The following is a 69763-nucleotide window of genomic DNA, read 5'->3' as shown; positions in this document are numbered from 1 at the left end:
CACCTCCCAGGTTCAAGTGATTCTCCTGCCTTAGCCTCCTGAGTAGCTGGGATTACAACTAGTACATCTCCAGCCTACAGGAGTGTGCCACCATGCCCCATTAATTTTTATATTTTCAGTAGAGACAGGGTTTCACCATGTTGACCAATCTGGTCCTGAACTCCTGGCCTCAAGTGATCCACCTCCCTTGGCCTCCCAAAGTGCTTGGATTACAGGTGTGAGCCACTGTGCCCAGTCACTTTTCTCTGATTTTTAAGTGAAGTATATACATATATATACAGCAGGCAAGTGGAATTCCAAGCACAGAGGGCTTTTCAGCATAATTCTGAGATGGCAACTTTCAGCAAAGAACTTGCAGACATGGTACAATTTTTTCTTGTTAAAGTCAAGGCAAGATTTTCTGGGAAAGGACATGAAGACCTTGACATAGTCTGCTTAGATTTATTTATTTATTTATTTATTTATTTATTTATTTATTTAGAGTCTCGCTCTGTCGCCCAGGCTGGAGTGCAGTGGCACGACCTCAGCTCACTGCAACCTCCACCTCCCCGGTTCCAGGTTGAAGCAATTCTCCAGCCTCAGCCTCCCAGGTAGCTGGGATTACAGGCCATAGTCTGCTTTAATAATAATAATAATAATAATAATAATAATAAAAGACAATAGTGAACAAGAAAGAAAGAATGATTCCCTCTTCGCACAAGAAGAAAGTTCTGATGCTTTTGGTATCATGGGATCTTAGGTTCAATGTATAGTGAGAGCTAAATAAGACAATTTTTATTTGTTCCTCTGAACAATTCTCTATTCCCATGACTGTGTCATGCTTTTCCAATTGCTATAACTTATGGCGTGTTTTGATATTTGGCATCCTCACTCATTAGTCTTCCTTTTCAACATTTTATTGGATGTGATTATGCTATTATTCTTCCAAATTATTGTTAGAATCAATTTATCAAGTCATAAAAATGTCCTCTTTGAATTTTTATGGGAATTGCGCTAAATTTAATTCTTAATTTGGGAAGATCTGACAGTTTTGACGACTTTGTAATACTGGCTCTTTTGATCCAATAATTATGGATTTCCACTTATTTTGGGAATTTTACATCAGCAAATTTTAAAAGCTTTTTCCTAGGTTCTTATTAGATTCATCTCCAGGTTTTTAAGATTGCAATGCCAGCCTACGTTCTCTCTCTCTCTCTTCCACCTTCCACCCGCCTTTCTTTCTTTCTTTCTCTCTTTCTTTCTTTCTTTCTTTCTTTCTTTCTTTCTTTCTTTCTTTCTTTCTTTCTTTCTTTCTTTCTTTCTCTCTCTCTCTCTCTTTCTTTTTCCTTCCTTCCTTCCTTTCTTGCTTTCTTCATTTTCCTCTTTTGTGGCTAATATCTTCCCAACCTATTTTATTGCAAATGATTATTTTTAGTGCAAAGAAAAGCTACTGATATTTGTATAACGAGTTTATACCCAGCTCCTTCTCGAAGTCTTGTTTGTTGAATAATTCTTATTTAAATCTTACAGGCTTTCTAGACATACAAGCATATCTTCTTCAAATTATGAGCCTTGTCTCTTATTTTTAATACTTATTTTACTTATTATTCCTATTCAGTCACAATTGCTAGAAAGTTCAAAACAATGTTGACAAATTCTTGGTGGTGCACACACCTGTCTTCAGAGAGATTGCATAGGGAATGCCAAATGCTTCACCATTCGAGAGACTTAGCATTGCTTCCTGAAAAGTCCTCTTGATCCTACTAAAACAATATTCTACTCATGACAGCAGGCATTCACCTGTCAAGGATCTACGTCCAGGGAAATGTTTCTGCCTCCATCTCCAAGTGGCCATGTGAGGCGTTTTAATAAAATGAGCCTCAGACTAAGACCACACCAGAAGGCTTCTGTGGTTGGGCAGGTGACAGAGAGCCCCTACCAAAATGCCCTTAATGTTACCCTCAGCTTGGTTTGACTTTAGACAGCTTCTCACTGACTGTAGGTCCTGACCTCCCTTATTTTAGAGCATTTTCTTTAGAAAACTTGTCATTGAAAATGATTTATCTGTCCCTTTGAGATGTCGGTAAATCTTTTCAAAAGCCTCTTGCTGGCCGGGCACAGTGTCTCATGCCTGTAATCTCAGGACTTTGGGAGGCCGAGGTGGGCAGATCACTTGAGGTCAGGAGTTTGAGACCAGCTTAGTCAACACGGTGAACCCCCATCTCTGCTAAAAATACAAAAATTAGCCGGGCATAGTGGTGTGCATCTGTAATCCCGGCTACTCAGGAGGCTGAGGCAGGAGAACCCCTTGAACCCAGGAGGCAGAGGTTGCAGTGAGCCAAGATTGCACCATGGCACTCCAGCCTGGGAGACAGAGTGAGACTCCCTCTCAAAAAATAACTAAATAGATAAATAAATAAATAATAAATAAAAAAGCCTCTTGCTAGGTTTACAATCCAGGACTGTCTTTCCCAAGGAGACATCCCTTCAAAGTTTAGTAATCACCAAGGAATATATCACCCCATCTCTCTGTCCCATGGGAGGGTAGGAGCCTAACTTTGGTTGGCAGTTGGAAAACTACCCCCTGTCATAAAGATATGAGAAACTTTACTTTTCCTTTGGGTAAAGCCAGTTGGGAAACAGAAATGGCCCATGATCTCCCTCTCAACCCGGTGCTAAAACACCTTGCCACACTTCCTTCCACAGAGTTGAGGTCGGACTTGGTTCTGGTCTCTCTCCTCTATTGCAGTAGTCTTGAATAAATTCTTCCCTGCCTGTTAGTTGTGTCTGGTGCAATTTTCGCTTTGACAGTTCCCAGCATGGTGACATGGAAGCCTCAGCATCGGGACAATCCCTTAAAACCCCAAACCCATGAGGGATACAACTGCCCTGGGTTACAGGGGGACATCTAATGCTATGAGATTCCTTTACAGGGATTTTCCTGCAATTTATTGTACTGATTGATGTCCTACATTGGCATTATTGAAATGAATTCTACCTGATCGAATTCCTTTAAAATATTACCAGATTTGATTTTCCAATATTTTATTGATGGTTTTGTGTCTGCACTTGTAAGTAAGGTTAGTCTACAAATCCTTTTCTATACTAACTTTATCAGATTTACAGAACGTGGTGGAGGGAGTTAACAGTAAATGTAATATAATAAAAAACATTGCTGCCGGGCATGTTGGTGTGAGCCTGTAGTCCCAGCTACTCAGGAGGCTGAAGTAAGAGGATTGCTTGAGCCCAGGAGTTTGAGACCAGCCTGGGCAACAAAAAACTTTTTTAATTAGCCAGGCATGGTGGTGTGCACCTTAGTGCTGTAGGAGGATGAGCCACAGACAAAACTCCTCAGACAGCAGATTAAAGAAGGAAGGAGTCTTTATTCAGCCAGGAGCTTCAGTAGACTTGCATCTTAAGAGCGCTCTCTGAAAAAGAAATTTTTGGCCCTTTTAAGGGCTTACAACTCTAAGGGGTCCAGGTGAAAGGGTTGTGATAGATCAAGCAAGTGTGGGGAATGTGACTGGGGGCTACATGCATCTGCTAACAGAACAGAAAGTTTTGTAATGCTACTGTATACAATGTCTGGAATTTACAGATAACACAAGTAGTTTAGGTCAGGGGTTGTTATTATTATTATTGTTATTATTATTTTAACTCCTAGGGCTTGGTGGTGGTGCCAGGGTTGTCTGGCTATTTATCTTCTGTTTCTTTCCAAATTTTGTTTTCTCCCTTTTCTCCTGTCTTATAAACTAGGCAAAAGTGGGGGAGAGAAGGGGCAGCAGGAAAAGTGGTGGTCTCCTTTCTTAGTGCCAGCTACTGGGAAGGCTGAGGCAGGAGGATCACTCAAGCCCAGAAGTTCAAGGCTACAGGCTGAGCACAGTGGCTCACACATGTAGTCCCAGCACTTTGGGAGGTTGAGGTGGGCAGATCACCTGAGGTCAGGAATTCAAGACCAGCCTGGCCAACTTGGTGAAACCCCATCTCTACTAAAAATACACAAATTAGTCAGGTGTGGTGGCACACGCCTGTGATCCCAGCTACTCAGGAGGCTGAAGCAGGAGAATCACTTGAACCCAGGAGGCAAGGTGGAAATTAGCCATGAGCCAAGATTGCACCACTGCACTCCAGCCTGGGCAACAGAGCAAGACTCCGTGTCAAATTAAAAAAAAAAAGAAAAAGTTCAAGGCTACAGTAAGCTGTGATCATACCACTGCTCTCCAGCCTGAGCAACAGAGCAAATCCCTGTCACTAAAAAATAAAAAGGGAAAAATAAAAATAAATAAAAAGAATTGTTTTACACTTAGATTTCAAGATTTAAAAAGCTGTCAAATATCATATATTCAAAAATTCTGGTACCATAAAAAGAGAACAGTAGAGATCTCTTAATGCTGCAATTATCCACTGAGGTTTCACAGTTTATGAATATCATGCTTTTTTGTAGAAATCTGCTAAGCTTACTGTTGAATCATTTATATACACTGACTAATTTTTGAGCCATCATCAATGTTCATGAATTATGTAATTTAGCCTCAGCAATGTTTCACATGCATTTGAAATAATTACACTTTACAAAGAGACTTAATATGTGCAACAATGAGTAAATTAACGTGTTTATTAACATCTGCAGTGCTCTTTTTTTTTTTTCTGGGAGACAGGAGTTTAAGTTCAGGTAAAACGACACTCTTGGCTTTGAGGCTTTTCTCTAGCTTTAAACTCTAGCCTACAAGCTGCTTCTTATTAGCAGCTAGGTGACCTTCATTGTACCAAGAGCCTTCATCCTCTTGATCTTGGGTTTTCTTTCTAAAGGGTCTTGTGTGCTTTCATCCCACACTTTAAGATATGATAGCTGCATTGAACGAATTGGGAGATTTTCCTTCCTTCTTTATCTTTCCATTGGTATTATTTAAATAGCATGAGGATTATCTGTTACTTAAAAAGTAATCTGCCTTGTAAGAACTTAACATGTTTAATGAACTTAGAAACAAAAGAGCTTGCCTGTTAAACCGTCTAGGCCTGATGCATTTATAAGTGATTAATTATTAAATACACTTTCCACTTTTTCTATAATTATTCTATTCTTTGGTATTTTGCCATTTAAAAGGAGACTTGTTGCTTTCTGAAAATACTCTTTCTTTTTGTACATGACTGCTGGAATTCACCTCTTAAGGTTCTGTGTCCAAGGCAAATGCCACTCCAAGGAGCCGGGCCTGTCTCTGCCTTCAGTCAACCTCCACGTGGGTTTCCAAACCTTAGTATTAAGTTGGGCATCAGGTTAAAATAAACATCATAAACATTCTCATCTTTTTTCTTTCTACTAGCATTTCTACTTCCTTTTTTTTTTTTTTTTTAGAAATAGGGTATTGCTCTGTCGCCCAGGCTGGAGTACAGTGACATGATCATGGCTCACTGCAGCCTTGACCTCCCGGGCTCAAGCAATCCTCCCATCTCAGCCTCCTAGGTAGTTGATACTACACGTACACGTCACCAAGCCTGACTAATTATTTGTTTTTTAAGGTTTCTTTGTTGTAGAGACAGAGTCTCACTATGTTGCCCAGGTTGGTCTTGAACTCCTGGGTTCAAGCGATCCACCCACTTTGGCCTCCCAAAGCGCTGGGATTACAGGCGTGAGCCAATGCACTCAGCCTCTATTTCCCGTTGAACTGTTTTTGGTAAGATATTTTACAGGCTAACTGTGTGTTTCATCTAGCAGTCAGCAAGTGTTCGCACATCGTTATAAATTATGTCTTGTCATGAACTTGTTCTAACAACAATTCACTCTAAGCAGGCATTCCGCATGCTCATTACATAATATTTTTGTCTCTGTGCAGCTGCACATCTGCACCATAGTGGAGCTCCCTGTCCCCGGGTGACCGACTGGAACTAGGTTTCTCCATCCCCAGTAGGCCTCACTGTGTCTCATCACACCAAAGTATTTTTAAAAAGGCTTAATGAAGACACCATCCTCTGTATCATCCCCCGGGAAGGCTGAGCAGGTTGCGCACCATAAATACACTTCAACGTTCCTATCTGCCTAAGCCTTAGACCCCTCCTCTATAATATAGCAAGGTAAATGCCTGCATCCTGACTGCATTTAATGGACCATGGGCCCCGGGTTGGGGTTGCAGCACCGAGTGAGTTATGAGAGCCGCCCCCAGCTGCTCCATCTGACAGATTGAAGCCAGGTTCTCTAGCCAGCACTTCCATCTTCATCAATTCTGTTTGTTCAACGTTATGTTCCTTCTGCCCTGGGCTCACAGCCTGAAATTCATTCCTTCACATATTCCCCAGGTTTCCAACATTATCAATTGGCAAAGGTCTTGCAATTGTTTGGATGCCTCCTCCCAGATCAGCTTTGGTCGTCATTACCCGAGGGTCTGCCAGGATGTTATGGTTCTGAAAATAATAAAAGGTGGGAGTAAAATCAACAGTCCGCTCAAGGCAGCAGCCTCAGGTGAGTTAATTAAAGTCTTCAGGCAAAAGAAGATTGATCTCCCATATAGAAAAGAGCTGCTATTGATGACTAGGGAGATGAAGTTTGGGGTTCAAGGTATTCAGATTTATCAACATCTGCCCAAATTTCCACATTCCAGTTCTTAGAGTCTCTCTCCTTCCTAATTAATCCCTTGTTACAGAAGACACCTAGCCAGGTCACGAATTGAATTTGTATTGTATTTTACTTGGAGTTTGGTTTTTTGAAATCCTGACCCTGCCTGTAATCCCAGCATTTTGGGAGATCACGGTGAGAGGATCACTTGAGCCCAGGAGTTCAAGACCAACCTGGGCAACATAGGGAGACCCTCATCGCTACAAAAAATTTTACAGACTAGCCAGGTGTGGTGGTGCGCACCTGGAGGTCCCAGCTACTTGGGAAGCTGAGGTGAGAGGATCGTTTGAGCCTGGGAGGTAAAAGCCGCAGTGAGCTGTGATCATGCCACTATACTCCAAAAAAAAGAGAGAGACTGAAAGAGAAATAGAGAAAAGAAATCTTGGCCCTGTGACCATAAGAAATAATGAGTTATTTCAGAGTAATCTAATAATTCTCTGGTTGTCTATCTTTGCCTTCCATTGGAAATTTACAGCCCTAAATTTGTCTCTTTTTTTTTTTTCCTCTACTTTTTCCAGTATGGTCAGAAAAATCCAGCCCATTCTACAAGAAGAATCTAATATAAGAATCTTATAACGTTCTATTACAACAGCTACTTGATGTCCCAAGGCCTTGCTTGCCATAGGCAGCTGACCCCAGGCAATTACAGATTCTAATTTAGGTAACTGATTTGTCAAAGCATGTCATGAACGGCTAGCATCTCACTTTCCACTGGCAATGAAGTCACTGTGGCCTTCAAATCTAAAAAGATGAAAGGAACAATTCCAGATTCCTATATTCACATATTTGTTCTCCAAAAACCCCTTTTAAAACCAAAACAACTGTGGAAAGAGCATGCAGAGCAAAAGCCAGAGACGCCACCAGTGGGTGGGAGAAGCTGTCACTAACGGGCAAGGATGGCTTTCAAGAGCTCCCAAGGGAGGGGCTGGGCATCTCACTTGCCCCACACTTGGCTACCGGCACCTTCAGAAGACAGTGTCCTCTCCTTCTCTCCTGACTTCTAGATCTTTCTCTAGAGCCTCTCACTGGGGAACAAAGCTAGAACCACACAAGGAAGGGGTTTCTGGGAAGTCTCTGCCAACCAGAGGAAACCTTCGAAGGGAATGGTGGTGACAGGGAACTGACACAAACAATCCTGGATAGCGAGATGGTTTCTTTTGTAACTGTTTCACTTTGAAGACGCCGACAGACCCACACCCTCTGAGTGCTAACAGTAGTCTTAAAAGCGTCATGGAAGGCCGGGCGTAGTGGCTCATGCCTGTAATCCCAGCACTCTTGGGAAGCCGAGGCTGGTAGATTACCTGAGGTCAGGAGTTCAAGACCAGCCTGGCCAACATGGTGAAATCCTGTCTCTACTAAGAATACAAAAAATTAGCCAGACGTGGTGGCAGGCAGCTGTAATCTCAGCTCCTCAGGAGGCTGAGGCAGAAGAATTGCTTGAACCTGGGAGGCGGAGGTTGCAGTGAGCCAAGATCACGCCACTGCACTCCAGCCTGGCGACAGAGCAAGACTCTGTCTAAAAAAAAAAAAAAAAAAAAAAAAAAAAAAAAAAAAAAAGAAGTGTCATGGAAGGACTTAGGCTCTTCCCCACAATGGCCACTTGGACCCTGGACTGGGGCAGACAGCAATGAAAAGCAAAGAAGGAATGGAAAGAGGATAAAAAAAAATCATATATTTTTATTTTTATTTTATTTTTGAGACGGAGTCTCACTCTGTCACCTAGGCTAGAGTGCAGTGGTGGGATCTCGGCTCACTGCAACCTCTGCCTCCAGGGTTCAAGTGATTCTCCTACCTCAGCCTCCCGAGTAGCTGAGAGTACAGGCGTCTGCTACCACACCTGGCTAATATTTTTGTATTTTTAGTAGAGACAAGGTTTCACCATGTTGGCCAGGCTGGTCTCAAACTCCTGACCTCAAATGACCGCCCACCTCAGTCTCTCAGTCTCCCAAAGTGTTGGGATTACAGGCGTGAGCCACCGCGCCCGGCCAAAGTAATTTATTTTTTAAAACCTGGCAGGAGGAATTTGCCCATCTGAGATACAGACTATAAGGGCTGAAGGTGGCTGTGAGGAGAACGAAGACGCCCTTTTGCTCTGGAGGACTCTGTATTTTCAGAGCTGTCAAATAGCGTGTTCCCTCTGTTTCTCTCTCTCTCTGAATCTCCTTCCCAAGACGCCTGATGAAATAGCCACGGGATGAAATAGGAAAAAAAAAAATTAGCCAGGCCTGGCGGCACACGCCTGTAGCCCCCGGGAGGATCGCTTGAGCCCAGGAGTTCGAGGCAGCATTGAGCTAAGATCTCGCTATTGCACTCGGCCTGGGTGACCGAGTGAGACCCCGACTCTAAAATAAGTAAATAAAAAGAACCAAAAAGTGTCTAGTTATGGATGATTTTTACTTTCCTTTAGACGCTATTCTCTATAATAAAAAATGCTGCATTTGTAAACAGAAAAAAAAAAAAGAAAGAAAGAAAACTGTTAAAACTGAATTGGTAGAAGAATGGGTTAGTGAGACAATCCGTCGGAGAATCTCGTGCTTTGGGAAATCTCCGTCCTGCCTGTAGAAGGATTGCACCAGTGACGCGGTGACACTCATCTCCTCCCAGCCCCGCCTCCTTCCTTCCCATCCTCTGCTGAGGCTTGGGTCGGCTTGTGCTGCCACCTAGAGGTCGGCGGCAGACATTACTTCAACCCCTCTTCCGCAGGGGCAGTTTTCCATTTTCATTCTAAGCCCTTGGATTTCAGAGTTGAGGATGGAGCTTTGCGGGAACTTCCAGAAGTCAAGATAGGGGAGAGGGCAAGACAGAATGAGATAGAGAACATCTGTGTGTGCATCTGCACATGCAGGGCCCAGTGCAAAACGAAAACTTGGGGGCCCCTTGTTAAAAAATTATTAAGAATCTCAAAACCGTAACAGTAGAGCATTAAATCAAGGGCAGCGCCCTCTGAGAATGAGCCCTCTGGGACTGCACAGGTTATAGGCTGCATGTCTATGAAGCCGGTTGGCATGCTTGTATTTGAACTTAAGTTAGCAATGCTTTCGTATGCTGTGCCCAGTTGTGTATGTGTACAAATACGTGTATTTGTGTGTATGCATCATGTTGGCGTGCACCTGCTTGTACAAACGTGCTTAGATGTCTGTTTTTGTTTTGTTTTGTTTTGTTTCATTTTTTTTGAGACGGAGTTTCGCTTTTTCACCCAGGCTGGAGTGCAGTGGTTCAATCTCGGCTCACTGCAACCTCCACCCACTGGATTCAAGCCATTCTCCTGCCTCAGCCTCCCGAGTTGCTGGGATTACAGGCACCCGCCACCATGCCCGGCTAATTTTTTTTTTTTTTTTGACGCAGTCTTGCTCTGTCCCCCAGGCTGGAGTGCAGTGGCACGATCTCGGCTCACTGCAAGCTCCGCCTCCCGGGTTCACGCCATTCTCCTGCCTCAGCCTCCTGAGTAGCTGGGACTACAGGCGCCCACCACCAAGCCTGGCTAATTTAGTTTGTATTTTTAGTAGAGACAGGGTTTCACCGTGTTAGCCAAGATGGTCTCGATATACTGACTTTGTGATCCGCCCACCTCGGCCTCCCAAAGTGCCAGGATTACATCCGTGAGCCACCATGCCTGGCCACCTGGCTAATTTTTGTATTTTTAGTAGAGACGGGGTTTCACAATGTTGGTCAGGCTGATCTCAAAACCCTGACCTCGTGCAATCCACCCACCTCAGCCCCCCAAAGTGCTAGGATTACAGGTGTGAGCCACCGCACCCGGCCTTAGATGTCTGTGTGTAAGTTCATGCATGGTGTGTTTGTGTGTGTGTGTGCATATATGCATGTGAGAGACAGCAGGTTTCTCTGTTCCAGGGAAGGACAGGGGGCTCAGGTTTCTCACTCCAAGGCTGCTGACGAATAGCAAGAGGGGCTGGGTGCGGTGGCTCACACCTGTAATCCCAGTACTTTGGGAGATCACAGGTCAGTACAGGCGGATCACAGTACAGGCGGATCACAAGGTCAGGACATCGAGACCATCCTGGCCAACATGGTGAAATCCCCTCTCTACTAAAAATACAAAAATTAGCCAGATGTGGTGGCAGGTGCTTGTACTCCCAGCTACTAGGGAGAATGAGGCAGGAGAATTGCTTGAACCCAGGAGGTAGAGGTTGCAGTAAGCCAAGATCATGCCATTGCACTCCAGCCTGGTGACAGTACAAGACTTCGTCTCAAAAGAAAAAAAGAAAAAGTTAAAAAAAAAAAGGCCAGGTTTGGTGGCTCACACCTGTAATCCCAGCACTTTGGGAGGCCGAGGCGGGTGGATCATGAGGTCAGGAGATTGAGACCATGGTGAAACCCCGTCTCTACTAAAAAATACAAAAAATTAGCTGGGCGCAGTGGCGGGCACCTGTAGTCCCAGCTACTCTGGAGGCTGAGGCAGGAGAATGGTGTGAACCCGGGAGGTGGAGCTTGCAGTGAGCTGAGATTCGGCCACTGCACTCCAGCCTGGGCGACAGAGTGAGACTCCATCTCAAAAAAAAAAAAAAAAAAAGAAAAGAAAAGAATAGCAAGAGAGTGTCTTCCTATAAGAGGAGCTTGTCAGGTCCCACCCACTGAACTGCAGAGCTCTTGGCACAGAAAAACTCTGTCCCAACCTCAGCACTAAAGGAAGACCAAATTCTAGCTGGCTCGTATCAGCATCAGGATGTGTCCCTTGAATGACTCCAACACCACCATCCTCTCCCCATTAAAATGTCACCTGAGGCTGGGTGCGGTGGCTCATGCCTGTAATCCCAACACTTTGGGAGGCTCAGGAGGGAGGATCACTTGACCCCAAGAGTTTGAGACCAGCCTGAGCAACATAGCAAGACCCCATCTGTACCTTAAAAAAATGTCCCTCACACCTGTAATTCCAGCACTTTGGGAGGCCGAGATGGGTAGATCACCTGAGGTCAGGAGTTCGAGACCAGCCTGACCAACATGGTGAAACCCCGTCTCTACTAAAAATACGAAAATTAGCCAGCTGTGGTGGTGGTCGCCTGTAATCCCAGCTACTCAGGAGGCTGAGGCAGGAGAATTACTTGAACCCAGGAGGCGGAGGTTGCAGTGAGCCGAGATTCCGCCACTGTACTCCAGCCTGGGCGACAAGAGCAAAACTCTGTCTCAAAAAAAAAAAAAAAAAAAAAAAGGCCAGGCATGGTGGCATGCACTTGTAGTCCCAACTACTCAGGAGGCTGAGGTGTGAGGATCACTTGAGCCCAGGAGTTGGAGGCTGCAGTGAGCTATGATTGCTCAACTACACTCCAGCCTGGGGGAGAGAGAGTGAGACCTTATCTCTAAAAAATTAAATGCTTGAATAAATATATAAATAATGCTGCTTGAGAAAGCTCAACATTACCTGGAGAATTGACTGTTTTTGTTCTAGCCAACACCTGACAATAGGTCCCTGTAATCGGCTGTTAATTAATAAGAAAAAAGGTTTCATTGGCTCACAGTTCTGCAGGTCATACAGGAAGCATCGTGCTGGCATCTGCTTCTAGACAAGCCTCAGGGAATCTTTTTTTTTTTTTTTTCTTTTTGAGGCGGGGACTTGCTCTGTCGCTAGGCTGGAGCGCAGTGGCAGGATCTCAGCTCACTGCAGCCTCCACCTCCCAGGTTCAAGCAATTCCCCTGCCTCAGCTTCCCAAGATGCTGGGACTGCAGGCACGCACCACCATGCCTGGCTAATTTTTTTGTATTTTAGTAGAGACAGGGTTTCACCATGTTGGCCAGGATGGTCTCGATCTCCCGACCTCGAGATCTGCCTGCCTCGGCCTCCCAAAATGCTGGGATTATAGGCATAAGCCACCGCGCCCAGCTGCCTCAGGGAACTTTTACTCGTGGCAGAAGGTGAAGCGGGAGCAGGCATGTCTGTCACATGATGAAGGCATGAGCAAGAGAGTGGAGGAGGGAGATGCCACACAGTTAACCAACCAGATCCCTCAAGTACTCACTCCTACTGCAAGAACAGCACCAAGCCACGAGGGACCCACCCCTATGACCCAAACACCTCCCACCAGACCCCACTTCCAACATTGGGGATTACATTGTAACATGAGATTTGGGAGATAACAAATACCCAAATTATACCAGACCTGGCCACTCTTTCTTAGAAAGTTAACTTAAGAACAGCTTACGATGATGAATCCCTCCCCAGTCCCTTTGAGATGTGTGTTCATCTTCTACAGCTCAAGAGCGACCTAAAAGTTGTTCCTTTGAAACGGAATCCTCAGGAAGGAGAGGGCCTCTATCTCCCTGTCTCTGTGGGTGGACAGAATCCCAGCTGGGATCATTGCCAGCTTGCAGACACAGTTGGCGGGATGGCACCGACCCTGACCAGCCCTCGTCGCTGTTCACTTGAGTGCCTGCTGTCTCCTCAGCTCCCACATTCTTTCTTTCAAACATCTGCCCAGTCACCTCTGCACAAACTGGAACACAGCTGTTCTTTCCCCTGCTGAACCAAATCTGCCTCCACTTCCGCCGCCTGCACTCATGTCGGCTGTGTTTCTCTTTGACACCCACTCTGCCACCTGGACCATTCCGGGTGCTCCCCCCACTCCTGCCGCCAACGCCCGCACTGGCCTCCTATGCCAGGGACACACACTACAGCCACCGCTGCTGGAGCAGAGCCCGCCCCAAGGCTGCAAGTGTCAAGGAGGTACAGCCCTCCCCTGCCACGGGGGCAGCTCTCCCCCAACGCCCCCATAGCTCTGAGGTTCTACAGATTCTACACACTTCCTAGAGTTCCTGGGGGGAATTAAGTTCCAGGGGTAATTTCGTTCATCGTATACTTTTTTTTTTGAGATGAAGTCTCTCTCTGTCTCCCAGGCTGGAGTGCAGTGGCATGATCTCGGCTCACTGCAACCTCTGCCTCCCAAGTTCAAGCGATTCTCCCACCTCAGCCTCCCGAGTAGCTGGGATTACAGGTGCGTGCCACCACGCCTGGCTAATTTTTGTATTTTTAGTAGAGACGGGGTTTCACCATGTTGGCCAGGCTGGTTACAAACTCCTGACTTCAGGTGATCTGCCCGCCTCAGCCTCCCAAATTGCTGGGATTACAGGTGTGAACCGCTGCACCCGGCCAGTTGTGTACATTGGATTGGTTTCCTTCTTTCTCTCTCTTCCTTATTCCCCTCCCTGCATCTCCTCATGAGGGTTCCCAAGTAAACCCTTGCATGGGAATCCTTGTTCCAGGGTCTGCTTTTAGGGAACCCCAACTCTGAGGCTCTTCCCCAGCCATGTGGCCTGGTCCCCAGGGCCTGTTCTGGAGGCGCTTTGGCTTGTATTCTCAGCTGGGCAATGTGTAATATGCTTATCTGCCCCCTGCGGGCAAAGCCCGGCCCAGACTCCACCCTAGGGTCTAATTTCTGTCCTTACAGATATCCTTCATCTCCCCTCTCAGCTTTCCTGAGTCTAAACTGAAAGGGTTTCTCCCTTGTCCTTTCTCTGTTTCTAATAATTTCTGGGTGGCTGGGGTATGTGGAAAATACACTAAGGCTAAATTGCACTTATCTAGCCCCTCTTCCGCACCAGGTACTACGGCGGGCGCTACACCCCAGGAGCCCCCAGACCCTCACAACCACCCCATGAGGTAGGTTATCTGACTATCCCCAGTTTACAAATGAGGAAACTGAGGCTCAGAAGAGGCCTCTTGCCAGGGGTCTCACAGCTGGTTGGTAGCTGAGTTGGCATCCAGAGCTGAGTCCTGGTTCTGGCCACCCTGAATTGTGTTAGCCAGGGCAGCGAGGTCACTGAGAGGGCGCCCCAAAGGAAGCCGAGAGACCTGAGCTCAATTCTGTCTTCCTCTCACGTGCCTTGGGACCTTGACAGTTCATTTTGTTTTCCGTGCATGCCTGAGTTTCCCCATTTGTTAAACAGGAAGGTGTAGAGAGGGGCCTCTCAAGACCTGCCAGCCTTTTTCCTCTTGTTCTTCTTCAGGGAGGGAGCACAGTGTTATAAAGACTTCAAGCCCACAGCCCAAGAAGCCCTTCTTGGATTGTGGACCTGAAGTCGGCCTGTAAATATCTCGGGTTAATTTATTTGAAGACATTGCCTGACTTTTCCCCAAATCCTACCAAATGCATCTGCAGCTTTTCCTTCTCCTTCATCCAGCTTTAAACTATCTCTCGCACTTCATTATTAGGAAGAATTGAATGACTAGCAGCAAATATGAAAATCTCCATGTAAACTTCCTCCTCTGGACTCTTCGTTTGTTTGTTTGTTTGAGAGTCTTGCTCTATCGCCCAGGCTGGAATGCAGTGGCGTGATCTCGGCTCCCTGCAACTTCCGCCTCCTGGGTTCAAGTGATTCTTGTGCCTCAGCCTCTCAAGTAGCTGGGATTACAGGCACCCACCACCACACCCAGCTAATTTTTGTATTTTTAGTAGAGTCAGGGTTTCATTATACTGGCCAGGCTGGTCTCAAACTCCTGACTTCAAGTGATCCACCCCCCTCAACCGCCCAAAGTGCTGGAATTACAGGTGTGAGCCACCGCACCCGGCCCCTCCTCTGGACTTTTTACATACGTATTCTAGACCTCGACCTTGCCCACTGTAGTTTGTACTTCCCCTGAGCAACGTGACCTAGGTGAGGTTAAAGGTGAGGACCTCCAAGTTAAACCACCTGGATTCAAACCCCAGCTCCAACACACTAGTTGTGTGACCTTGGGCAAGTCACTAGAATTCTCTGTGCTTCAATTTCTGGATCTATGAGGCAATGAGGACAATAAAGGTACCTACCTGGCAGGGGTGTTGTGGTGACTAAGTGAGTTCATGTATATACAGTGCTTTCTCAGTGCTAGCTATTATTCTTAATGGGGTCACCTGTGGTTCAAGTCCCTTAAGTCTGAGAAAACGTAGTCTCTACTTGGTGAATCAACTTATCTGTGTTGGACATTGCAAGAAGGCTGGGGAGTAAGGTAAATAGACCTAACTAAATATTATATAAAGGCCAGGTGCAGTGTACTAAAAATACAAAAATTAGCCAGGTGTAGTGATGCACATCTATAGTCCCAGCTACTCAGGAGGCTGAGGCACAAGAATTACTTGAACCCGGGAGGGTTGCTGTAAGCCGAGAGGTTGCAGTAAGCCGAGATCGTACCACTGCACTCCAGCTTGGGTGACGGAGTAAGACTTTATCTCAACAACAACAACAACAAAAATCTTTAAAAAACTAAATAAATAAATATTATATAAAACAAAATTGAGGGAAAATCCCTTAGGGAGGTTAAGATGACTGGAAGAAACCTATAATCACCGGGAATTGATCGCACACAAGAATGGGCTTGCTTGTTTAGGGACAGCCAGAGGGAAAGTGCTGTGGGAACCATTTGGGGAGCAAATGAGCAGCTGAACGCTTTACTTCTGACCTCCAAAGGGCCCACAGTGACCCTTCCCCCTGGAGACCTGGAATGTTTTACCCTAGGAAGTTTGCATGGGACCCTGACCTGCTCCAAGACTCTAGTAACATTGACCCCAAATCACCTGGGGCCTGGGGCAATGCTCCCCAGCTTCTAAATTCCCACCCTGGAAGCCCCAGGTGGTTGACTTCCATCCCCCAGGCTGCACCTCTCTCCCCTGACCCTTCACCTCCTTGTATTAAGCCCATCTATGTCCGTATTATCATCCCTCTGAGCCAAGGACTACTCATCTCTGTCTCCCACATGGTGCCAAACACTCAGCATATAGTAGGTGCTCAGTAAATACCGGCCTGCTGGGGCCGGGCACAGTAGCTCACACCTGTAATCCAGCACTTTGGCATGCCGAGGTAGGTGGATTGCCTGAGCTCAGGAGTTCGAGACTAGCCTGGGTAACATGGTGAAACCCCATCTCTCCTAAAAATACAAAAACTAGCCAGGCATGGTGGCGTGCACCTGTAATACCAGCTACTCAGGAGGCTGAGGCAGGAGAATCACTTGAACACAGGAGACAGAGTTTGCAGTGAGCCAAGATCGCACCACTGCACTCCAGCCTGAGTGACAGAGTGAGACTCCGTTTAAAAAAAAAAAAAATTATATATATATATATATATATATATATTTATACTGGCCCACTGAAAAGGGATTTTGATAGGAGGGGCCCAGGCCTGGCTCCTGTCACTGTGCTGGACAGGTCACCTGACCTCTCTTGCTTGTCATAAACCAGGGAAGCCAGCAGCACAGGGAGGTTAAGATGCCCTCACTCAGACTGATTCATGCAATGCCAGCCATAAAAGAAACTCAACCCCTTGTCCTGAGAGTAGGCTTACTCCTTTCTCTGATTATCTGCTTCCAAAGTGCAATGCCTGCAGTGTGGGCCAGAGGAAGGAAGTGGCCAGGCCTGTGGCAGGCACATTTCTCCATGAGCATTGGTAATGAGCATCTGGATTAACACGTCAATCCATCTAACCACCCCCCAAAACAGGGCTCCTCTTCCTTGGCTGAACTCCCAGGCTTCTGAACCTGCGATTTTAATAAAATCATTGTCATAATCACAGCTGTTGTAACTGATGTTCATAGCTTTCTCTGTCTGTGCCAGGCGAAGTGAGGAACAGTGAAAACTATGTATAATAATTTGGAGTTACGCAATCAGTGTTAGCGTGTTCAAGGTTCTGAGAAGTCTTGCCCAAAAGCAATCTGTATAGCGTTATGTAAACCAGCATAACCTGATTTATTTGACAATGGGATACTTTTTGATAGAACATCTGTTAACATGCCACAGAGTTCTTTCAAACATATTTAGGAAACTGGGCCTGGAGGAAGGAAAAGCATAAGTGTTTACTACATGTCTATAACTGGCTCTGTGCCAGATACATGGCATGCATCTTCTCAGATAATCCTCACAATAGCCTCTGAAGGAGGTGGAACTGTCCCTCTATTAGTACTCTAGAAATGCAAATTGGCTCTGACAAGTGAGGTGGTCTTCCCAAGAACGCAAGCCTAGCGAGAGTCTCTTGTTGCCTCTCTACAGTAAACCTGCATTTGAATTTTCCTCTGCTGTGGCTCCTTCCCGTTCCTGTTTATTACAGAGTCCATGAATCTGGGAGGGAGAATGGGAAAAAAGATCAGCCTACCACTCTGTGACATCATTGAGAGTTTGGATTTCCAAAGCAGGAAACGTAAACTCCTCTCTTGCAATTTAAACATAAATGTGTTCAACTTGGCCTCAGTTTCCTCATCCATAACATCGAGTAGGAAAGCATGGTTAGAAAGATGTAACTGAATGGTCTCTCTGTCCCTCCACAGCATGTACATTGTGGGCTTATGATTCCGAATCTCTGGGCCTGCAATTTGGACACACTGCCGCCAGGGGGCGATCTGGACTGGGATTATAGCCGTGGTAGGCTCGTCTGCTGTATCCTGGGTTAAAGCATCCTAAATTGATTTTATTGGTGTTCCCTTATTGATTTTATTGGTGTTCCCTTGAGTGGTACATGGATATTACAGAATTATGAAGATGGTTTTGAGTCACAATGGGCAAATGATGCCCTGCATGAATTGAAGGGTGACTAATTTTTTTCACTATTTGAATTAATGCTTACTTACTACCTGGTCCCTGTGCCTCCTTGAAATTTAAGAATCATTGTGAATTCCACTATCTAGGGACCTCAGGAACATGAAGAACAAGGAATGCTATTGGGAATCATGCCAATGAGTGAAATGAAAGACCTTCTTTAAGTTAAAAAAAAAAAAAAATCTACGCATATTTTATTTACTTTGCCAAGATTACAGCTTTTCTCTCTCAAGAATGTTCAATGTTTAATTAAAAAGGGTTCCTCTTTCTGAGGATGAATCTTTAACTGTGACAAAGTCATAAAACATGAGACATTTGTTCCTTTATGTCAACATTGAAATTGCTCACTTAACTTTAGATCAGCTCACCAACACTGTGTTTCTCAGACACTCTTGCTAGCATCTTAGTTATCTCATCAGAAAGCATTTTGGCAGCTCTCTCTTGTAAAGCTGCTTCTGAAAAGTACTAAATTAAATGTAATGTGAAGTTGGATTTCTGTGGCATCCTTCCCATTCACCCTCCATACTCCATACTCATACTTATGAGCAATGGACTGGTTTTGTGTGTGCCTTTTGAAGGCTACATCAACAGTACATTTCCTGCTGTAGGGCTCGTTCTACAGATTGTTGTTTTCACCCACCATGATGTATTGTGAGATCTTTCCATGCTGATACATGCAGATGTGGTTCATTTCTTTCCACTGCCATAGATCATCCCATTTGTCTATTGTCCAGCTAAAAGGCATTTAGGTTGTTTTACTTTTTTTTTTTTTTTTTTTTTTTTTTTTGTATTTTTAGTAGCCAATGTTTTTGTATTTTTAGTAGAGCCAGGGTTTTACCATGTTGGCCAGGCTAGTCTCGAACCCCTGACCTCAAATGATTTGCCCACCTCGGCTTCCCAAAGTGCTGGGATTACAAGCATGAGCCACAGTGCCTGGCCGAGAACAAGATCTTTTAATACTTGCCAGGTTGTTTTTTTATTGTAAACTACACTGCAATGGAGATCTCTGCACACGCTCCCTGTGCACATGTTCAAGGATTTCTCTAGGCTATGTAGAAATGGAAATTGTAGGTTGTAGGATATAATTTCAATTTTGCTAAATACTCACCCACAGCTCTTGGCTCATAATTCATCAAGTGTATGAAAGTTTCCGTTTCCCTCATTCTCAGCTACACTTGCGTTTTAATTTTTGCCAACCTGATGGATTGTTTTCATTTGCATCTCTGATTATTTGGGATAATGAGCATCTTTCCAACTCTTCTCTGTGGCTTCTTTAGTCATTAACTCTTTATGTTCTAGCCAGACTGTAAATTCCTAGAAGGAAGGTCTGAGTCTCAAATGTAAGGCCCTCAGAGAGGACAGCCCCGTCCAGGTACAGACTGTCTGCTTTCTACCTCACATCTGTGCTCCTCCTTGAAGCCCTATCTTCCAAGCTTAATGAGCTACCTACAGCTTGCCAAATACATCATACTGCAGTTTCATGCATACCATGCCCTCTGTCTGGAATGCTGTGCCTCATCCAGTCCACCTGAACATCCTTACTCACATTCCATGATTAATCTCAAGATCCACCTCCTCTATGAAGCCTACCATATGACTGGCACTCCACCCCATCCCAGGCAGAGCTAATCACATTCTCCTTTGTGCTTTTGCTGGCCCCACGTGAACGTCTCACTGCATGTGTAAGACTTCTGAGCATCTATTTACTGATGTATCTGTCTCCCCACTAGACTCTGAACTCCTTGAGGACAGGCACCATGTCTTATTTATTTTTGCACATCCAGCTCATTGATCAGGGCTGGGCAGGCTCATATCATGGGTAGATAAGTCTCTCAGCCAGCTTGTTCCACTTCAATCTCCTGCAGACTGCAAAGCTCTGAGGTCTGGACTATATGGCATTCATATTGCATATTGTATTGCATTCATATTGATGTTTTCACTGTGCCTAGCAGGGCTGTTTGTGGTGCTCAGTCAACAGGCACCAGAAACACTCAGCCCTGTTAGGCACTGCACTGTCATACACTGCATACTGTCGTACCACTGCAGTACGATTGCCTGGTAGAATAGAAGTGACTTTGGATAGAAATTCCTGGGTTTGCACCCCAGCTTCCTATGCATATCATCTTGAACAATTTCCTTGGCCTCTCCAAGCCTCAGTTTCCTCACCTTCATAAAGGGGATGATAACAGCTTTGAGGACTGGTATAAGGATAAAATACAGTTGCATATATAAACCATGTGGCACATAATCATATTCATTTGCCATGTTATCAGAACAGCACAGAGTCTGCTTTAGCCACTAGACTTTGGGTGGCTCATTTTTTCAGATGTCACATGTGATAGGTACATAGTAGTTAATAAAGACAAAGTTTGGTGTTTCCAGTGCCCGGAACAGTGTCTTGCAGAAATTAGGTACCCTGTAAAGAAGTTGAACTGAACTCTGCACTTTGCACACAATTAGGTACTTGATAAATATTAAATCAAGTCAGATTCACTTCCCTGTGTTACGTTCTGATCCAATCCTATCTTTAAGTCATTCCCAGATGGGCATGGTGGCTCACGCCTGTAATCCTAGCACTTTGGGAGACTGAGGTGGGTGGATCGCTTGAGGTCAGGAGTTTGAGACCAGCTTGGCCGACATGGTGAAACCCCGTCTCTACTAAAAGTACAAAAATTAACTGGGCATGGTGGCGCACGCCTGTAATCCCAACTACTGGGGAGGCTGAGGCAGGAGAATAGCTTGAACCCGGAAGGCGGAGGTTGCATTGAGCCAAGATCGCACCACTGCACTCCAGCCTGGGCAACAGAGCCAGATTCTGTCAAAAAAGAAAGAAAGAAAGAAAGAAAGAAAGAGAGAAAGAGAGAAAGAGAGAAAGAGAGAAAGAGAGAAAGAGAGAAAGAGAGAAAGAGAGAAAGAGAGAAAGAAAGAAAGAAAGAAAGAAAGAAAGAAAGAAAGAAAGAAAGAAAGAAAGAAAGAAAGAAAGAAAGAAAGAAAGAAAAGAAAGAAAAGAAAAATAAAGGTAAAAGTCATTCCCTTCTGTGGGAGGAGGGGCAGTTGAGGGAAAAACAGGAACATGTCTCCTCTTCTGGTAATGATTTTGATTCTTCCTTTTGCTTTTGATCTTTCAAAAACAAGATGACCACTGGGACAAACTATTATTTTGAGGTCGCCAATAAACCATTCCTGCATATAGTAATACTCTTAGTAATACTGTTATGTAGTCCCCTCTCACAAAGTCTGGGCTTGGCCGTATGTCTCTTTGACCACAGGGACATTGACAAGCCAGTGTAAGGCTTGATAAACCATTGCACATTGAATCTTGGCCCCTGAGGAGGCTCCTTCTTGAAACCCAGTCCCCATTCCAGAAGAAGCTCAAGTGAGCCATGAAGAGAGGCCCCATGAGAGAGAGTGATGATCAGCCAGCCCCCAACTGTGGTTCTCATCCCAGCTGAGGCACTAGGTATGGGAGAAGAGCAGGTGTCTTCACAGCAGATGCTATACAGAACCAAAATGAGCTGTACCTCCTGAGCCCTGCCTAAATTGCTAAATCGTGAGCAAACTAGGGACCATGTCATTGTCATTTTAAGCCCACAAGTTTTGATGGTGTTTTGGAACACAGCAAATAATAACCCATGGGTAGAGCACGTTCTGAGGGTGCAAGTCAATGATCTGGGGGTGGAGTGTGCTGCAGGCTTAGAGGTTCATCAGGTGAAAAGCTTCAGGATCAACTGGAAAACAGAACTGTCTGACCTAGAACCCATTATCTGGGTACTCTACCCTGGGGCTCCAAGTCCCAGGGATCTTATGTGCTGAGGATGCTTTTGGCTGCTTAAACAATGAGGAGATCCACGGGCTCACATTACAGGAAGTCCAGAGGCCAGCAGCTTCTGGTCAAGTTGATGGAGCAGCTTGGGGAGGCCATGGAGGACCCAGAATATGCTGCGTGGTCTGCAGTTCCCCTGGTCATAGGTGTCTGGCAGGAGTGGTCTGGGCTGCATGGTTCCTCATTCATTACATCAGGAAAGACGGATGCTCTCCCAGCATTCCCAGCGGAGAAAAGGTTTTCCCAGAAGGCTGCTCACATCCACACATTTCTTTGCATCTTATTGGCTCAAATTGAGTCACATGTGCATGACTGAACCAATCATGTGCAAGAGGTGGGGTTGGGGGTAGGAGTTAAGAATTACCATGAGACCAATCAAATCCACCACTAGATTGGAGGAAATGTGTGTGGCCAATTCCTCTGAAGCCCATGTCTCATGTCCGGGAGGAATGGATGTCTGGAAATAATTGGCATCTTCTAGGAAGAGCATGTAGGGTAAGATCGAGCAGTGCCCACTATAGGACCCCCCTCACATAGGGCATGTAGGAGAAGCCAGGAACCCTGGGCTTGAGACAGAGTCATGCCCAGCTCTCATGTCCTTTCCTGGGATAACAGATGAAAGTGCGTGTGTGTGCACGCATGTGCAGGAGGGAGGACTAGGGAATAGTTTGGGCCTTCAGGGCTTCTATCTTCCCCTAGTTGGTCTCTCCAACACGATACATGGGCTTCCACTCAAATGTGATGAAAGTCACCAAGCACAGAAGGACTCAGACCTGAGCCTTTCCTTATTGTTAGCACTTTATTTGAGTACAAGACACCTCTACTGTGTCAAATCTAGTACTTTGAGCTCTTGGATTTGCTGTTTTCTCCATATTTCTCTTCCAGTGCTTTCTGCAAGTTCAGATTCATAGCATTTTTCCGGTGCCACCGTCCTACAGAGAGCAGGAGAGGAGCCAGCACAGATTAGATCATCCAGCAGTCTCTGGAGTGCCCAGACCCCAGGGATGACTCATACCTCTTCCAAGTCCACCCCTGGCTCTGTCTCCTGCTCTGATTTCTCTCTGAACCTTAGAGCCAACACACCCTGCCTGTGGAGGACAGTCCTTGCCTCCCATCACCCGCAGCTCCTCACTTACCCAGATCATCCGTCTTTCTGCCATGCCAGTGTTCTAAGTCCCTAACTGATTTCTCAATGACCTCTGGTGTGTAGGAAGCCTTCATGAGGCTCTTTGTCTCCTCAGCAGCCCCTGTGGAATGCCATGAAGAAACCCCGAGTGCCCAATTCAGTGGCAGTCGGGTACTCCATAGTTTATATTGGGTGTCAGTTTCCTTTACAGATGGTAAATTGCAGAAGGGAAGGGGAGTGGGAAGGGTTTCAAAGTAAAGCCATTTGGGTTCAAACCCAAACTCCATTATTTACAGATAGTATGGCCTCAGAGAAATGTTTAACCTCTCTGAGCTTCAGTGTCTTCAGCTATACCAAGAAATGAGATTTTTTTTGCATGGCTGGGAAGACAAAATTGTTGGACATTCATCAGGACATCTAGCAAGTGACAACTAATACCTGTAACTTAAGAAAACATCTCTATATTCAAAATTCAAACATGCACAAGCAAATACGTTACAATGATCAAGAGTCAGCAGAAACACCAAAGGACAAAATCTCCCAAATTAGCAAAGATTTGAATGATCAGATACAGAATACAAAATAAGTGTATTTAATGATTGAAACCATAAAAAAGAGAATAAAAATATAAGGAAAGAATAAGAAACCATCCAGAAAGAGCAGATAGATTAGTAAGAGAAGCAAACGGAATTTCAGAAATGAAACGTAATAATTGAAAAAATTAAACTTCATGGATAATAAGATGCCTGGAACTTGCTTTGAAATAATCTTGGATGGGAGCGGATGGGTGGGAGAAAAGATGAGACAAGATCGGCTATATATTCATCACTGTTGAGGCTGGGTGGCATGAGCAACATCTATTCATAAACTAAGTTCTCTTCTTTTCCATAAGCTTGAAAATTGCCATCATAAAAGTTTAAAAAGAAATTCAATTAACAGGTAAAATAGCAGATCAAATACAGCTGAGAGAAAATGGTAAACTGGAAGATACACCTGAAGAAATTAGTATTAGGATGCAATATAAAGAAAAAAAAAAGATGTGGGCTGGGCGTGGTGGCTCATGCCTGTAATCCCAGCACTTTGAGAGGCCGAGGCGGGTGGATCACCTGAGGTCCAGAGTTCGAGACCAGGCTGATCAACATGGGGAAGCCCTGTCTCTACTGAAAATACAAAAATTAGCTGGGCATGGTGGTGCATGCCTGTGATCCCAGCTACTTGGGAGGCTGAGGCAGGAGAGTCGCTTGAACCCGGGAGGCGGAGGTTGCAGTGACTCGAGATCATGCCACTGCACTCCAGCCCGGGCAACAAGAGCAAAACTCTGTCTCAATTAAAAAAAGAAAAGAAAAGAAAAGAAAAAGATGTGGAAAACATGAAAGAGGCGTTAAGATGCTGGTTAAATGAGAATGCCCAAAACACATCTCAATGGAGTTCTAAAAGGCGAGACTAGAAAAAATGGACAGAAACAATATTTGAAAAGATGATGGGTGAAATTTTTTCAGACTTGAAAGATGTGAAGTCTTAGATTCAAGAATCATAGGCCTGGCGCGGTGGCTCACGCCTGTAATCTCAGCACTTTGGGAGGCGGAGGCAGGCAGATCACTTGAGATCAGGAGTTCGACACCAGCCTGGCCAATATGGTGAAACCCCGTCTCTACTAAAAATACAAAAAAAATTAGCCGGGCAGGCGCCCGTAATCCCAGCTACTTGGGAGGCTGAGGCAGGAGAATCGCTTGAACTTGGGAGGAGGAGTTTGCAGTGAACCGAGATTGTGCCACTGCATACCAGCCTGGGCAACAGAGCAAGACTCCATCTCGGAAAAAAAAAAAAAGGAATCATTATTCTCTAATCAGGGTAAGTCAAAGGAATTCCTTATCTAAGTACATCCAAGTAAAATTCAGAACACCAGAAACAAGAGGATGTTAGAAGTAGCCATGGAGAAAAGAAAAATTACTTGTAAAGAATAATAATTGATTTGATTAATCATCAAAGACAGAAAAAAATGGATCAATATCAAAGTACTAATAGAAAACAATCAGCAATCTATATATAATATAACTACCTTCCAAGAAGGAGGACAAAATAAGACTTTTCTGAGAAACAGAGCCTAAAGTTCACCAGCAACAAGACCTCACTAAACATACCTTCTAAACATACTTCAGGAAGAGAAAAAGTGATCCCAGAAGGAAGGCCTGAGATACAAGAAGGAATAGGAAGCAAAGAAAATGGAAACAGAGTAAATCTAAATATATGTTCATTATAATAACAGCATCAGCATCTAATTTATGGAATAATATAATAATGGTGACGATGATGGGAGCTTCACATGAACTACCCATTGAATCTTCTCAATGACTCTTAAGAAGTAGATATAATTATTATGCCCATTTTACTGTTGAAGTCACTGAAGCACAGAGAAGTTAAGTAACTTGTCTAAAGTCACACAGCTGGTACATGAGATCTAGAACTCAAACCCAGACCTTGTGGCTCTAGGCTCCACAGCTTAAAGTACTTTGCTTATGTCTAATTCTAGGCGAGGAACAGTGGCTCATGCCTGTAATCCCAGTACTTTGGAAGTCTGAGGCAGAGGGATCATTTAAATCCAGGAGTTTGAGACCAGTCTGAAAAACAAAGCGAGAACCAATCTCTAAATATATATATATATAATATATATTCTATATATACATATATATACATTCTATAAAATAATAACATGTAAGCTGAGGTGGAGGTCGGGAGAGTAATTAAAGTTATTTTATTTTATTTTGTTATTATTTTTTTAGACGGAGTCTTGCTCTGTCACCAGGCTGGAGTGCAGTGGCTCGATCTCGGCTCACTGCAGCCTCCGCCTCCCAGGTTCAAGCGATTTTCCTGCCTCAGCCTCCTGAGTAGCTGGGACTATAGGTGTGCACCACCACGCCCAGCTAATTTTTGTATTTTTAGTAGAGACAGGGTTTCACCATGTTAGCCACGATGGTCTCGATCTCTTGACCTTGTGATCCACCCACCTCGGCCTCCCAAAGTGCTGGGATTACAGGTGTGAGCCACCGTGCCCAGCCAAAGTTAAAGCCTTCTAAGGACCTTATAGTGTTCAGGAAAACACAAATGCCTAGATTAACTTTATAATTTGTTAACTATGCACATAAACATGTCAAAGGTAACCACTCAAAGAATAAGAGGAGTAGAAAAGAACAAATATCAGATTGAGAAAAATAAGAAAGCTGATGCAAATCCAAAAAGAGAAAGAAAAAGAAGCCACAAAGAAAAAGCAGCACAAATAGAAAACGCAAAATAAGATCATGGAAATAAATCCAAATAGTCTATATCAGTAACGAGAATCAATATGAATAAATTAAACCCATTCGTTAAAAACCAGATTACGATACTACCGAAAATGTTTTCCAGGTATATATCATTGAAAGCATATTTAAAAGGACACAAAGAGAGGATAAACGTGGAAGAACAGAAAAAGATACACCCAGGCAAACACTAACTAAAAGCAATCTGGTCTAACTATATCAGGCAAAATAGACTGTAGTGCAAAGGCATGATGAAAAACAAAAACAACCGCAATTCATTAAGGTAATGCAATGATTCTGAACTTGCTACATTGAGGTAATTTCAAAATAGATAAGGCAAAATTGACAGAGCCACAGGAGAAATGGACAAAGCTGCTATTATAGGGGAAGATTTAGAGACACATATTTTAGTAACTAATAGATCAAGCAAAGAATATTAATAAGGATTAGAAGATTTGCATGGAAATCATTAACAAGCCTGTTCTATTAGACAAATGCAGAATCCCTTACCCAAGAGATTATTATTATTATTATTACTATTATTATTTTGAGACGGAGTCTTGCTCTGTCACCAGACTGGAGTACAGTGGCGCGATCTTGGCTCACTACAACCTCCGCCTCCCTGGTTCAAGCAATTCTTCTGCCTCAGCCTCCCGAGTAGCTGGTATTACAGGCGTGCACCATCATGCCCAGCTGATTTTTGTATTTTTAGTAGAGACGGGGTTTCACCATGTTGGCCAGGATGATCTCGATCTCTTGACCTCGTGATCTGCCTGCCTCTGCCTCCCGAGAGATTATTTATTTATTTATTTATTTATTTATTTGAAACAGAGTCTTGCTCTGTCACCAGGCTGGAGTGCAGTGGCACAATCTTGGTTCACTGCAACCTCCGACTCCCTGGTTCAAGCAATTCTCTTGCCTCAGCCTCCTGAGTAGCTGGGATTACAGGCACATGCCACCACACCCAGCTAATTTTTGTATTTTTAGTAGAGATAGGGTTTCACCATGTTGGCCAGGATGTTCTCGATCTCCTGACCTCGTGATCTGCCTGCCTCGGCCTCCCAAAGTGCTGGGATTACAGGCATGAGCCTCTGTGCCTGGCCCCCAGAGAGATTATTTTTAAGCACACACAGATCATCTACAAAAATCGCCATCTACTGGGCTCTAAAGTGAATCTGAACAATTTCAAAGGATTTACATCATTACAGGGCTGTGTTCTCCAATGACAATGACATCAAGCTAGGAGACTGAATCCACCCCAAAGACAAGAGAGCAAACCAAGAAAGAGGAAGACACCAAATAGAGGAAATCAGAATTCCAACAATGGAAAGAAGTGGGAAAAAAAAAAAAAAAAAAAAATCCTTGGTAAGCTGGTTCGGGGATCCCTGGATACCTGGACACAGAGGGAAATGGAAGGACGTAAGCTACCATTCTGCCTGCTCTGTGACTCAAAGACACAATGTCCAGGTGAGCCCAGTCCAGGCTTTGATTTGTACTTGGCTTGTCCTTACCATGGGCTCACCCTCTACTCTCCCCTCCCAGCCCTGCTGCCTGGAGCACATGAGGACCTTCATGTTAGCCCACAGGGGTGTTCTGCTCTGACCTCCTTCTGAAGCTGGAGCCACGGTGAGTTGGGAGGCAGAAAATACACAAAGGGCCACTCACCCTGGCCATATTCCTGCAGGCCATCCCACATGGTCCCCCCGCAGCCCTGTCTGGTGCCTGGCTGTGGGAAGCCTATATACCCAGGACTCACAGCCATGACAACACTCTCCCCGCATGAAGTTCACTAAACTCTCAGGACACCCAAAGCCAGACTAAGACCCAGAGCCAGCTCCATTTTCCCCCATGCTGTTTTCATAGTAGTGAATAAATTTCATGAGATCTGATGGTTTTATAAGAGGAAACTCCTTTCACTTGGTTCTCATTCTGTCTTGTCGGCCACCATGTAAGACGTGCCTTTCATCTTCCGCCATGATGTGAGGCCTCCCCAGCTACGTGGAACTGTGAGTCTATTAAACTTCTTTTTCTTTATAAATTACCCAGCCTCAGGTATGTCTTTATCAGCAGTGTGAAAACTGACTATATTATATTTAATGGTGTAATGGTAGAATCAAGAAGGAGATAAGGATGCCTGTTTTTCCTGCTTATATACACCATTGTCCTAGAAAGGTCAGCCAGGTGCTGATATAAAGGTGAGAAAAGCCTAGTGTTTAAGAATTTAAACTCTAGCCTCTGACTGGCAGGGTTTAAATCCCAACTCTGACCGTTCCTACCTGTGTAGCCTTAATTAAGTTATTTAACTTTTCCGTGACTCAATTTTTTTCATCTGGAAAAAAAAATGGGAATTGTAGCATTTACCACATGGGATTCATGTGGAGAATAAAATACATGTATAAAGTATTTAGACCAGTACCTGGCATATGTTAGATACAATGCATAAATGTAGCCATTATTACTATTCAAAGCACTCCTAAAGAATCTATAAATAATTATTGGAATTAATTGGTGAGCTGCATAAAGCTTCTGGATATAAGATTAATATACAAAAACAAAAAATTGCATTTACATATACAGTATCAGAAGCAAAGTTAGAAAATAGAATTTTAAAAATATATCATTTTCAATAAGCAGCAAAAAAAGAGATTCTCCTAAATAAGTCTAACAAAAAAAACCCTGCATGATGTTTATAGAAAAAAAAATTGCAAAATGTTACTGAGAGATATCAAAGGAAGACTTAAATCAATGAAGGTATACACCATATTCATATATTAGAAAATTCATTATAAAGCTGACAACAGCCCTTAAATTGAGCTGTAGATTCAACGTACTTCCAAACAAAATCCCAACAGGGTTTTTCATGGAAATTTCCATATATTAATAACATTTGTATGGAAGAGTAAAGGGCCTAGAAACCTAAGACATTAACTGGTGATGGTGGTGGAGGGGTGGTAGTGGGAGTATTGCCTGACCAGATATCAGGTCACTTATAATATCTTAGTGATTAAAAGTGTAATATTAGACCAATGGACAGAATAGAGCCTGGAAACCGATCTATGCATGTGTCAAAACCTGATGGATAACAGAGGTACCACTGCAGGTCACTGGGAGGAAAGATGAGCCTGTTCAATGAAAGGTGCTGAGGGAATCAGTAATCCACATAAAGAAGGAATTGAAAATGAATCCTTACTAGGGAAAGATTTTTGTTGTTGTTGTTCCATTATTTTGAGGGCTGGGCACATAGATGCCCAAGGAGTGCCCAAGCTCATCATCTCACTTTTTATACAGCTGGGCAAGCTGCCGAAAGTTTCCTCAAGCCTAGTTTTACTACTTTCTTAAGTGGCTAAAACTCACAAAAGCCGTCTACAGTTTTTGAAAATGAATCCCGGCCGGGCGCGGTGGCTCAAGCCTGTAATCCCAGCACTTTGGGAGGCCGAGACGGGCGGATCACGAGGTCAGGAGATCGAGACCATCCTGGCTAACACGGTGAAACCCCGTCTCTGCTAAAAAATACAAAAAAAAACTAGCCGGGCGAGGTGGCGGGCGCCTGTAGTCCCAACTACTCGGGAGGCTGAGGCAGGAGAATGGCGTGAACCCGGGAGGCGGAGCTTGCAGTGAGCTGAGATCTGGCCACTGCACTCCAGCCTGGGCGGCAGAGCCAGACTCTGTCTCAAAAAAAAAAAAAAAAAAAAAAAAAAAAAGAAAAGAAAATGAATCCCTACTTCATACTAAAAACAAAAATCAACTCCAGGTGGATTAAAGACTTAAATGTGAAAAGCAAAGCTAAATATTTTAGAAGACTGTATAAAAGATGATCTCTATGATTCAGCATAGGATAGGAGTCCCTCAGCCTGCTCCCCCAGCACCTTCTCCAACTCAGTAAATAGCCATCTCATCCTTCCAGTCGTTCAGGTCAAAAACGTTGAAATCAACCTTAATTCCTGTATCTCACCCCAAAATCTATTCATTAGCATATTCTCTTCTCTCTGCCTTATACAAATATCCAGAATCCTACTACATCAGGCCACCTTCACCATTACCTCCCTGAGCTGCTATATTGCACAATGGTGCCTTCCAGAATCGTGCAGTGCACTAGCCCAGCTTCCAGGACCAAGCCACCATCATCTGTCCCATCTGGAGTTTTGCAGCTGCCTCCTACCGGTTTCCCTGTTTCTGCCCCAGCTCCCTATGTCCATTCTCCCCATAGCAACTGGAGTGAGCCTTTAACCTGAGCCAAACAGGACCATTCTCCTGCTTAAAACCCTGGCTTGGTTTCTCATCTCACTCCGAGTAAAGACCTTCCAGCAGGCTTCACGACCCAGTGTGTTTCCTCTGATGTCTTCTGCCTCACTCTTGTGCAGCCATACCAGTCTCACCAACCTCAAACAGCAAGCGCAAAGGCTAACCCCGGGTGGGTGGAGACAGAGAGGGACAGATGGATGGGCACACTGACAGTACTGTGCTGCAGGGTGAAGCCCTGATTCGTAGTGTTTGCCAATTTCCAGAGTGTAAATACTACTAGCATAGCCAATTTTAAGACAGCATTTATGTGCCAATCAGTGCAGCGAAACAATTGCCTCCTGTGAGCTGGCTCAAGCTGCTAGGAGCTCCAGCACATCCTTGGCACAGTTCTACTTCCCAGGTGGGATGATGGGACATGGACATTTTAAAAAACAGATTCTTTTACATTTAAGTAGACATTATCATACAAAGTTGTATGGAATAGCTATTTGGTGACCGATACTTGTTAAAGAGAGAACTGGAAGGCAGGATCTGGAAGGCCCAGAACAGAGAGCAAGCAGAACTGTATTCTTGGCCGGGCGCGGTGGCTCAAGCCTGTAATCCCAGCACTTTGGGAGGCCGAGACGGGCGGATCACGAGGTCAGGAGATCGAGACCATCCTGGCTAACACGGTGAAACCCCGTCTCTAATAAAAAATACAAAAAAAACCTAGCCGGGCGAGGTGGCAGGTGCCTGTAGTCCCAGCTACTCGGGAGGCTGAGGCAGGAGAATGGCGTGAACCCGGGAGGCGGAGCTTGCAGTGAGCCGAGATCTGGCCATTGCACTCCAGCCTGGGTGACACAGCAAGACTCCGTCTCAAAAAAAAAAAAAAAAAAAAAAAAAAGAACTGTATTCTTGCTTTCCTCCCCCAGCACCATCCCTTCTCCAAGCTCAAAGAAAAATCCAGAAAGGCTTCCAGTGGGTGTCTGGTTCCTCGGGTGACAGGGATCCGAGCCAGGTGGAAGAGGTTTGTCAGGCCTCTGGGAACACTGGAGAGGGCCTGGAGTGAGGAGAGAGGAAGGAGCCGCACCAGAAAGAGTCTCATTTTGCAATGAGGCCAAATCAGAATGTGGGGCAGAGAGAAGTCCTGTGTGCTGTGACGGGCATCTGAGCCATCTAGAAGACCCTGGGAACAGGATCAAAGCTAGGGAAGAGACTTAGTGGTCAAGAAAAGACTATGAGGCTGTGGAGGCAAAAGGAACACCTGACTTTGAGTCCCAGACACAATGCAGACTACTAAAAGTTCTAGCGCAAATGATCTGAAATCTGCCCGTGAAATGGAGCTAACAGCACTCTCCTCATCCCAACCAAACAGAACTACAATGACCCAATGGAAACCCTCTGTAAATGTCAGATCCTCCAACCCACCCTTCCTGTCTTCCCAGGTAGCGCCACCTCCAGGCTCTGGAGAAGAAAAATGATAGCCTGACAGCTACTGAGTGCTCACGACTTGCCTTGGCCAAGCACCTTCGTGTGGCACTTCATAAAGTCCTGCCAATGACCCAGCGAGGGCCATACTCTCATTATCATCTCCACTGTACTGAGAAGGCAGTGGAGGTTTGGAGAGGTTGAGGATCCCACCTAAGGTCACACCCAGCTAGTGAGCTGAGTTTTGAACCAAAAAAACTTGATATTGTCACTGTGATCAAAGGTTCCTGGGATGGGGCTGGGGGTGGGGAGCAGCAGTCCTGGGTCTTCTACTGAGTCCTGGGCCTCCTACTGGCAAATTAAGAACCAGAGGTGGGCAGGGTACAGTGGCTCACGCCTGTAATCCCAGCACTTTGGGAGGCCGAGGTGGGTGGATCACTTGAGCCCAGGAGTTTGAGACCAGCCTGGGCAACATGATGAAACTTTGTCTCTATCAAAAATACAAAAAACAAAACAAAAAAAAATTAGCCAGGCATGGTGGCATGCATCTGTGCTCCCAGCTACTTGTCAGGGCAGGGTTGTGGCTGAGGTGGGAGGATTGCTTGCTTGAGCGTGTGAGGTGGAGATTTCAGCGAGCCAAGACTGTGCCACTGCTCTCCAGCCTGGGCAACAGGATGAGACTTCAAAAAACACAAGAAGGGAAGGGAGGGGAGGGGAGGGGAGGGGAGGGGAAGGGAGGGGAGGGGAGGGGAGCGGAGGGGAGGGGAAGGGAAGACAAGGGAAGGCGGGGAGGGGAGGGCAGGGGAGGGAAAGGAAGGGAAAGGATGGGAAAGGAAAGGAAAGGAAGGGAAAGGAAGGGAAAGGAAAGGAAGAGAAGGGAAGGGAAGGGAAAGGAAGGGAAGGGGCCACAGGTGTCTGGGAGCGTGAGGGGCTGACTGCCAACTGGGATGAATCATCCACACATCCAGGACAGGGGTCTGGATGCTCCCAGCACTCGCAAGCTGACATAGAGGACACATGGGCATGAAATAAGTGTCCTTGGAGATGTGCCCTGGGGTAAAGGCCTTCCCTGCCCCATGCCTGAGAGACCATGGGTGTTCCCGGTCCCACCCTTTTCCCCTTTGACTTGACCTTGAAACAAGTTTGACCGCATGTTGTAGCCGAGATCATAGTAGTCTGAGAAGACGGAGGAGATTTCCACAGGATTCGGGGTCCTGCTGGGCCATGAGCTTGCCTTCTTCTGGCCCTCGAAGGCTTCATCAATAGCCCTTTGAGCCTGAGCAGAGAGGCAGGGACAACAGACCGGGGATGGGAAAGCAGTGTCAAGCCCCATATCTCCCTCCAACCCTTCCTCCCTTGACCCTGCCCTCCCCACCATGATCCCACCTTCAGCCTGCAGCCCTCAACCTGTTCACAGGGCTGGGGAGCTGGAGTATACAAAGGCCCCAGCCCCAACCCCTCTCAGCTGCACTGCCATGGGTGGGGGGCATCAGGTTAATGATCATAAAACCTCTTCCAAGCATTAAGCACCTGCTACATGCAACACTGGGGTGGGGGGTCTCTATAGGGTGCCACTCTTCCCACCATTTTATAAATGAGGAAAGCGGGCCTCTGGAGGCCCGAGATCACCCAATTCACATGGCTGGCAGGCCACAGAGCCCTGGCTTGCCTCCTACAACTGAGGCATCACGCAGGGCAGCTCTGGGTGGGTGCTTAGCTTTCAACAAGGCCAACTCCCTCTTCATACCAACAGGGAAACTGACACGCAGAGAAGCTGAGCCCAGGCCCAGGGGCAGAACACCTGGGTTTGAGTTCCAATTCTGCAATATATCAGCTGCTGACTTCGGCAAGCCTCTTCTCCGCTCTAGGCCTCAGTTTCCCTACATGTAAAATGTGAAGGCAGGGTGGAACTGGATGCTCTTTGAAGTGGCTTCCAGCTCTGACACTTGCTGGCTCAATGACACTTGTGACATAAGTTACAGGTGGGCAGAAAACACAGATTTCTTGATTCCAGCCAGGGACAATGGTGGCTGAAGAAAAAAAGGACATGTCCCAAGGCTGGGCAGGGTGGTGAGAGGTAGTGGCCATAGAGTCAACCTCAAATTGGGACAAGTTCCTCCAAGTGGGGCAGAACATGTCAAGATTGTGACCTTCCAGACTTGCTGGTGGTGGGGTCACCGCACTTTAAGATGACAGAGTGGAAGGGTAGCCTGGGAGAAGCCTGACCCCCAGCTTTTGTGACCCAAGCCCCTCCTTGGGACTTGGTTATACCATCTGTTAAAAATGAAGCAGTAACTCCTGCCTGACCCTCCACACAATGCAGTTGCTATGAGGGTTGAGATGCTGGCTTTGAAAGTATGTCTCAGAATGCCAGGGCAGAAAGAACACAGCATTTGGCCAAAAATGGTAAATGAATTTTATCTTAAGTTTCAGTTGATTCGTAGTGACTGCCTGGAATGCTATATCGGGTGGAAAAGAGTGCTGGCATCGACTAGCGATGTCTGCCATGAATGCAGGCTGGGAGGGTTGTGATATACACACTGTGTATTTGTCAGCCTGACCTAGTCCAACTGCCTTGCTTTACAGATGTGGAGACTGAAGCCCAGAGAGGGTAAGTAACTTATCCAAAGTCACCCAGCATTTAGGAGTAGGTCCAGGATTCAAATCCAAGTCTTCCGATTCCCAGTAAATGCTATCCATCCACTAAATGCTGTCTTCTTTGGGAGACTTGTTCAAATGGAAAACATCCAATTCACACAAAAGGCTTTTAACTGCAAAGTCATTAAGGGCCAGAGTTCCAGAACCTGCCGACCCAGTTTGCACCCTCGTCTCACACAATTGGGTGAATTTGGTTGACTGACTTAACCCCTCTAAACCTCGGGCTCCTTAACCATAAAATGAGGAGAATAATAGTACCTTCCTCATGGGTTGCTGGGAAGATGTAACAGCCTGTTATATGTGAAGTGTAAAGAGTGCACAGTGCCTGGCACACAGCAGGTGCTCAGGAGATACTGCTTTCTAGTGTTATTATTATAGGGACTCTGTACTCAAGAGTGAGTTTATCTTGTGTCCTCATTTTAAGACTCTGCATCACCCTCCTGGCCCCTGCTGTGACACCTGCTCCTCGGAGACCAGCTCGTCCACCACGTTGCTCCCAAACTTGTGGCGAATGTTATTAGGAATGATGCTGCCCTTCTGGTTCGTGGGTGTGCTCCTCTGGTCCTGGGCCCCCAAGCTGGGAACGTCATCCGTCCCCTGGCACGGCTGAGCCCCCTCTCCCGAGGTGGCCCTGTTCTCTCTTGAGGAGGATCGAGAGCCCCCGTTCTTCAGGGACCTGGACTGTGGGTCCATCCCCAGAGAATCCCTTCTGGCAGCAGTCGGAGGTGGAGGAGGAATCTCCTTCGACTGGCACTGTCCTAGGGAGCTGCCTTGAGTGCTGGCTCTCCGGGGCAGGGGCTGTGGTGGCGACAGACCCTGGTTCTTGAACTTGGAGGTGTCCAAGGAACTGCAGGTCGTTTTCCAGGGGTCCAAGTTCTGCTGGCCCTCCTTGTCGTTCAGGTGGGCCTTGGTCAAAGAGGTTGTACCTGAACAGGACAAAGAGAAACAGAGGGGGAGGGAGAGAGACACGCAGACAAGGGCAGAAAGTAGAGGATGGGGAGAGGGGCAGAGATGGGGGTGAGGAGGGGGAACAGACAGGCACAGAGCCCCAGAACTCCGGAGCCAGAGAAGGGGAGAGGGACCAGAGGCATGGGTGGGAAATTAGGAGACACAAAGGGAGAAGACAGGTCAGCCTGCCATGCCTCCCATGGGCAGGGTTAGTCCACATTGCCTGGGGCAACAAGGGCTACCCCGCCAAGCGTGTCCCGCCTTGAGGCCTAGCTGTGTGACCCTAAGCAAGGGACTTGGCCTGTCTGCACTTGCATGCCCCTGGCTCCATTTGGATAGTTCCTTTCCCCACTTTTCCATCTTGAAACCTCCCCCTTACTCTCCGCAGTGAGAATCTGGCAGCAGTGGCACTGGCAGAGGCGTTCCTGGGGCCAAGCCACATGCCTGGGAAGTACTGGAGCTGGATGGGACTCGCAGACTTTGCCTCCAATGCAAGGCTGCTCCCCAATACCTACCTCCTCCCTTCGCCAGGGCTGAGAAGTGGCACCATCCCACTCACCTCCCAGGCTCTCTCCTCCCCACCTCTCCCTGTCTCCCATGTCCCTGCCCACGGCCTCCACTCCTCTGGGTCTCTTGCTCTCGGCCTCACAGCCTGGCCCCATCCTCCACCCCAGATTACAGCTGTAAATGTGTTTGGTGGTCTTCCCTCCAAAACCTCAAGATGAGTCCTCCAGTCCTCTTAAAAGATACACAGGGGCTGGGCATGGTGGCTGTCAGGCCTCTGAGCCCAAGCTAAGCCAGCATATCCCCTGTGGCCTGTGGGTATACATCCAGACGGCCTGAAGCAACTGAAGATCCACAAAAGATGCGAAAATAGCCAGTTCCTGCCTTAACTAACGACATTCTACCATTGCGATTTGTTCCTGCCCTGCCCTAACTGATCAATTGACTTTGTGACGATACAGCCTCCTGGCCCTTGCGATAATGTACTTTGTGATGTTCCCCCGCCCTTGCGAATGTACTTTGTAGGATACGCCCTCCCCACCCTTGAGAAGGTCCTTTGTAATATCCTCGCCCGCCCTTAGGAAGGTACTTCGTAATATTCTTCCCACCTTTGCTGACTCTCTTTTCGGACTCAGCCCGCCTGCACCCAGGTGATTAAAAAACTTTATTGCTCACACAAAGCCTGTTTGCTGGTCTCTTCACGTGCATGACAGTGACTCACACCTGTAAGTGGTCATTAAGGGCCTCATACCTGTAAGAGTCATTAATGACATGCCTGTACATGGTGGCTCACGCCAGCACTTTGGGAGGCCAGGGTGGTCAGATCACTTGAGGTTAGGAGTTCGAGATCAGCTTGGCCAACATGGTGAAACCCTGCCTCTGCTAAAAATACAAAAATTAGGTGGGTGTGGTGGCGTGCACCTGTAATCCCAGCTACGGAGACAGGAGTATTGCTTGAACCCAGGAGGCGGAGGTTGCATTAAGCTGAGATCACACCACTGCACTCCAGCCTGGGCAACAGAGGGAGACTCCACCTCAAAAAAAAAAAAAAAAAGTACATAACTTTGTTTCGCTTTTGTGTTTGAATGAGACCAGAGTAGTGTGTTGCTTTGTAACTTGCTGTTCAATGCACCACCCTGCCTTGGGGATCTACTCAAGGTAGTGGAGACAGCCCTAACTTCCCTTTGGAGCCCTGCAGGCCTCCACCACCACCCCACTGGGGAACATTCAGATGGGCCCAGTTTAGTTTCTCAGAGAAGGATGCTGCAGACATCAGGCTTTGGCAGCCACTGTGGTTTTTATTTCACTCCCACGGATCCCTGCTCTGTTGTCACAAGTGATGGAGGTAGGGGAGGGCCCTTCTCGCCTACCCCTCGGGGGACTGCAGACCCTTCCCCAGGGCAGTGGGAGATGGAGACCTGAGGTTTCTCTGCTTCCCTGCCCACTTTCTCCTCATCTTCCTTCCGCTTGGTGCCTTTGTCATGGCTCTTTGTCACCTACACGACAGGCAGAGGGAAAACCTGTTCCCCAAGACCAGACTTCCTTCTTCCTGTACTGGGCTGTGCCCCAACCAGCAGGCAGCCAAGCAGAGGGGCACCTCCGGAGACAGCTGGACTGTCAGGATGGACGGGCATGATGACCCTCCTCAAAAGAGCGGAGGCAGAGAGCGGGAAGACCACCCATCTGGTCAACCTCAGCCCCCTCCCCCTGCTCCTGGGTGGACTGAGGGCCCAGGGCAGGGATGGGCTCCTCCTGGATCAGGACAGCCAGTCCTGCACTGCCTCCTCTATCAGCACGTGCTGTCGCCATTGCCAGCTCACCCTCAGCCTACCCTTTGGGATTATGGGCACGTTTATGGCCCAAATATGTCTTATGTCTCTGACCTGGAGAGCCAGGATATTCACCAACTCATCAACTGAGCAAGACCCAACTACGTGTCAGGTGCTATGCCAGGCGACGGGGACACAACAGTAAGCTGAACAGGCCAACCCCTATCCTGTCAGTGTTGAATATCTGTTGAATGAATGAATGGATGCATGCATGAATGAATGAAGACCTGCTCTGCCATTTCAAGAGTCTCATTGACACCTTTCCTCTACTCCATTCATTCAGCTGTAAAACGGGCAGAGTGAACCCTGCTTCATTTGCTATTATGAAGATCAAATGATTAGTCTGCAGAGTTTATCTAAATGTGGCTATGTATCAGGATTCCCTGGACGTTCATTAAAAATACAGATTCCTGGGCCCCTCTCAGAGCTGCTACATCAGAAAGGCCCTGAATCTGGAATCTGAGTGTCTAACAAGGCCCGTGGGCATTCACGACATTGGAGGAAGATTTTAGGAGGAGCGCTGCCCCAACTCACTGGACTCTCTTCGCCCCATCCCACCTGCCAGCCCCAGCCACCCTCCACTCACCCCCGGGGACCCTTCTCAGAGCAGGCCTGACTCCGTCCCGCACCTGCATTGAAATCTTTCCTCTTGTCCTCAGGGCAGAGTCCCTGCTCTCAGGACTCCTTGAAAGTGCCAGACCTCTCTCCCTTCCAGGCCTTTGCCTGAGCTGTTCCTCCTGCCTGGAACACTCCCCTCCACCCCTTGGGCTTTACACTAACCCTGGTCTTGGCTCACGTGTGACCCCGTATGTACCTCCCACCCACCAAGGCCAGACCCCTCACCATGTTCCCCCACAGCCCTGCCCTTCTGGTGCACACAAGACTCAGACCACCTGAGTCATCCCCTCAGGATGGGGACCATATCGGGGTGAATAATCCCTACACACGGCAGGATGGGAGGGCTCAACAATACCAATCCCTTCTTTTTCCTTCTGTCTTCCAACAGAATGCACCCTAGGAAGCCAGGGCCGATGGTGGGTCTGGCGGCCAACGCAAGACGGCAGGGGAGGAGAAAGGGCCTGTGCCCTGCTGCCCCAGGGAGTCCCTCCAGAAGCCTGGATGTGCATTCAGCACATCCCTGGTCTGCCCGTCTTACCTGCTCGGTGGCCCAGCTCCATAGCCTCTTGCTGTGGGACAGGTAATTCCAAGCTTAGTCCTGTAAACAAAGCACCACATTCCATCATCTCAGATGACACACAGAGTCTCTGTGAACAAGGATGAGCTGGGAGCTGAACAGGAAGGCCTGTGGCTGTCTGCCCACCCCTGATCAGAGGTTCTTAAGCTGTTCCTGGTGCCCTCTGGCACTGCCCAGACCCACGGAACCTCTGCCTCATTACTCATCACCCCTGGCCCAGGGGCTGCCTCCTGGACTTATGCAGCCTCTGCCCTCTCTGAAAAGCCCTGGCCACCCCCACCCCACCCCACCATTCCTCAAAGGCCTTTCTCAAGTAGCCTTGGGACCCTGGGCTCCTTTTACTCCTTCATCATCTCTTCATCTCCTCCTCCTCTTCTCCCCTATCACCACCACCCTAGGAGACCCTAGCAGACCCCTGGCTGTGAAGCCCATTGCCCCGGCCCCCAGCCTGGCAACCATTTGTCTTCCTGCAAATAGGATTGTATCCATTTGCTGACTGGTCATTCGTGGTCAGGGAAGGGAAGCAGCTTAGCCACCATGAAGAAGAGCCAAGAGCAGGAACCCACACTTTGCTCTGTTGTAAACTCAGTCTTCTCCCTAAGGCCTTTGATTCAAATTAGAGGGGTAGCTTCAAAAGCCTCTGTAGCTTTCGTGCTTGTGTTTTGTTTTCTTATGTGATTTTTTTTTTTTTTTTTTTTTTTTTTGAGACAGGGTCTCACTCTGTCACCCGGGCTGGAGTGCAGTGGCTCCATCTCGGCTCACTGCAAGTGCAAGCTCCGCCTCCCGAGTTCAAGCAATTCTCCCACCTCAGCCTCCCGAGTAGCTAGGATTACAGGTGTGCGCCACCATGCCTGGCTAATTTTTTGTATTTTTAGTGGAGATGGCGTTTTACCATGTTGGTCAAGCTGATCTCTAACTCCTGGCCTCAAGTGATCCACCTGCCTCGGCCTCCTGAAGTGCTGGGCTTACAGCCACCATGTCTGGCCTCTTTTTCTTATTTATGTTCTCTTCTTTTATTCCATGTGGGTTGTCCCTCCACCGCTCCCACCACTCCCAGGTTTTTGTGAATTTTGTAGTATAAATCAAATCTGGCCCTAAAGACACTACTACAAGGTAAGTGTCTTTGTAATAAGGGAGGAATAGACACAAGTCAGATCTGGAAGGGATTTTTGAGGACTGAGACTCGAAGAGGCAGAGTGAATCTAAGATCATCCTGTAAGTTGTTTTCCTGGTAAGCTCAAAAACAGGTCAATTTTATTCTCAAAAAAACCGCCAAGGAAAACACTCTATTAATTTGGACACTTAATCATTGTTTGATGATTGTGAAACTTCTGATATAACTTGCAATAATCCTACCCTTCTGATAGTCACATATTGTATGATCCCACCCCACCTTGAGTGTAGGCTGGGCCTAGTGACTTGCTTCTGGTCAAAAAAGATATGACAAAACTGGTGAGATGTCACTTCCAAGATTATATTAGTGACTTCAGGTGTTTGTTTGTTTGTTTGTTTGTTTTTGAGGCAGAGTCTCACTCTGTCTCCCAGGCTGGAGTGCAGTGTGGCACAATCTCGGCTCACTGCAACCTCCGCCTCCTGGGTTCAAGCTATTCTCCTGCCTCAGCCTCTGTAGTAGCTGGGACTACAGGCATACGCCAACATGTCCGGGTAATTTTTTTTGTATTTTTAGTAGAGACAGGGTTTCACTGTGTTAGCTAGGATGGTCTAGATCTCCTGATCTCATGATCCGTCTGCTTCAGCCTCCCAAAGTGCTGGGATTACCAGCATGAGCCACTGCACCCAGCCCATGACTTTGGTTTTGTTTGCACTCTTTCCCTGGCTCTCCTTGGTTTGCTCATTCTGATGACAGCAAATGCCATGTTTTGAATTGCCCTGTGGAGCAGCACATGCGGCAAGAAACTGAGGGTGGCTTCTGGCCAAAAGCTCATAAGGAATAAATAGAAGCCCTGAGTCCAACAGTCTTTAAAGAACTGAATGAATCCTGGCACCTGAGTGAGCTTGAAAGTGGATTGTTCCCCAGTTGAGCCTTGATATGAGAACACAGCCTAGATGACACTTTTGTTACAGCCTGTGGGATACCCTGGGCCAGAGGACCCAGCCAAGTCAGGATCCTGACCCCTATAAACTCTGAGATCATAAATTTGTACTGTTTTAAACATGCAGTGTCAAGCTTCTAAGCTTTATGGTCATTTGTTATATGACAATACATAGCTGATACATATTTTGGTACTAAGAGTGGGGTGTTGCTGTAATTAATACTTAAAAATGTTGGACTGAATTTGGAACCAAGCAGTGTTCAGAGTCTTTAAGGATTTTGAGAAGCATGATAGGAAAAGCCTAAATCACCTTAAACAGATTTTTTTTTTTTTAAGCACAAATCTGGAGTTGGAAGAAGCTGCCAGTGAGGGCCCAAATGGAAGTGAAGAATATATTACTAGAAATAGCAGAAGAAAGGCCCTTGTTATGTAGTGGCAGAAACAGTGACACTGTCATCTGCAGCTATCTGACTAATGAACTGAGTCATCTAGCCAAAGAGTTCCAAACAAAAGATTGCAGTTGCCACTTAGTTTCTTCTTGCTGCTTGTAATGAAATGTGAAAGGAAGGAGATGAATTGAAGAAGGGACTGTTAAAGAAAAAGATGCCAGTACCTAACTAATGGTTCTGAAGTCTCATCCTCTCCAGTTGCCAAAAAGATGCTAAAATTAAGAAATGGCTTCAGAAAACTGTCTGGAAAGTGTGCCCAAGAGTGTGACTGTGCGACCTGTTGTTAAAACTTCAGAAAGATCAAAGGATCAGGATATTACTCCATCACACAAACGGTGCTTTAAAGACATTAACGATATGCCTGATGTATCCTCTTAACAGAACTATAGGACCTCTAGGAAGCTTAAGGTTCCTCAACAGGAGCCCCAGTTAAAAAGGGGTGTGAGTTTTGTTCAGTGGAGTGAACCCCTGTAAGCTTTACTGTTGAGAAAACAACATCAGCAAAATGCCGGCAGCTTGGGGTAAAAGGGATAGAGACAGTACAAAATGAAAAGATACCATTGGAAAAAAAAATAAAAATAAAAAAGACGAGTCAGAGAGTGGAAGCAAGAGTCCAGAAGGCAGAGCTGAGAGCCATGGAGAATTATTCCCAGGCCTTGAAACCTAACCAAGGAGTGTCCAACATTTGTGTGGCTGAATTTCAAAACTGCTATGGACCATTGACTCCATGTCTCCATTTTCCTCAATTTTGAATAGGAATGTCACTAGCTCTTATCCTATGCCTATCACATCATTGTATGTTAGGTGTGTTCAGGGCAAATTACTTAGTTTCATAGATTTATGATGGAGAAGAATTGAATTTGAAAAGCTGTACTTAAGGAACAACACTAGAGGAGCCTCAGCCACACCTGGAGCTGGTTTATATGACCAGATTCTAGCTTTTAAACTGATGCTTTAATAGGATGAGAATTTTAAATATCTTAGGAGGGGATGAATGTATTTTGCATGTGGAAGGGATGTACATTATTGGTGGCCAGAGGGCAGACAGTGGTAGGCAGTTGACATGGCTCCTAATCATCCTGTTTCTTGGTATAATTCCCTCCCCTTTAGTGTGGACTGGACCTAGTGATGAATGGAATGTGGCAAAAATGAGGGATGTCACATCCATGATGAACTTATAAGAGACTACGACTTCTGTCTTGTTCACACACTCTCTGCAGCTCTCCTCAGCTCATCTGCTCTCATGGAAGCCAGTTTCCCTGTTGTGAGCTGCCTTACGGTGAAGTCCACAGGGCAAGGAACTCAGAGTGGCCTCTTGCCAACAGCTCCAAAGGAGCTGGATCCTGCCATGTGAATGGGTTCCAAGCAACACTTTGATTGCAGCCTGTGAGAGACCCTAGGACAGAAAAATCACCAACACTCCACCAGTACTCCCAACTCACAGAAACTATGAGAGAGTAAATGTTGTCTTAAGCCCATTAAGTTTTGGGGTGATCTGTTGTGCAGCAAGAGATAACTAACACAAGTTCTATGTCAAGCATTCTCACATCTGGTAAATTAGTCTGTCTTCACAAATACCCAGTAAGGTGTTCAGAGACACTACTAACGTATCCTCTTTCACAGATGGAGAAAATGAGGCTCAGAAAAGGCACAGGACTTCACCAGGTGGGGCTAAAATTAAGTTGCACATCTTCAAGCTAGGTGAAGTTCAAGTTAGCTCCTTCAAGTTGTCATTCTCCTCCTATCCCCATCCCCCATCCCCAGCCACCCACCTGATGTGTCCACAGCAGCTCTGTACGTCCCCGTGCACCGCCAGTCCAGAGCAGTCTGGACGGGCTACAATAGAAGTGTGGACTCACTTCCAGTTTCTGACCTGGAGAGAGAGATCCCAAGAACTTTGGTCAAAGAGGGCGGGAAGGTAGTTCTAGTCTGGGCAGTCTTCACTCACAAGCAACTCTGAATGGGGAAAAGGAAGATGAAACCCCATGTCCTGGAAGGACCCTGGCCCTTCATAAGTCTCTGCCTCACCTCTCCAATCTCTTTCATAACAGCAGGAAACACGTGAACCACACTGATGTGTGCTGAAGCCCAGGAGTGCAGATCGCCGCTGCAGAACTACTGGTAAAGACCAATGGATGGTTGCTGGGAAGTGGCCCTCCCCCAGATGTTCATTGGAGTTGCCATGGTGATCACTATACACAGGGCTCTGTTACCTCAGAGGGCTAACAGGCCCACTGCTAGGGAAAAGAGGCCAGGAGAAAGCCAGGACTGAGGAGGTAGGAGGGGCTTCATGTATTGTTCACTCTCTCATCCACTCAAGAATGTCGGTTGAGCACCCACTACGTGCCAGGTGTGTGCCAGGCACAGGAGGCTCAGATGCTACCAAGTGCAGAAGATGTTCTTGGGAGTTCAAAGCACTAAGTAGAGAGAAGAACTAGCTCTGTGTAGGAAAAAGGAGGAAGGACTTATGAAAGAGCCATTTGAGTTGGATCTTGAAGGATGCCTAGGAGTTTAACAGTTTCGAAGCGATGAGAATATTAAAGGCATGGATGTGTATAACAGCATAAATGTAGGTCAAGATCAATGGGGAAGGAAAAAGATGCATCTGGGGCTGTCTGATTTCTATGCCCAGGGATCAGGGACCTGGGAGTAAAACTAAAGCAAGAATGGAACAGTGAGAGTCCCCTCTTCTATTCCTGAATAGCAAGGGTTACAGAAGGAGATCAACAAAGTTAAGTGACTTCTTTTCTGCAGAGAAGAAGGAGGCAGAAGCCACTGGTGCCAGCACTGGCCCATTCCTGCCTGGCTGTTGCTCAGCCTGGACAAAGAGTGGGTATAGCGAATGCCTCCTGCAAACTTTCAGGGTTTCCCCAGGAAACAGAGAGTACTGTGTTTAAACTTGGAGTCCCCAGAATCGGCCTGTCACCTATTAGACAAGAGACTGGCCAAGTTCTTTGGCTGAACTTTCTTCATGTGTGAAACAGATATCACCCAATGCTAAGGATAAGGGTGACGGATGAATAAAATGATTTTTTGCAAAATGTAGCACATTCCCTTGCACAGAGGCATCACAAAACTCTAAGCTACTTCCACAAGCAATCCATCAGCAAGTCCTTCAAAGTACACTAGACTTGGATGCCTTCGTCCACCTCCACAACTCCCCCAACTCCCTGGTCCAAGCCACCCCCATCGCTTGCCTACGTATTATCTATTGCTGCATGACAATCTTGCCATAAACTTCAAAGCTTAACATACAATTGTTATCTCACAGTTTCTTTGGATCAGGGGTCTACTCATGGCTTAGCTGAGTTCTCTGTGTTGGGGTTTTAGCAGGCTATGATCCAAGTATTGGCCAGGGCTGCAGTCTCATCTGAGGTTGCGCTGGGGAAGAATATGCTTCCAAGCGTATGTGGCCGTGGGAGGATCAGTTCCTTGCAGTCTGTTACACTGAGGGTCTCAGGCTTTCGCTGAGTGTCAGCCAGAGGCCATCCTCAGTTCTTTGCTATCTGGGCCCCCCAGCATGACACTGACTTCATCAAAGCCAGCAAAGAGAGGGTTCTCTTGTAAGATGGGATATTACAATATTGTGTACCATAATCACAGAAGTGGCATCTGTCACCTTTGCCATAGGCTGCTGGTTAAAAGCAAGTCACGGGTCCCACCCACAGTGACAGGGAGAGGGCCACACAGGGCATGAACATGAGGGGGCAGATAATATGGGGACCACCCTGGAGTTCACCATATTCTCTGACAGTCTTTTCTCACTCAACAGCCCCGCAATCCTGTTAAGACCTATGTGTTAGATCATATGTCACCCCCTAATCAAAACCTTCCAGTAGCTCAACCACAGTAAAAGCTGACCTCCTCCCTTTTGTCTACAAGGCCCTACCCAACGTGTCCAACCTTCTTCTCTGACCTCTGCTCCTCCCACTTTCCCAAGTGCTCCCTGGGTCCCTGCCATGCCAGGCTCTGCTGTTTGGGGGGCACACCAAGAACAGTCCCTCCTCCGGGCCTTTGCACTGGCTGTTCCCTCTCCTCTCCTGCAACTTCCTTCCCCCACATATCTACATGGCTTGCCTCTTCACCTCCTTCAAGACTCTGCTCGCCTTCCCAGACCACCTTTTCTTAAAAAGCATCCCAGCCCACCCCACACTCCCTACTGCTCTTTCCGACCTTTTCTACCATTGGACTTTATTGCCATCTGACATACTATGTATATTTGCTTCTTCTTTCCACAGTAGGGTCTGAGCCATATGTGAGATGGGAAGAGGACTGTTTTGTTAGTGGCATGGAAGTGAGAGGGGTCAACCCTCCAGACTACCAGTCCCTCCACTACAGATCCCACCAGCCTCAGCATTCAGCCCCGTCACCCCACCTGCCAGCCCCAAAGCCAACCTCCTCAGCATCTCCTGAGCACCTATTTGCCCCAGTGCCAAGCCAAGGACAGACTTGGTCTCCGGCCCTCCAGGATCCTGCCTTCACTGGGAAGGCTGGATAGTGGGGAGCCGGGAGTCCGCAGTAGGTGGGGCTCAGAATTCTTCTTGCAACCCCAAAGGAGGGCCAAGACTCTTTCTGGGAAACTCGAAATCCAGCCACATGGGGCCAAGCTACCAGGTTGCTTTCTTCTACTGTGACTTCCTGATTCACCTGCCAGAACCTGGACCTTGTCCCAGGGCCAAAGCTTTCTCCAGCTCCTCCCTCCACTGCTCCCCAGGGGGCCTTACTCTGGGCCAGGAAGGGTGCTCCAGACAGAAGCCACCATCCTTTCACCTGCTCCTGAGCATGGCCTGAGAGGCCCCGGGGCCGTGTGACACCTCTATGGACATACTGGCAAAGCCACCTGTCCCCCCACCCCTCCCCAGGAGGCTGGGGCTACAGCAGCTGGGGCTTCAGCTCTCTGGCTTTCTGGTTCCCCTTCCACCTGTCTTCCTGGTAGGACCCAGTGTGCTCTGGGACAGAGTTCACCTGACATGGGACAGCAGGAGGCTGTTTCTGCCAAAACTGAGTGAAAGCGGTGTCCTCGGTATGGCTTCCACAGCCGGAGGGGCTATGGTGGTCTCTGTCCTTGGTGGAGTCTCCAGAGTTTGAAAGAGATGGAAGTTTGGGGGCAAGGATGGAACCCAAGGAGAGGCAGGCAAACTACTCAGAAAAGGCAAAGTTTATTCCAGTGTTGACAGAGAGAGGGTGAGCCTTGCACAGCAATTCTAAAAACACATCAATCTCCTTCACCTAAGAGGTATGAACCGGCTGCAAGTCATGGGGTTACTAAACCAGCCGCAGTTATACAGTAAGCAGGAGACGTCACGGCTCAGGCCTTCTCAGACTTTCCCTGGGACACACGGCTCTCTGGGGGGGCCCGGCGAAACCACTCGGACCAGGAGCCATCGTACACGGCCACATCAGGCTTGCCGCAGAGGTAGGCAGCCAGAGCCACATGGCAGGCAGTGACTCCCTTGCGGCACGTGGCAATGAGAGGCTGCGAGAGATCCACCTTCTTGGTCTGGAACAGAGCACGGAGCTCTTCTGCGCTCTTCTCGAAGCCATCCTCAGTCAGGAAGTCCATGAAAGGCATGTTGACAGAGCCACGGATATGGCCCGAGTCCAGTCCTGGGCAGGGCAGAGGACACAGGTTAGGGGATGTATGAGGGGTGGGGACTAATGGAGCCTGGAGGATTCAATCAGCTGTAGCTGGAAGGATAGATAGCTTTGCAAATAAAAATCACATCTTTGCTCTGCTTGGAGCTCAATTTATTCCCAGCCCCACCTACTATCATTTCTCATGACTCAAGACGCCTGCACCTCCTCCCCTAACACCTGTATTAAAGTCGAGATGCCCAAAAGCACATCTGCTTGAGAGGACAGCGGCATGAGTCTCAGCTCCACTAACCTTTACCTTGGGCAAATCATTTCACTTCTCTGAACCTCAGTTTTCTCATCTGTAAAATGGGCTCAGTGGTACATACCTATCTCACAGCGATGTTGAGAAGAGCAAATGGGACAACTTATCGCAAATGCTATGTGCTGAGAACACAGCGGTGAAAGGGAGAGACACAGCCAGGCCCTCTGGGAGATTCCAGTCTAACAAGAAAGATGCTAAATAGATAACCACATAACCAATCAGATATGTCCCCTCATTTTACAGATGAATCCCCTGAGGCTTTGCAAAACAACACGGCTCACCTAAGGCCACACAGAAAGATGAAGGCAGACCCAGGATCACATCGGGGCCTCTGGTTTTCTGTGAAGCACACAGTTGCAGAAAGAGCAAGTGACCTGGTGTCAGACGTAAGGTCAAATCCCACCTTGAGCAAGTTATGTCAGCTCTCTGAGCCTCAGTTTCTCCATAGGAAAAATGGAAATGAGAGTACCCACTGGGTACAGGCTGCTGCACGGAGCGGATGGCACAGGGAAAGTGCTGGCTTTGGAGGTTGGCCCACCCACGCTGCCATGCTGCACCCCCGGCCACTTCACCACCTACGGAGGGTGTAGGGGGAGAACAGGGACAGTGTGGGCCTTTTTGGTCCCCTCCAAGAACTTGGATGGAAGCAGAGTGGAGGGACTAGGCTGGCTCTAGGGTCCTTTCTGGAACTGTCTCAGTACCCAGTGAGGGCCCTCAGCCAAATCTGGCTTCAAAAGAGTCAGGAATTGGGACAAAGGGGAACAGGCCACGGCCAGAGCTGGTGCCACCAACAAGGTGAGGCCACAGGCCAATCCCACACATGCCCCAGGCCACTCCTCTCTTCCTCAAGCAGCCCACACCCTGGCGGGGGTGGGGGCTCCGTGGCTGGCCCCACTCCCAGTGCCCAATCTGCACTTTGGCCTGACATAGGCCTATCTCCAGCTCTCTGAGCCCTCCTTGCTCCCCAGATCCCCACCCCATTCAACCTGGATTATGGGACAGGGCAGGAACAGGGTGGCAGGAGTGGGAGGGGAAGGATCTGACTAATGTGGCCAAGGCACATACTGGGGCTGTGTACAGCCAAGCAGGCCCTGAACCTCCAAGCCTCAGTCTCCCTCCTGCAGAACGGGGAGAAAACCCCACCTAGGCAGGGTGCGGTGGCTCACGCCTGTAGTCCCAGCACTTTGGGAGGCCGACGTCAGTTCAAGACCAGCCTGGTCAACATGGTGAAACCCCATCTCTACTAAAGATATAAAAAAATAGCCGGGGATGGTGGCAGACACCTGTAATCCCAGCTACTTGGGAGGCTGAGGGAGGAGAAACGCTTGAATCTGGGAGGCGGAGGTTGCAGTGAGCCAAGATCGCCCCATTTCACTCCAGCCTAGACAGCAAGAGTGAGACTCCGTCTCAAAAAAAAAAAAAAAAAAAAAAAGTAAACCCCACCTACCTCAAAGGTGTGTGGGGAAGTGTAACTACTGCAGCTAAAAGAACCCAGTGACCCTGGCAGGCACATGATTCGGTATGTCATCATTCCAGTTACGTCCTGCTCCTTTCATCCTGGGGCCAAAGCGGATTCCAAAATCTATTAGTACAAGTCGAGTTTGATTGGCAGTGGTGTTTACAATCAACTGATCACCAGTTACAGATTTCTTTCTTCCTTCTCCACTCCCACTGTTTCATTTGAATAGCCTGAAAATAAATAAGAAAGGCCAGGCATGGTGGCTCACATCTGTAATCCCAGCACTTTGGGAGGCCCAGATGGAAGGATTCCTTGAGCCCAGGAGTTGGGTAACATAGCAAGACCGTATCTCTATAGAAAAAAAATAAAAAATAAAAATGAGCCAGGCGTGGTGGCATGCACCTGTAGTCCCAGCTACTTGAGAGGCTGAGGTAGGAGGATCACTTGAGCCTAGGAGGCTGCAGTGAGCTGTGATCACGCCACTCCAGCCTGGGTGATAGAGCAAGACTCTGTCTCAAAAATAAAATAATAATGAATTAAAAAAGAAAGTTTGATTGAATGTAATGTATAAAATTAGAACATTTCTTCCTGTTGTATTTCATCTGTTTTGCCTGGAAACTCGAATCTAAGATGTGCACCCACCCTTCCAATGAGGAACAACAGATCCGCTGGCATCGAGGGTATTCTTTCTCAAGAAACCCAGCTTTAAAATGTTTCCACATCCAGGCAGTGGGCTGCATTGAAGTGCATTTGAAAGTACAAAGGGTTGAATCCTGTTTTGTTTTGTTGCCCCCAAACCTGATGACACAGCCCCACTGTGTTCCTCTGATTACATAAAGGGCACCTCTTCTGAGTAAAGATGAAGTCAGGGAGTTTCTGTAGAGCGGGCCTCCCACACTGGGCCAGCTGGACGGGGTGAAGCGAGGGGAGCTCAGGGCCTGTCTGGGGCATTTAAATGAACTGTGGGAAGGGCTGAGATGAACCTGGGCCAGAGAACTTTCAAGAACAGCCAGTTGGTGGAAAGGCAGGTTGGGCTGGAAAGCAGAGGCTCCCATGCTTCTCTTCCCAAGTCTAGCTGAAGGCTTCTGGCTCTCCCTGCCCCCAGCAGGCATCCCCCCATTCCCATAACCTGTGGCACCAGGCACTTGACGGCTGGTGCTCTCAAGAACGTTATCCTCCTCAATCCTCACAAAGCAGGGGAGATTATTCTCTCAGCAATGCTGGGGAGCCCAGGCTCAGAGAGGTAAGGTCACTTGCCCCAGGACACACAGCAAAGGTAAGTGAAGTCTGATTGGTCAGTCCCCAACGCCTGTGTTCTTTGACCACCCTGAGCCTCCCTGGAAAAGGAGACTGAGGCGGGGAATGGATGAGATGACCTCTTATGCTCAACTACTGGAGTTCACATCCCTCAGGCCGCTGGTAGGTGTGGATTTTTAAGGCCAAGAAAAGGGGTGTGGCCCTTTCTGCTTTCACTAAGGAATCCAGAGCAGGCAGCCCCAGAAGGCAACCCCTTAACTCTGGCCAGGAGGAGGCAGCCCCGCACCCTCCCCGCTCCCTCAGCCCAGCTCCCAGCCCTGGGAGGGAGAGACACGCAGAGTGGATTTTCAGTCCCATACAGCAGCCTGGAAGCCACACCGTGGAGCTGTGACCTTTCCCTCAGCCCCTGGGTTTGCTTACAGCTCACCCCACCCACAGCAGTAGCCTTGGGAAACAGCCCCACCTTGAAGCCTGGCAACTTGGGGTCAAGTCTCAGCCACTTTGCCTTAACAGAGAAGCCCTTTCCCTGTCCCCACCCACAAAGTGAGACCAAGCCTACCCTACCCCTGCCTGCCTCCCCTTGCAGGGCTGCTGCAGGTGTCCAGAAGAGACTATGTAAAAAGGGTTCTGTAAATAAAAGTGCTCATTAGGGGGTCGATACCCTTCTCCCTTCTTCACCCTCACTCCCTCCAAGGGAGGCAAAGAAAATTAACTTGATAAAGAAACTGGGCTGGATAAACTCCTACTCTGCCTCTCTCGCTTCCTCCAGCCCTCCTCTCAGGTGAGCAGTGCTCCTTTCATGAAGAACAGTCAGCGAAGGCACTAGCCTGAGGCTACGCATCGGTATCACACCTGGATGGAACCTCACATCTGGCTGACTCCAGGACTAAGGGCTTGTGGAAGGACAAAACTACAGTCAAAGAGGAAGGTGCTTGCCTAAGGTGGGCAGGAAGTGGCTGCCAGGTGTCTAGGCTCTGCTTCCCGCTCCATTTGGGGCCATTTCTTCCAGAGATGATCAGGCCCAAGGCCTGATCCCACAGGCCTGCCACCCCCATGCCCCTGTGTGTTACACCTGGACCGCTGAAGCTATAGCGTACCTCCTCGATCCCACATCAAGCTGGGAACCATAAACTTGGCAGAACCTCACGTGCCTTTGTGTCCCCAAAATATCCTGTATGGCAGGTCAGCAAAGCCTCTTGGAGGAGGGAGTTGGGGGGGAAATGCCACACCTGCCAGGTTTTGTATTGTTCCTTACCCTTCTCAAAATCCCTTTCCAGCCACTGTTACATTTTTTTTCTTTTTGTTTTGAGATGGAGTCTTGCTCTGTTGCCCAGGCTGGAGTGCAGGGCGCGATCTCGGCTCACTGCAACCTCCACCTCCCGGGTTCAAGCATTCTCCTGCCTCAGCCTCCCAAGTAGCTGGGATTACAGGTGCGCACCACCACGCCTGGCTAATTTTTTTATTTTTAGTAAAGATGGGGTTTCACCATGGTCAGGCTGGTCTCGAACTCCTGACCTCGTGATCCGCCCATCTCGGTCCCCCAAAATGCTGGGATTACAGGGGTGAGCCACCACGCCCGGCCGCCACTTCTACGTTTAAACAAATGCATACTCATGTGGGTAGGGCTGTCGTGACTCTTCTCATTTTATGATAAGGAAACCCAGAGAGGCCAAGCAACTGGACTGAGGTCACCCCAAGGAGGAGTGGCTGAACTGAAATGAGAATCTATGTTCCCTGGTGCTCCTGAGGGAAACTGGAGGAGGTGGGAACAGGATCACAGAGGAGGAACTTCAGCATCCTGGGCCTTCAGGAGGCATTACCCACTGCAGGCCATTTTCCTCCTCTGAGCCTCAGTTTCCTTATCTGTAAAATGGATGAGGACATTGGGCCTGGTACCTCCAACCTGTCCCTTCCATTTATTTCCTAGGTTGCTTCAGGGCAGGCTGGGAAGCAGCAAGAGAACCAATTCCACTGATCCTCCCCCAGTGACAGCTTAAATCCCAAGGAGAAGAGGTATCTTGAACCAAGGCCAGGAGAGGGCTGCAGGCGTTCCCAGCTGGGATTCTCTGGGAGGTGCCAAATGAACTTGAATCTTCAACTCCAGACCTTCAGAGAGCAAGCAGGCAAGAAAAATATGGGGCCTGGAAAAGCTGCGCTGGAAAGGGCAGAGACCTTGCTGTCCTGGCTCTGTCACTAGCTACACGGCCTTGCCCCTGTGCACCTCAGTCTCCCCTCTGTCAGATGAGGTCACCTTTCAGGCCCTCCAGCTCTAAGAGTGTGCAAAACAGTTTTCCCAGAATTCTCTCTGTGGGAGGTACAGACCGGAAGAGATGTTTTTCAACAAGTCCGGCAAAATGTTGCACATGAGTTAGATTCTGTAGAGGAGCCCTGATTGAGGAAAGACCCACCAAGGAGGTGCCCAGAGGACAAGAGAGGACCCTGCTCCTGGAGATGGCCAGGCAGGGGCTGGAGGGCACTCAGCAGGAGTGATGGCAGCGAGACTCCAGTCCTGCATCTAGAAAAGGGAAGACCTCTGAGGTTCTCTCTGGTTAGGAGGTTCAAGAACTCAGCATTTCCTCTCCTGAGTTCTAGAAACAGCCCTCAAGCCCTCAGCCTCCAATCCACCTGGCCTTCCCTTCCACAGGAGGGGAACTTCTGAGTCGCCTTCCTGGGGCAACTAGCAGAGGGGACACCCTCCTAGCCCTGGGAAGTAGGGGTAGGGCAGCACGGGGCGCATCCGGGTTTATAGCCCTGGTTTGAAACAAGGCAGCATTGGGTTTGAATCCCGGCTTCCACCACTTAACTGAGCAAGTGACTTAATGTCCTGGCATCAGTCTCCCCAACCCCCTGCCGCCAAAACAGGGGCATTGAGCTTTGTTCGCTGAGATAATGCGGTACCAAGTGTCTGGCATGAAATGGCAGCTGCTGTTACAGCTCTGCAGACAGGCTGCAGCTACCTGGAAAGGTTAGGGAACCCGGCCTTTGCAAACACCAGTCAGGGGCCCCAGGAAAGCTAGCTCTGGGGAGAGGGGGATCCTGGGGGAGGGACACTGTTGATGTCTGTAAGGGTTTCTGTGGGACAAGAGAGGCCTGGAGAAGCTGGAAATGTCCGTGGGAGGTTTCTGTACAGCAATGCAAATGCTGGCTCAGGGGCATGACACCCTTAGGTATATCCTAGCACATGTGGGGCAGCTGGTGCCTGGGAGTGGAGGTGGTGGACATGTCACCAGTGACTTCTGCTGATGTCACTCCACACAGATGCTAGATGGCTTCTTAGCACATGGCTATGGAGACACATTCTTGGGTCCTTGTGCATCCAAGCTGAAAAAGCCTTAGGTTTGTCTCCACCTTCTGGTTTTATCGATGGAAAGACTGAGGCCTACATGGGAGGATTGAAGCCATGGGACGGACCCTGGAGAGGGTCCTAGTCATCCTTACTCCCTATCCTTCCACGGGGCAATATTCCCCAGGGACCACCCAGCACTGGGACACCTACCTACTGCATCCGGCTCCGGCTCGGTGCCCAGGAACCGCCCTTGAGACCGTGAATCCACCAGCTGGAACCTCTTAGATTCAAGGTTCTCCAGCACCTGCTCGTAGTTCTTGAGCAGGGAGCGGTCCAGTGTGGCTTTGAAAACGGCCGGTTCTGGGCGTGAGGGCTCGGATGTCACCGGGTGGCCCTCCTTCAGCCAGTTCCGGAAGCCACCATTGAGCACTGATACGGTGCGGTGGCCAAACACACGGAACATCCACCAGACCCGGGGAGCATAGAAGCTGCCCAGGTGGTCGCCATCATACACCACCACGTGCGTGTGGTTGCTGATGCCCAGGCGGCCCACATAGTCGGCGAAGCCAGCCTCGCTGGGCAGCATCATCTCGTAAGGCGACGCTGTGTCCCGGCACTCCTCTATGTCAAAGAAAGAGGCGCCGGGTACGTGGCGCTCGAGGTACTCCTTGCGGGCCTCTCGGGTGCCTGGTGAGTACCAGGACGCGTCCAGCACCCTCAGGCCGGGCCCCAGCTTGCCAGTCCTGATGGACTCCGCCAGCCACTTGGTAGAGACCAGCGCCCGGTAGAGCACCTGATGAACCATGGCTTCAGCTCTGCGTGTCACCTGGCACGGGTGGGAACCAGGAAAGAGAGACAGGCGTGAGGAAGTCGGTGTGTGCAGTAGGGTGACGCCTGGGAGAAGCTCTTTCTCACTCCGCACTCCCCCGGGTTCCTTGTTTACTGCAAGCCAGCGGGGCTGTGGCGTGCAGCGGGATAAGTTTGCAGATTCCCTCTGGAAAGCCGGCCCCGCCCCTCCCAGCGGGCCCGGGGGCCCAGCGCAGAAGCGGGTGGGGCAAGAGTTTCCGAGGACTCCAGATAGGGGTGCTTCCTGGGACAGGGGTCTGGCTCCTAGAAGCTACAGTACTCGATCCCGCCAGGAAAGAGCAGTGAAAACATGCCCGGGATGGGGGGCGATGGCATCTTGGGCTTATAATCCCCTTTCCTTCCAAGGCAGAGGGGGTGGGCGCACGGCGAGGAAGCTCCGCGGGCCGCGCACAGGCCATCGCCTGCGGCCTCCCCAGGCAGCCCGAGCTCGCCCGCCTCCAGAGTGCCCAAGTCCGGCCCGCGGCTCACTGCCCTCTGCCCTAGGTGGTTCAGAGGTTCCCGGGGCACCCCGTCCCACTCTCGCAACCCTATCCTTCCCCGGGCAGCAGGTGGCCCGGCCGGCGGCCCAGGCGCCCAGCCGCCGCCCCCGCCCCGCACTCACTCGCCCCAGACGCCGCGCCGGCGCTCGCCCTGGCCCGCTGGAGAAGTTGGCCGGTTCAAACCCCCGGCCGCAGCTCCCCGGGCGGCGCGCACCACCGCGCCGCCGCCAGAGGGGGGACCCTGCTCCGCCCGCCGCCACCCCGTGCCGCCCCCGCGCCGCCGCTCAGCGCCCGCACCCGCCACCCTCGCGTGCAGAGCCTTCGGGACCCGCGGGGGTCTGAGGGGGACGCCGGGTGGCGCGGGGGTGGCGCGGGCCCGGGCTAGGCGGAGCGGGCGTCCCCCCACGGCCCGGCCTGTGGAAGGCGCGGGCAGCAGCGGCTCCGAGTGGCTGCGGCGGTGGGCTGTGCCGGAGTCTCCTCCCTTTGGCCAGCTGCAGGTTGGTGGCTGGAGGAGGGGACAGCTGCGGGCGCGGGGAGGGGGCGCCGTGCTGCAGGGGCCATGGCGGAGCCGGGAAGCCAGGAGTCCGAGATCCTGGTAACTGCCGCGGCGTGACGGCTTGCCTTTCCGGAGCGGGAGGGAGTAGCTCTTTGGGGGTGCGCGGCGCGGGGCTCCCGCGCGGGACCTGGGCGGAAGAGGGGGCGCAGTCTAGGAGAGAAGTCGCGCCGCTACGTTGGCACTAAGGGTGACTGTCCGCTTGGGGCGGCCTGCCGGGTGGGGTCGTGGCGAGTGACGGGTGGGGAGCCTTGGGTGGAGGTGGGGTGGCCTGGTACCACCAGAGAGGGTGGGAGAGAGAGAGGAGGACAGGGAGACGAGACCCCGGTGACCCAGAGGCCCCAGAAAGAGCCACTAGCCAATAGCTTGTTAGTGAGTGAAAGGAACTAACGTTGTCAAGGCCTGCTTGGTGTGGCACTTTGCTGGGTTCTCCCGTGGTGTGACTTAGTTCCCACAATAACTGAGGAGTAGGCCAGAAACTTACTAAGACAGGAGAGAGCGGCAGAGCGAGTTGCTGGAGGACACACCCAGAGTTGAGGCCAGGCCGGGTCTGATCCTGGTCTGAAGCCCACGTAGTACCCGTTGCCTTTGCTTACCTGGCTCTTCCCTGAAGCCTCGTGCTTCTAAAAAAATTGCTTGTTTTTAACTTAGACCATGTAATCATAAGTTGATGTAATTCAATTTTTAATAATAGCTGTGTTTAACAACCAGTTGGCAAAATTCCTGAAAAGCTCACCGTGGGGGACTCCATTGCTCCTCCCTAGCTTTTGCAGAGGCTAGCCTGGAACGCTTTCCTTGTTCCCCAACTCCGACCTTTTGTTTTGTTTTGTTTTGTTTTTTGAGACAGGCTGTGGTTCTGTGGCCCAGACTGGAGTGCAGTGGCCCCATCTTAGCTCACTGCAACCTCCACCTCCCAGGCTCAAGCGATCCTCCCACCTTAGCCTCCCAAGTAGGTGGGACCACAGGCATGTGCCGCCATGCCTGGCTAATTTTTAAATTTTTGGTAGAGATGCAGTTTCGCCATGTTGTCCAGACTGGTCTTGAACTCCTGGGCTCAAGCGATCTGCCCATCTCAGCCTCCCAAAGTGCTGAGTTAACAGGCATGAGCCACCATCCCTGGCCTCATCCCCCTTTTTAAAAAAAGGTTTTGTTCTAAAATGCTCACAGCAATCCTCAAAAACTAGTGTCTGGTGGTTGGGGGAGGGGGTGGGCAGGAGGGACCAGGTAGGGAGGTCCTAGAGGAGTGCCCAAGCTCTGCTCCTCAATGGGTACCCTGGATCCAGCCTGCTACTCACGCTTGCCTCAGTGCAGCTGTGTACCCTCCTGACATGAGCCTGGGGTGGTTATGTCCTAGGGTCCTCCACTCCCAGGGCACCCCCACCTATGGTGATCCTGGCTCCTGAATCACACAGGCACCTGGTTTCTACCCCTCCCTGACACCCACAGCCTGCCCTCACACCCTCCTTTATGGCCCACAGTCCTTTGTGAGAAGTGCCAATCAAGCAGGGAGACTGGGGCAGGTTGACCTCAGATCTCTGAAGTCCCACCAAGCCCTGAAATTCTAAGATTTTAGATTTGCTGCTGTCAGTTCCAGGGCCACCAATGAGAGTAATGGAAGAAATAATGCAATACTATTATTATTTTGAGATGGAGTCTCAGTCTGTCACCTGGGCTGAAGTGCAGTGGTGCGATCTCGGCTCACTGCAACCTCTGCCTCCCAGGTTCAAGCGATTCTCCTGCCTCAGCCTTCCGGGTAGCTGGGACTACAGGCTCATGCCACCATGCCGAGCTAATTTTTGTATTTTTAGTAGAGATGGGGTTTCACCATGTTGGTCAGGCTGGTCTCGAACTCCTGACCTCATTATCTGCCCGCCTTGTCCTCCCAAAGTGCTGGGATTACAGGTGTGAGCCACCACGCCCGGCCTAAACCGTTTTTAATGATTATTAAAACCAGCCAGATGTAATGCATGACGGTTGCCCCTCTACCTTTATTGTTTAATCTTGGCTCTAAGAGGTGGAGGTGGGAAGCTCCATTATAAGGAACAGAAACTACCCAGAGACCCTACACAGCCACTGTCACACAACCAGTTAAGCAGTGGAGTGGGGTTTACATTGATTTTGGGGGCTCTCTGGCTCCCAAGCCAGGGCTCTTTCTACTCTAAATGGATGATTGGGTGAGGGAAACAAGGATCCTCAAGAATGGGGGACAGTGTTGGGGGATACACCAGGGCTGCTGTGGTTCCCACAATAGGGTTCCTCAGGAAGGAACCTGCAGCAGCTGCCAGCACAGCGCCCCCTAGCTGAGACGTAACGCAAATAATGGGGATTGCCCCTTAGCCAAAGATCCCTTGGCAGCCTCCCTACTCTAAAGACCATGCTGAGCCTTCCTGGGCCCCTGGAAAAGTCAGATTAGTCTGGACTTCCTCCTACTCCAGGAAGCCTTCCCACCTCTTCTGCTGCCACCCCAGGCTGACACAGGGGCCCTCTGTGCTCAACACTGAATTCTAAACTGTCCTCAATTTCACTGTCTCTTGCCTGCAGCCTGATTTTTACCCCCAGGGCTTGGCAAAGGCAAGAGGGCTCAGTGTCCCACACAGGGCCTGACTGCATGGGTGAAGTGGGTTCCTAAAAGCCAGCTGCCGCGAGACTGTGGGGATGGGCACGGGGTGTCACCCTAGAACTCATTAGGCCCTAGTCATCGTGGCACCTGGGGCAGGGGAAGTCCAGCCTGAGGAGGTCAGATTCTGGCTGCCAATCCTGAGGCTGCCTTCTGTGACCACAGGCAGGGCACTTATTCTTCTAATTGCCAGTGGCCTCATTCATAAAGCAGGCATCCTAATACCTGCCCAAGGCTTCGGTGCCTAACATGTGACCTGGCCCACAGAGGCACTCAGTCCACAGATGTTGTTCTCTACCTGCCCCCTTCATTTCACCGGCAGGACTGCCTGCAATGGGTGTCAAGGTTGGACCTCACACAGGGGATAAGTGAGGGCTGACCTGCAGCCCTTACTCCACACACCCAGCCATGTGCCCTGGTGGGGGCTCAGCCTCTGCCTGGCAGAAGGGGCCCTTTCCTCTCACCTGCGCAGTGGTGGCTTCCCAGCATGAAGGGCTTAAAGTGTTTGGGGAGTCTACACCCAGGAAGGCTGTGGGCTGGCCCGGCATAGCGGGCTGGCGAGCTGGTACACTGTCAGTCTGTGGCGTGCAGGAAAGATGGAGAGGAGAGGGAGGGAGGTTCGAAATCACTGTTGCTGCTGCTCTAAGGGCCAGAGAGAGCCCAGGCTGGACAGACAAAACCTGGCCTCACCAGACTCCCGGAGCCTGCACAGAGTGTGTGGCTGAGAAGTCCGGATTCTGGTGCCGGACTGACTGCCTACTGAGAAGCCTGGCACCACCGGGTCAGGTTAGTGCACTTTTTCTTTTTTGTTTTTTGTTTTTGAGACAGAGTTTCGCTCTTGTCCCCCAGGCTGGATTGCAATGGCGCGATCTCAGCTCACTGCAACCTTCGCCTCCTGGGTTCAAGCAGTTCTCCTGCCTCAGCCTCCTGAGTAGCTGGGATTACAGATGCCCGCCACTAAGCCCGGCTAATTTTTTGTATTTTTTTGTTTTTTTTTTTTTTTTTTTTTTGAGACGGAATCTCGCTCTGTCGCCCAGGCTGGAGTGCAGTGGCCGGATCTCAGCTCACTCCAGCTCCGCCTCCCAGGTTTACGCCATTCTCCTGCCTCAGCCTCCCGAGTAACTGGGACTACAGGCACCCGCCACCTCGCCCAGCTAGTTTGTTTTTTGTTTTTTGTTTTTTTTTTTGTATTTTTTAGTAGAGACGGGGTTTCACCGTGTTAGCCAGGATGGTCTCGATCTCCTGACCTCATGATCTGCCCATCTCGGCCTCCCAAAGTGCTGTGATTACAGGCTTGAGCCACCACGCCCGGCCAATTTTTTGTATTTTTAGTAGAGATGAGGTTTCACGATGCTGGCCAGGCTGGTCTCAAACTCCTGACCTCAGGTGATCCACCCGCCTTGACCTCCCAAAGTGCTGGGATTACAGGCATGAGCCACTGCACGAGGCCAGGTTAGTGCCCTTCAGTGAGCCTGAGTGTCCTCCTTGAAACGGTGACAATAATATACCAAGCTTCTTAAGATCCCTCATTCAACACATACTGGAGAGTCTACTATGTCAGGCATTGTTCTAGGATATTGTTAGGATTTAGTGGTGCCCAGCAAGAACTCAGTAAATTCCAGCTACTGTTCCTATTAGGTGGCCAATATAAATGTTTGATGAGTGAATGAATGACTTCCATTTGGGACTTGGTTGCAAATAAAGCCGAGCTGCATCTTAGAAAGGAGTGGAGACTTTGCCCCTGCTTGTGCCTTGAAGCCAGCAGAGCCTTGCCCTAGGATACCTCCACCCACACTCCTGCCCAGCAGGTGGAGGTGAGGGGCGCATCCTGGGGCTCTCCATGAGGTCATGGTCATTGGGTCACTCGGAGCTTGTGTTTATATGAAGCCTGGCAGAGGGAGGCCCCTGGCTACCCACCTCTGTGCCCGGGTTCACCACCGCTGGTTTCTGCATTCTCTGGACTCTGCCCTGCACGGGCCCCACCTCCCGCGCCGGCCCTCGCCCATGCTCCAGCCCCAGCCCCAGCCCCATCGGCAGCCTCTCCTTGCTTCCCTCCTGACATCCTCCCTGTCGCCCAGGCCCGTAGTCCGAGTGTCGCCACCATGGCTCCGCCACAGCTCTTCCGCGCGCTGGTGTCGGCGCAGTGGGTGGTGGAGGCGCTGCAGACCCCGCGCGCTGGGCAGCCCCTGCAGCTGCTGGACGCCTCCTGGTACCTGCCGAAGCTGGGGCGCGATGCGCGACGCGAGTTCGAGGAGCGCCACATCCCGGGCGCCGCCTTCTTCGACATCGACCAGTGCAGCGACCGCACCTCGCCCTACGACCACATGCTGCCCAGCGCCCAGCATTTCGCAGACTACGCGGGCCGCCTGGGCGTGGGCGCGACCACCCACGTCGTGATCTACGACGCCAGTGACCAGGGCCTCTACTCCGCCCCGCGAGTCTGGTGGATGTTCCGCGCCTTCGGCCACCGCGCGGTGTCACTGCTTGACGGCGGCCTCTGCCACTGGCTGCGCCAGAACTTCCCTCTCAGCTCCGGCAAGAGCTACCCTGCTCCCGCCGAGTTCCGCGCTCAGCTCGACCCCGCCTTCATCAAGACCTATGAGGAGATCAGGGAGAACCTAGAATCCCGGCGCTTCCAGGTGGTGGACTCCCGAGCCGCCGGCAGATTCCGCGGCAAAGAGCCCGAGCCCCGAGACGGTAACGCGGGAGAAGGGGACGGGAGGTAGTCGGGGGCATGGCCTGTGTCCTGAGCATTTTCCTGGACTTGACCTTTCTTTTATTTTTTTAATTTATCTTTCTTTCATTTCCTTTTTCTTTCCCTTCCCTCCTTTCCCCTTTTGCCTTCCCTTTCCTTCTTTCCACAGGGTCTGGCTCTATCCCCCAGGCTGGAGTGCAGTGGCACAATCATGGCTCACTGCAACCCCAACCTCCTGGGCTCAGGTGACCCTGCCCCTCAGCCTGACCTCGCCTTCAAAGGCCACTGCATGAGATGGGGAAGGAGATTTGACTTCCACTTGCCTGGGTGACTTCGTTTGTTAAGCAGAGCAATAATACTGGCCACACCCCTCCTGGGCTTTGGCCAGTGACTCTCCCTGGCTCCTTGGGAACGCTGGTTGCCCAAACAGCTTTCCCTCGAACTGTGAGTGAGGTGTGGGGGGTCACTGTGGAATGTTGGGGAGCAGGCCCCAGTGTGAGAGAAAGCCCCAGAGGGATGGTCCTCATCAGGGCTGCCCATGCCCCTGAGGATGGTGGAATGAGGGCAGCGTCGGGGGCTGCATAAGAGGAAGTCTCTCCCAGGGACCAAAGCTTGGAGAGCTGAGGGCGGAAGGGGGAGTAAACAGAAGTGGGTAGGGCAGACCCTTCTGCCTGTGGGCTGGATTTCCTCAGGCAAGAAGCCTGTGGGTAAGTTCTATATAATGCGGGGAGGGGTCCCCACAAAGCAGACTGGTCAGTGGTCACACTGGTGTGAGTCTTTCAAACATCCCGTGTAAGTATATACTGTCATTGTACAGAGGAGGAAATGGAGCCTTGCCCAGTGTCTCAAGAAACAACCCAGTCAGGATTCAGACTCGGGAGCAACCAGGAACTCCCCAGCCCTTTCTCTTGTGCCTTCAAGAGTGCAAGAAACTGACCACTGCCCTGAGGGAACTCTCTGAATAGCATTACCAGGCCTACAGATTGGGTTTGGAGCCGCTTGGGCTCACCAGCATTGTTTTGGATGGCCTGAGGGCAAGGACTGTCCCTGCTCTTAATGCATCCTGAAGATTAGCTCAGTACCTGGCACAGAGTCCATGTGCCAGAGAGGTCTGGTGAATTCAGAAGGTCCCTGTCACATGGAATCCTGCAAAGCAATGTTGATGTTATCAGAACCATAGGAAACAGCTGATATCCAACCATTTTTGAACCTACACAGGTGTCAGTTTCGTGTGGTTCCGCCTAATGAGAGCACCACCTTGATCCTGTTGGGTTCTCCATCTCAGCCCCAGGAGGCTGAGCAGCACAGGGGAGCTAGCTGGTGGTGCCACATTTACGTGGGCTTTGTGACACATGATGGGTCATCTCATCTCTGAACCGCAGCTTCTGCCTGTGTAGACTGGGAGCAGTAACCCAGAGCATAAAGACATGGTAGGGGCAAGGACAGCAAGTGTGTAAAGCGCTCGGCTCCGGGTTTTCATGCACAAGTGTGCTGCACACAAGAAGGTGCCTAACACATCTCAGTCGTACTGGCTCATCTATAGAATGGGAGGTGATACACGCCTAGTCACCGTGTTAGCCAGGATGGTCTCGATCTCCTGACCTCGTGATCCTCCCGCCTCGGCCTCCCAGAGTGCTGGGATTACAGGCGTGAGCCACCGCGCCAGGCATCCCATCCCATTCTTTCTGCTACAATCAAAATGATCTTTTAAAAATGGAAATCTAGGTTGGGCAAGGTAACTCCTACCTATAATTCTCACACTTTGGAAGGCTGAAGTGGGAGGATCCCTTGAGCCCAGAAGTTCAAGATCATCCTGGACATGATGGCAAGCTGAAGTGGGAGGATCCCTTGAGCCCAGAAGTTCAAGAGCATCCTGGACATGATGGCAAGCCCCTTCGAAAGAAAGAAAGAAAGAAAAAGAAAGAAAGAAAGAAAGAAAGAAAGAAAGAAAGAAAGAAAGAAAGAGAGAGAGAGAGAGAGAGAGAGAGAGAGAGAGAGAGAGAGAGAGGAGAGAGGAGAGGAGAGGAGAGGAGAGGAGAGGAGAGGAGAGGAGAGGAGAGGAGAGGAGAGGAGAGGAGAGGAGAGGAGAGGAGAGGAGAGAGAAAGAGTAATAGTAAAAAAGTAAACATAGAAACCTGAGTTCCCCCTGCAGTCAGGTCAAAGCCCTCAAGTCTTAACTCCAGGCCTGCTAAGGCGTTTCCATCCCCTTTGGCTTCCCCTTTGGGCCTCTGCCTCCTCACTGTCTGGGCTTTCTCTACAATGACCTAAAACCCCTCCGAGCAACAGGTGGTTACTTCGCCTCTCAGATTCCCTTTGCCCGGGATGCTCTAGGCCTCCATCCACCCAGACCCCTTTATGTGACTGAATCCTGCTCATCCTTCGGGGCATTCTCAGAGAAACTTCCTCCACCCGCTGAGCCCCCAGCCAGTGTGGCATGATGGTGGGAGGCATAGACTTGCCTGGGTTTACTCCTCCTTGCCCTCTGCTAGCTTGCACAAGCTAGTCTTTGTACTTCATTCTCTTCATCTGTACAAAAGAGGATAATCATTTCTTTCCCAGAGAATTTTGGGGTGTATTAAAGGAGAAACAATAGCTGACCATCTCCAAACAGTGCGTGGCACAAAGTAAGCATTCAGTAACATCAGCTATTGGCCAGGCAAAGCTCCTATATTCCCAGAACTTTGGGAGGCCGAGGCAGAAGGATTGCTTGAGGCCAGGAATTCAAGACCATCCTGAGCAATATAGTGAGAACCCATGTCTATAAAAACCAAATTAGGCCAGGCGCGGTGGTTCACGCCTGTAATCCCAGCACTTTGGGAGGCCAAGGCAGGTGGATCACCTGAAGTCAGGAGTTCGAGACCACCCTGGTCAACATGGTAAAACCCCGTCTCTACCAAAAATACAAAATTAGCCTGTAATCCCAGCTACTCGGGAGGCTGAGGCAAGAGAATCACTTGAACCCAGGAAGTGGAGGCTGCAGTGAGCCAAGATCGTGCCACGGCACTCCAGCCTGGGCGACAAGAGCAAAACTCCGTCTCAAAACAAAAAAAAAGAAAGAAAAAAAACAAATTAGCTGAGCATGGTGGCATGTGCCTGTAGTAGTCCCAGCCCCTCAGGAGGAAGCTGAGGCAGGAGGATTGCTTGAGCCTAGGAGGTTGAGGCTGCAGTGAGCCATGATTATGCCACTGCACTTCAGCCTGGGCAACAGAATGAGACCCTGTCTCAGTAATAGTATCAGCTATTGCTACTACTGGTGTTATTTTTTTTTGACATGCCCCAGGCCACCCAGTAGGGCATTTTTGGAATACCCATTATGCTTGTAAGTATTCAGTTGCCTGTCTGCCCTGCCAGATTAAAACTCCTTGCCTGCAGGTGCTGCACGTTCTAGCTAGGCAGGGGTCTTGTTTATTGCTTTGCTGTCCCTAGGGTGTATAGTCAGGAAACCTTGGGGGCCAATTCTTAGGTTCAAAGTTCAGTCAGCAATTTGGTAGATGCATTAGCCTTAGGTGGTACTTAACGTCAGTATCACCGTGTATAAAATGGGGACTCCTCTAAACAGTGCTCGAGTTTTATGGTTGTGACAATTAAATGAGATGGTGGATAGAAAGGATTTAGCACCATGCTTGCACAGCATGATCTCAATATCTCGGGCACCACAAATACGAGGCACCATTCATAGCACCCTTCTATTTGTCGCCTCCTCCCTGCTCCCCTGCTGTAGGCATTGAACCTGGCCACATCCCGGGTACCGTGAACATCCCCTTCACAGACTTCCTGACCCAGGAGGGGCTGGAGAAGAGCCCTGAGGAGATCCGCCATCTGTTCCAGGAGAAGAAGGTGGACCTGTCCAAGCCACTGGTGGCCACATGTGGCTCTGGCGTCACGGCCTGCCACGTGGCACTAGGGGCATACCTCTGCGGCAAGCCCGACGTGCCCATCTATGATGGCTCCTGGGTGGAGTGGTACATGCGTGCCCGGCCCGAAGATATCATCTCAGAGGGCCGGGGGAAGAGCCACTGAGGCTGGGCAGGATGCAGGCAAGCTCGAGTGATGCTGGCCACCAGCAATGCCTGGCCTGGTAGCTCTGGCTCTGCTTTAACCGAGAGAGTGTTTCTTCATTCAACTCAGGTGACTTTTGGGTGACATCTCAAAGGCCAGGAATCCTGTTGACTTGTTGGCTGCCCGTGGGGGTGGGAGGAAAGGCAGAGGCGAGCCCTGGAGGAGGGAGGCTGCAACTCTGAGCTGCCCACTTGGTGCTGAGGTGGGGCCCCGCCTCCTTTCTGTTTTATTTTTGAAGAAATAAAACCACCAAGTGCTAAATCTTTGTAGCGCTGGGGCTGCCTTGGTTTTCCTAAGGAGCCAGGGGTTCTGTCATGCCCAGCAAAGGTCACTCTGGGGAGCCTGAGGGTCTTGGACATCCTGTCTCTGCCTTCTGAGCAGTGCTGGGGCCCCAGAGCTCTCCGCTCCTGTGACTGGGCTAGCACCTAGCAAGCTCTCCCTTAGCCCATAATCCCGGGCGTTCTCCCTTCTGGCATCTGGCCTGTTTAAGGTGAATTTTGCTGTGACATGTCTGTGATCCCACCCAAAGCTACTCTCCCACCACCTGCCCTTCTAGCAGGTAAATAGTACATCTCATCTCCAGAAGGAGATGGGTCCAGAGCTTAACAGGAGCCTCTGCCATGCCAAGGAGGAATGTTCCAGCCCAGCTGGGATATTCTAGGGAAGGGCTGACTGGGCTGAATTAGAGGAGAACCTGGCTCTAAACTCTGGAAGCGCACACTTGGAGGCTGGTCTCTGGAATTCCCGGAGTGGGTGGACCCAGGGAGTTTGATTCTTTCTGCTCAAGGAGAACATCTCTCCCCATTTCCCAAGGATAGGGGCTCCATAGTCCTTGCCCTGGATTTATCCTTTGTGCAGAGGTGGATGTCGGTGTCTGAGAAGGCCCCAAATTCCCCCCTGCCCATCACGACCTGGATCACCCCTCCCCGCCTTCCCAGCCCCCAGGCACCATCTCAGCAGGCAGGGGCAGCGTCCTGCCAGGCAGCACTGAGGAGATACCTTATTGGCCCTTCCTTTGGAAACAAGACCAGAGAGGGCGTTTCTGGCCTCTGCACTAGATGCCAGTAACGCCGCCCAGTTATGGCAACCGAAAGTCTCCAGATGTGGCCAGCTGTCTCCTGGGGGGCAAAAATCACCCCCAGTTAAGAACCACTGCTCTAGGGGCAAATAACACCATTGGCCACTGCAGTCAGGAACAGCGTAGACAGGGAACCCAACGTGGAGGGGCTGCCCAATCCCCATCATGAGCACCTTCTCCCAGAAGTGGAAATGAAGCAATTTGGACACTCCCCTCTTGCTGGCCGGTCTTAGACAAGCTTTATTTTTTCTTCCTGGAATCTGCCCCTTGGAGGAGACAAGTTTGTCTGCAAACATGTGAGGTTCTGATCTAGCTTCTGGTCCCAGCCACTCCACACAAGGCTGCCTGACCTCAGACATGCTGCCCAGTCTCTGCAGGCTTTGATTTCTTCCCCCTCCCCTCCCCCGCCCCCCAAGACAGAGTCTTGCTATGTTGCCCAGGCTGGAGTACAATGGCACGATCTCAGCTCCTTGAAACCTCTGCTTCCCAGGTTCAAGCTATTCTCCTACCTCAGCCTCCCGAGTAGCTGGGATGACAGCTACTGGGTGACAGCTGGGATGACCATGCCCAGCTAATTATTGTATTTTTAGTAGAGACAGGGTTTCACCATGTTGGCCAGGCTGGTCTCAAACTCCTGAACCTCATGATCCGCCCACCTCTGCCTCCCAAAGCATCGGGATTATAGGCATGAGCCATAGTGCCCAGACCCGTTTCTTCACCTTTAAAACAGGCACAATAGTACCTTCCTGGCCAGCATGGTGACTCATGCCTGTAACCTTAACACTTTGGGAGGCATAGGTGGGAAGATCACTTGAACTCAGGAGTTCAAGACGAGCCTGGACAACATAGTGAGACCTCATCTGTATGCAAAAAAATAAGAAAAAAGATGAGCCAGGCAGAGTGGCATATGCCTGTAGTCACAGCTACTTGGGAGGCTAAGGTGGGAAGATCGCTTGAGTCCAGGAGGTCAAGGCTGCAGTGAGCTGTGAATACACACCACTGCACTCCAGCCTGGGAGACAGAGCGAGAGCATATCTTAAAAAAGAAAAAAAAAAAAAAAGAGTACCTTTTTGAGCAGTATGAGGATTACATGAGATAATCCATAGAAACTGTTTCGCTTGGTGCAGAGTAAACATCAAGTGTTTCTTTCCGTTAGTTTTAAAGGAGTTTTATTTATTCAGCCTGTTAAGTGCCTTCTGCACTTCTGGCCCTGGAGGAGAGAGAGTGACAAATAGAATTGTGTCCCAGCCCCTCTCAAAGCTTTCAAACTAGGGAGGAGAAACTAGTCTTTTCGAGTACATTTCCAGAGAGAAGGGGGTGCTGTGAAATGATCTATTTCACAACAGACTAATTTTACAGGTGAGAAAACAAGCTCAGAGAGGTTCAGTGATTTGCCTCAGGGCACACAGCTAGTTTGCTAGAGGAACCTAACTGGAGTTAGAATTCTCCAGGGAAGGAGTTTCTCCAGCAGATCTTGCCTGCCATGGTTTTCCAGATTCCAGGATCAAAGTAAGAACAGAAACACGTGAGAAGCTCAGGGAAGATGGCCACATGTTTCTCAGCTCCACAGGGAAACCTTGAGCAGTGGAATTCAATCAACGGGTTTGGGTTAGGTGCCCTTCCCCTACCCTAGTCCAACCTCTAGCAAGGAAACCAAGGCTGATCCCAGCCCTGGGCTTTTTTTCTCCTGGGACGGTCCTCGTTGGGTATGGACAGGCTCGGAGGTGACCTGCCCAGAGGTGGGAGATCTAGCTGTACCTTTCTAGGACTCACAGAACTTCAGCTTAACTTTGCAGGAGTTTGTTAGGAATGAACTAGGCACACACCCTCCCCCCCAGCTCTGTCCGGCCTCCTGCAAGCCTGAACTCCTAGAATAATTAACCACTCACTGCAGGATCCTGGCCTTTGCCAGGGCCTGCCCCACCCACCCTGTGTGTTCGAGGCAGGAGCTTGCAACACTGAGCAACAAGAATGATGAAATTTTTATCCACTTGGCAAATATTTGCTTGGCGCCCCCTCTGTGTCAGGAACAGTTGGAAATGCGTTTCCCAACCTCACCTAACCAGCCACGCTGGAATGTTTTCCACTTCCTGGGTCATTGCTGCCAGGGATCAAAGCCCCCATCCACACAGTGGGCTGAATATGGATCTATGCAGTGATCTGGTCCTGGTGCTGTGGAATCAGCTTTGCACCAGGCCCCAGAAGGTCTGCATTCCAGAGCCTTCCTGTTGGGGCCTCAGTCTTCTCATCTGAAAAATGGGAGCAAACTCAGTTCTGCCATGCCCAGTGTGGGTGTGATGTCACATCAGGTAAGGCTCAAAATGAAGTCAGCTGTCATACCTACTGAAATAACCTCAGCTATATAAGCACAGTGGAGCTTTATTATCCTTAACTTATGGAGGATGAATCATTTGGGGGAAGATGAAATGTTGAAATGTTCAGGTTAACAGAAAGTGTTATTTTAAGCAACTAAATTTTTCGCCTATTAACCTGGTAGGGGTGGAATGTGGTAGGCTGATCTTGCCTGAACTTCCAGTGGCTTTGTTTGATCCCTTGATTGCACAGTGATACCTGCAGGAGCTCCTTGCCCTTAAACTGTTAGGACTTTGGGGTCCTCAGGTCCTCGATACTGAATCCTAGCTGATTGCCCTTCTGGTTTTCTGTCCCTGTTCTCTGGAGTCTACCTCGGCCTACTTCAAGGCGGGCCTGCTCTCTAGATAATGCCACCGTTCGGATGGTTTCAATGACTGTGCTGAGCCAGTGACTCTGGAATCGGGGCCTCCCGCAACTGGATTCCTCCTGAACTCAGACCCCTGAGTCGTGGCCTGCCAGGCCCCAACCCTGCTCCTCCACCTGTGTCCCCTGTCTCAGCATGGACAGTCACCACCTGTGGGTCACCCAGGCCCAGACCTGGCAGCAAGCAACCTGAGACTCTGTCCCACTTAACTACAGCCGGTCAGACCTCCACCTCTACTCCCATTGCCTTTGTCCAGGTCCCCCCCCCAGCCCACTCCCAACACTCAGCCTGTCTCCTCCATTCGTTCCAGGGCACTTCCTAGGGACAGGCCCTGTGGCAGGATCTGGGGGCATGGAGGATAAAGACCAGCCCCGCCGGGCGCGGTGGCTCAAGCCTGTAATCCCAGCACTTTGGGAGGCCGAGACGGGTGGATCACGAGGTCAGGAGATTGAGACCATCCTGGCAAACACGGTGAAACCCCGTCTCTACTAAAAAAAAATACAAAAAAACTAGCCGGGGCGAGGTGGCGGGCGCCTGTAGTCCCAGCTACTCGGGAGGCTGAGGCAGGAGAATGGCGTGAACCCGGGAGGCGGAGCTTGCAGTGAGCCGAGATCGCGCCACTGTGCTCCAGCCTGGGCGACAGAGCGAGACTCCGTCTCAAAAAAAAAAAAAAAAAAAGACCAGCCCCGAGAGGGGGCATTCGCCTCATGGGGCAGGATAGACATGGACCCTGGCAACAACGTGGCGAGGAGTATCTGAGAAGTGGAAACACAGAGAACCACCATGGGTTGGGGGGGCTGGTTCTGGGTCTGAGAGGCACCTCCACACCTGCACATAGTCCCTTTTATGAATTCCCTGGACTGTGCCCCCTTGCTCCAGGGAGAGCTGCAGCAGGGGACGGTTCAAAGGGCAGCCTCCGGAGCACCCTGACCTCCAACTCCCTGGCCGTGAGTGTGGGCAGAGGGGCCTGGATTTCCTCATCTGTGACATGGCAATAATCCACTTTATAGGATTGCTGTGAGGATGAAAAGATTTGATTCATACATTCTGAGAGCAGAAACTGACCCGATAAGCACCAAATCCACGGGTTGGTTGGTTGGTTGTTTGTTTTGAGATGGATGGAGTCTCACTCTGTCACCCAGGCTAAAGTGCA

At 49.3% G+C, this 69763-nt stretch overlaps 3 protein-coding genes across 8 annotated transcripts; 1 reads left to right on the top strand and 2 right to left on the bottom strand.

The window, feature by feature from the left end:
- Window positions 1-22701: 22701 nt before the first annotated feature.
- Window positions 22702-43747, bottom strand: CIMIP4 (ciliary microtubule inner protein 4). Its single transcript, XM_005567393.4, has 7 exons — window positions 43653-43747; window positions 43397-43497; window positions 39083-39142; window positions 35105-35571; window positions 33119-33263; window positions 23053-23163; window positions 22702-22848 (listed from the first exon to the last, which is right to left on the bottom strand). Exons 3-7 carry the CDS (start codon window positions 39102-39104, stop codon window positions 22751-22753), a joined length of 843 nt encoding a protein of 280 aa, XP_005567450.3. The 5' UTR covers window positions 39105-39142; window positions 43397-43497; window positions 43653-43747; the 3' UTR covers window positions 22702-22750.
- Window positions 43748-46766: 3019 nt separating this feature from the next.
- On the bottom strand, window positions 46767-55041 carry TST (thiosulfate sulfurtransferase). The gene is made up of 3 exons (XM_005567392.4): window positions 54994-55041; window positions 53736-54351; window positions 46767-47231 (listed from the first exon to the last, which is right to left on the bottom strand). Exons 2-3 carry the CDS (start codon window positions 54328-54330, stop codon window positions 46933-46935), a joined length of 894 nt encoding a protein of 297 aa, XP_005567449.1. The 5' UTR covers window positions 54331-54351; window positions 54994-55041; the 3' UTR covers window positions 46767-46932.
- A 294-nt stretch (window positions 55042-55335) lies between these two features.
- Window positions 55336-65056, top strand: MPST (mercaptopyruvate sulfurtransferase). Of its 6 annotated transcripts, XR_012418773.1 has the most exons (5): window positions 55361-55466; window positions 59680-59855; window positions 60120-60738; window positions 60906-61180; window positions 64458-65056. XR_012418773.1 is itself a non-coding variant. In XM_065522170.2 (4 exons), exons 3-4 carry the CDS (start codon window positions 60144-60146, stop codon window positions 64754-64756), a joined length of 894 nt encoding a protein of 297 aa, XP_065378242.1. In that variant the 5' UTR covers window positions 55361-55466; window positions 59680-59855; window positions 60120-60143; the 3' UTR covers window positions 64757-65056. The 6 variants fall into 6 exon arrangements, 3 of the variants coding, with proteins under 3 accessions (XP_045219637.2, XP_065378242.1, XP_045219636.2); XR_012418772.1 differs by lacking the exon at window positions 59680-59855 and having other exon boundaries at window positions 55336-55368; XR_010578353.2 differs by lacking the exon at window positions 59680-59855.
- Window positions 65057-69763: the final 4707 nt, after the last annotated feature.

Source organism: Macaca fascicularis, chromosome 10 (assembly GCF_037993035.2).
Source record: "Macaca fascicularis isolate 582-1 chromosome 10, T2T-MFA8v1.1".
NCBI classification, from domain to species: Eukaryota; Metazoa; Chordata; class Mammalia; order Primates; family Cercopithecidae; genus Macaca; species Macaca fascicularis.
This window is presented reverse-complemented; position numbering and strand designations above follow the sequence as displayed.

Bases quoted from the DNA above. Each gene is read 5' to 3' on its own strand.
- CIMIP4 (XM_005567393.4), bottom strand. From the start codon at position 39,104: ATGGAGCTGGGCCACCGAGCAG. The intron at 33,264-35,104 runs GTGTCACAGCAG...CTCTCTGCTCAG, and splicing joins AGCTGGTCTCCGAGGAGCAG to GCTCAAAGGGCTATTGATGA. The intron at 22,849-23,052 runs GTAAGTGAGGAG...TGCTCTCTGTAG, and splicing joins CAGAAAGACGGATGATCTGG to GACGGTGGCACCGGAAAAAT.
- TST (XM_005567392.4), bottom strand. From the start codon at position 54,330: ATGGTTCATCAGGTGCTCTACCGGGCGCTGGTCTCTACCAAGTGGCTG. The intron at 47,232-53,735 runs GTAGGTGTCCCA...TGCCCTGCCCAG, and splicing joins GCCGGAGCCGGATGCAGTAG to GACTGGACTCGGGCCATATC.
- MPST (XM_045363701.3), top strand. From the start codon at position 55,431: ATGGCGGAGCCGGGAAGCCAGGAGTCCGAGATCCTG. The intron at 55,467-60,119 runs GTAACTGCCGCG...CCTGTCGCCCAG, and splicing joins GCCAGGAGTCCGAGATCCTG to GCCCGTAGTCCGAGTGTCGC. The intron at 60,739-64,457 runs GTAACGCGGGAG...CCCCTGCTGTAG, and splicing joins AGAGCCCGAGCCCCGAGACG to GCATTGAACCTGGCCACATC.